At 40.7% G+C, this 72,089-nt stretch overlaps 1 protein-coding gene and 1 long non-coding RNA gene across 2 annotated transcripts; both read right to left on the bottom strand.

Annotated features, from left to right (window-relative positions):
• Nucleotides 1–16,151: 16,151 nt before the first annotated feature.
• Nucleotides 16,152–30,887, bottom strand: LOC134213647 (uncharacterized). Its single transcript, XR_009979501.1, has 3 exons — nt 30,812–30,887; nt 30,559–30,742; nt 16,152–16,644 (listed from the first exon to the last, which is right to left on the bottom strand). It is a non-coding gene; the product is annotated as an uncharacterized LOC134213647 (long non-coding RNA).
• A 3,538-nt stretch (nt 30,888–34,425) lies between these two features.
• On the bottom strand, nt 34,426–67,160 carry LOC134207346 (SET domain-containing protein SmydA-8-like). The gene is made up of 3 exons (XM_062683068.1): nt 65,024–67,160; nt 35,783–36,244; nt 34,426–35,699 (listed from the first exon to the last, which is right to left on the bottom strand). Exons 1-3 carry the CDS (start codon nt 66,023–66,025, stop codon nt 35,577–35,579), a joined length of 1,587 nt encoding a protein of 528 aa, XP_062539052.1. The 5' UTR covers nt 66,026–67,160; the 3' UTR covers nt 34,426–35,576.
• Between the last annotated feature and the right edge of the window lie 4,929 nt (nt 67,161–72,089).

Below are 72,089 nucleotides of genomic sequence, written 5' to 3'. Positions count from 1 at the left end.
GACCACTCTGGCACAGGTTCTGGTAAGCCACCATCCGGTTCCAGAGGACCAAATCAAAATTTCAGAGAACCATACCATGCAACACATCAAATTACACTGCCGCGACCAGATATGGCCAACGAAAGTGCAATCGGACCGTTTTGGACACATGTGACCACTCTGGCACAGGTTCCGGTACGCCACTATCCGTTTTCAGAGGACCAAATCCAAATTTCTGAGAACCATACCATGCGACACATCAAATTACACTGCCGCGACGAGATACGGCCAACGAAAGTGTAATCGGACCGTTTTGGACACATGTGACCACTCTGGCACAGGTTCCGGTAAGCCACTATCCGGTTTCAGAGGACCAAATCAAAATTTCAGAGAACCATACCATGCGACACATCAAATTACACTGCCGCGACGAGATACAGCCAACGAAAGTATACTCGGACCGTTTTGGTCACATGTGACCACTCTGGCACAGGTTCCGGTACCCACTATCCGGTTCCAGAGGACCAAATCAAAATTTTAGAGAACCATACCATGCAACACATCAAATTATACCGCCGCGACCAGATATGGCCAACGAAAGTGCAATCGGACCGTTTTGGACACATGTGACCACTCTGGCACAGGTTCCGGTACGCCACTATCCGGTTCCAGAGGACCAAATCCAAATTTCTGAGAACCATACCATGCGACACATCAAATTACACTGCCGCGACGAGATATGGCCAACGAAAGTGTAATCGGACCTTTTTGGTCACATGTGACCACTCTGGCACAGGTTCCGGTACGCCACTATCCGGTTCCAGAAGACCAAATCAAAATTTCAGAGAACCATACCATGCGACACATCAAATTACACTGCCGCGACGAGATACGGCCAACGAAAGTGTAATCGGACCGTTTTGGTCACATGTGACCACTCTGGCACAGGTTCCGGTACCCCACTATCCGGTTCCGGAGGACCAAATCAAAATTTTAGAGAACCATACCATGCGACACATCAAATTACACTGCCGCGACGAGATATGGCCAACGAAAGTGTAATCGGACCGTTTTGGTCACATGTGACCACTCTGGCACAGGTTCTGGTAAGCCACTATCCGGTTCCAGAGGACCAAATCAAAATTTTAGAGAACCATACCATGCGACATAACAAATAACACTGCCACGTCGAGATATGGCCAAAGAAAGTACATTCGAACCGCTTTGGCCACATATATCCACTCTGGAACAGGTTCAGGAACGCCATAATTCGGTTTCAGAGGACCAAATTGAAATGTCTTAGAACAATACCATGCGACATGTCAAATTACACTGCCGCAGCAATATATGGCCAACGAAATTGTAATCGAACCGTTTTGGACACATGTGACCACTCTGGCACAGGTTCCGGTAAGCCACTATCCGGTTTCAGAGGACCAAATCAAAATTTCAGAGAACCACACCATGCGACACGTCAAATTACACTGCCGCAATGAGATATGACCAACGAAAGTGTAATCGGACCGTTTTGGACACCTGTGACCACTCTGGCACAGGTTCCGGTACGCCACTATCCGGTTCCGGAGAAACAAATCAATATTTCAGAGAACCATACCATGCCACATATCAAATTACACTGCCGCAGCAAGATATGGCCAACGAAATTTTAATCGGACCGTTTTGGACCCATGTGCCAACTCTAGCACAGATTCCGGTATGTCACTATCCGGAGGACCAAATAAAAAATGCTTAGAAACATCGAATCGAAATTTTAGGCGTTTTGAAGCGGCGAAATTTGGAGCATTTTGGGCTCATTTGGCCTTTCAATTTATCCAAAATGCACATACCAGCTCGAGATCTGGAAGACAATATCAAAATATGCATGAGCTGTAGTATGGAACCCACCAGATGGTAGTGTATCAAAGATACAGGGAAAATGAAACAACATATCATGAGCATGAGCAGGGTAACCGTACAACTTGTAGCTGCTACTTAGTGAATGACTAGAACTTGAGAAATTGTATTGACCACCAAGTGAATAAAGCTTGAATTTTTAGCTATCCATGTACAAATTTTGGAATTTCAATGCATTGTGGCATTGACTTAGTAAGTCAGTGGCCGTTACAAATATTTAATAAACACTATATCTTACTGGTCTCCGAAAGGTAAAGAAAGAATGTTTTGAAAATCCTCAAAATATTCCGGAAATTATACGGTTGCTCCCTCAAATTCTTATTCTTATTAGTCCGATTTCACTTTCGTTGGCCAAATCTTGTCGTGACAGTAGAATTTGATGTGTCGCATGGTATGGTTCTCTAAAGTTTTGATTCGGTCCTCCGGAACCAGATAGTGGCGTACCGGAACATATGCCAGAGTGATCACATGTGCTCAAAACGGTCCGATTACACTTTTGTTGGCCATATCTCGTCGCGGCAGTATTTTTTGCTGTGTCACATGGTATGGTTCTCTGAAATTTTGATTTGAAAGGTGCAAGTAAACACGAATTAACTTTTTTTTATTGCTAATTTAAACGCGAAACGGAATGAAAAAACTATGTGTTCATCATATACAGAATTGCAATCAGGGAATGCAGATCAACAGCTCAACATTCGATAATTATTGGTTGAAATGTGTGCGTCTTGATAATTTTCAGTTAGTCAAAACAAGATGGTTACACTGGAAGTGCCCGTCGTGTTAATCGTGGAAAAGTTGTGCGAGGGCATTCCGCTCTGAGTTGGCTTATCTCATCTCAGGCTGCAACTACTCCATCAGCGTATAAGCTAGGATACTAGACTAAAAACTGTGTCCCATCCCAAGACGCTGAGGATCCAAGGAGTGACTATTAACCATCTTAGCTAACGCACTTAGTTTTTATTTCTGCAGCTCGGCAAAAATCCGCACAGCCGTGGGCCAGCAAAATAAAAAACTGATATTTCAGCAAAAATGACGTTTGTTATCTGATTTTCGGCAAAAAATTTGCTGATTTTCAGCAATTTTGACAAAAATCTCAGCTAAAAACATGTTTGCTGGGGCACGGCTGTGCGAAGCTCGGTAAAAGTTCAACATTTCGCTGATATCCGGGTAATAAAAATTAAGTGTCACTCCCAACGATTCAACAATTATCACTTAAAATTATAAACGGAGCGGTTGGTACGAGATGTCCCCATTCTAGGGTTTAATTGTGAAATAAAGTTAAGAATTGATTCTCTCAAGTATTTTCAACAACGCTGCACAGTAGGCCTGGTCGCTTTTATGTATGAAATACATTTATGATGTGCTTCAAACATAAATATTGACAAGAAAAGTGATAGATGTAGTCGAATCTATCACTTTCCAGGATTCTTTCACGAACTGGCTGTGTATGTGTAGACTAGAATAGAAGACAAAAATCAAAAAATCTAGTAAGAAAGCGGTACCCGTTGTACGACGAATATTCACATAGTGGAGGTGTCCCTGAAGTTGAAAAAATCAGGGTTCGTGTTGCTCCTACGCCTAAAGCTTTCACGTTACCAGATTCTTGACCGTCGATCACACAGCACGACTATAGATAAATGAACTTAGGATGCATACACGAACTTTAAAGAATTATTATAATGAATAGGGGAAGGGTGGTACAAAATGTACTTCCTAAGCTCGATGTTCTAAATACCACATTCATCTCGACTACAAAACAACACAAAAAGCAACAGTCTAACTCTTGTGTGAGAAATAAACGACGATAGCCATGTTTACGTTAGCAAGCTGATCGTAAACGACCAGAAAATCCTTGAGCCTTAATGAAAACCTGAATGTAATCTGAATGTAAATGGTATTTAATATATTCGTTAATATAATACATTTCTTAGTATTAATGTTGTGTCAATTTACCTCAGGGTAAATTTTAGATCATCCATCCCTATTGCAATGAAGCTAGGGAAACTCGTGAATTGAATTGAACTCACCGATTCGGTGGAAAATTTGCGTTCACGATTTTCCACCCCGCTGGCCAATTACTGTCTCTAAATGGAACGCCACCTTCGTCTGGGCGTAGTGAAGCGTAGTCGGCACAACTTTCGACTACGGTTCACGTGGCAAGCACGTGAGTCAACCCTAGACCGACCGCCCACGCCCGCGTAGGCTTGACGACGCCTATTAAAGGTGTTAACTTTGCACTACGAGTAGATTTATTCAAATAGTTCCAGTAAAGCGGCTTACAGGAATAGACACAATGCTTTACCAACGAATCATATTTAATCGGTTGTTAAACTATTTGAGCTTCGTTGACTACCGGATCTGATAAAATCAAATTTAAGGTCTACTTATTTCAAAATTGAATGAATTGGGTTTTGATTCCCAGGCAAGCAAAACTCAGTGAGTTGCAATCTTGAAGACAAATTTTGGAATCCGGTAAAAATCTCTAGATGATTAACTGCTTTGCTTCTATTCTATGAAGAATCTCCGTAGTCATTCAAGATGGAACGAAGAACTAGATGGAATCATCACAATTTTTGGTAGGTTAGGTTCACCTAGCCTTGTTTTTCCTTATTTCAAACCCATGAGTCGAAATAACTCATCAACGAGTAGGAATACATTCAACTTTCATCTACTCAGCGACTGAGTAAAATTGTATTATTTTTTTGAATCCCAAATAAATTTTACACAATTTTCGTTGAAAGTGGGGCAACTAACAATTTTGAGTTCAATTAATTGCATATCATTCGGCAACTCGGCCGTACGAAAATCTTTTTTTTTGTTAAATATCTTGGCTGTGCATATGCACGGCACATGTTTCGAATAAGTCTTTGAGGGACTCGAAGTAGGAGGTTGAGGGTTCGAGTCCCTCCAAGATGTAGGGTTCTGTATCACACTCTTAGCTAGTATGAATTATGAGCACCTTATTCATATTTATTTATCTTGCTACTATTTGACAGATGATTGGAGACTCCGAACGGATGATGACGGAGAGTGTGGAGAGCCAGCTCAGGAGGCGGATGGAAAAGACATCGAACAGGGACAGTGACGCGGCATCAGGACGAGTGCGTGAATAGAAATCTTACACGAGTTGTGAAGTTGTGTGAAAGGAAATAAATAGAGTAAAACCCAACATTTGGCGACGAGCGGGAACACCAATAAAAGGAAAATTGTAAGTAAGGTGAATGCAAATTATTTTGAAATTGGTGATTTTTTATAAATTCACCCAGCATGGTGCTCAGCCCGAGCCTCGATTGAATGATAATCAAAATGGCGGTTTATAGGTTAGGGTTGATGGAAAGATGTGAAATGGAGATTCTGATAAAGTTTGATGTGTTGATGGATTGAGGTAAGATGGCGGAGATGTAGACTGTAAATAGATTGATTACTAAATTAAGCCAAATTGGCTTCCTGAAGAAAAATAAAGGGTATTTTTGCGAATAGTGTTTTTATATGAATGACGTTGTGACGAATCGCTGCAGGGAGCTGCGTTTTCTTCAGTGCAGGGAGCCTGAACCAATGTTACTTACTGTAGCAGGGAGCTACGTTGTGTTTCAGTGCAGGGAGCATGAAACAAAGGTGCAAACAGAAGCAGGGAGCTAAATTGTACTTCAGTGCAGGGAGCCTGAGTCAATGTTGCTTGAGGTAGCAGGGAGCTACGTTGTGCTTTAGTGCAGGGAGCGGGTAAACAGAAGCTGGGAGCTAAATTATGCTTCAGTGCAGGGAGCCTGAAGTAATGTTGTTTGCCGTAGTACTGAGATACGTCGCACTTCAGGGCAGTGAGCCAGAAACAATGTTGTTTTGCTGTTGGGAGCTAAGTTTTGCTTCAATGCAGTGTCTGGACTTAATTTGCAAACCGTAGCAGGGGGCTACGTTGTGTTTCTGTGAAGAGAATCTGAAACAATGTTACAATACCATAGTAGAGAGCTACATAGCACTTTAAAGCACAGTTAAAAAAAGAAATGCTGTAGGTAGTAGGGAACTGCCTTGTGTATCAATGACAAGTTTACTAATACTGCAGGTTGTAACAGGGAGTTGCCTTGTTCAGGAGCAGTGACGGGAAATGTCATATCGATGTCATGGGATTAATTTGTTAATAACTTTTTTCACAAGTAATTTACAATCGTATGTTTTATATGAATATAAAGCCTTCAAAGGATACTAAAACTTTTTCTAATAGGTCATTACTCTAAAACTTAAATTGGCGCCGTGAGAGCCGAATTAGTGTCAAATGACATTAATGTCATGACATTCCGTGACATTTTTTTAAATTCGTTATCGTGCCTCATACTGTGTATTTAGAACAATGACCTGTTTGGCAAACTTGTAGGATCCTTTGAGCATTACATGTTAATAAAAAAATCCGAATTGTACATAACTTTTGAAAAAAGTTATTGGCAAATTAGTAATAGCAACCCCATAACATTTTTTTGACATTTCCCATCACTGTTCAGGAGGGCAAGACGAATCAGAAATTAGTAAATGAATATGGCTTTGTCCTACATTACAGAGAGACTGAAAAAAAGAAAGTAGAATATTATTCGGTGGTTCAATTTAAGAAATCTGAACCAGCTGTTACCACCGTTAGTAACTGTTACGCCTGAGAAAAAAAAAACCGTTTTGTGAGAATTTTTCTATGAAATATATCAATATGGGATTTGTAAATATATTTTCTTGGATTGATTTCCTCCGCTAAAATTTGTAAAATGATCGCTTCAGTGATCAATACCTTTTCTCTATCTGTTGTTTTCAGATGGATGAAAGCCGCCCATTACCAGTGTAACCTAAGAGCAAATTGAACGTAGTAAATTAGCAAAGGAATGGCGCGAGTGGAAAGATTCCCTTGGGTTCTACTTCGACTCTTACCAGATTACCGACCAGAAAATTATGCGATCCAAAATGCTTTACTTTGGTGGGCCGCAATTGCAAAAGGTTTTCAAAAGTTTGGAGGGTACAGAGGATTTTCTCTTGGTCAAGATTGAAAAACGTTGGTACGATTTTGCTATCGACAGGCTTGATGCGTACATCAATCCCCGCAGCCAAGACGTTCTTGAGAGGCATAAACTGAGGGATATGAAGCAAGGAAATCAAGAACGTTTTGGACATTTTGTTTTACGCCTGCGTCACCAATTGCAAGATTGTGGCCTTGAGAAGTATCAACAAGAAGTTCGGGATGTTCTTGAGGAGATTATGCTGATTGACGTCATTGTGGAAGGGTGCAACTCGCAAGAGCTGCGCCGAAAGATACTCGAAAAGGACCTAACGCTAGGAGAAATCGAGCTTTTAGGAGCATCGTTTGAGAGCGTGCGCCTGCAGGAGAAGGAATTAAAAAGTGGAATGAGTGGGGATGCTGGAAACCAAGCTGAGGTTTACAAAATAAACGCAAAAAGAACAAGAGGTGAGCGTCAATTTGGGCGAATTGTAAAACGGTTTGCCAGCGCTCCCCACAACGTTTTCAAAAGTGGAACTGATACTGTTTGCTACGCTTGCGGACAAAAAGGGCACTTTTCGAAAGCCTCTACCTGTCCAGCGAAAGGAAAAGAATGTCACAGATGCCACAAGACTGGACACTTTGAGATAGTATGCAGAAAACGCCAATCCGACTCTACAGCCTCCTTGCTCCCCAAGAAAGTGCATACGATTTAAGCATATGCGGTATTTCGAAAAATTTCGTTTCAGGTGGTTCGAAACGAAATTCCGCGGAATTTCGCGGAATTTGAGCATGGCGAAATCTGATTTCTTGATTTCGTTTCGTTTCGTAATATTATAAATAGTTCGCTGAAAAAACTAGCTTTCAACGAAATTCAACGGAATTCCGCGGAATTTCGAAACAAATTTAGACTTAAACGGTCGTGATTTATAAAAAATTTGGCTGCGCCGCTGAACAAAATCACAAAGCTGTTTTCAAAAATTAATGTTAACTAGCGAAAGAAACCCAGCTTTGCCCGGGTGGTGAAAATGTCATAATGAACTATTTGCAGCACCGGGGCCCTCCTTAGCCGTGCGGTAAGACGCGCGGCTACAAAGCAAGACCATGCTGAGGGTGGCTAAGCGGTCTAGGCAATTTTCGGATTGGAAATTGTATCGATTTCGCTGGGCATAAAAGTATCATCGTCCTAGCCTCATGATATACGAATGCAAAAATGGTAACCTGGCTTAGAAACCTCGCAGTGAATAACTGTGGAAGTGCTTAATGAACACTAAGCTGCGAGGCGGCTCAATTTCAGTGCGTTTGTTTTGTTTTCCTCAACAGCTGACCCAAAATAGTATTCTAATGATTTTTTACATTTCCCCGTTAAATTCACCAACTTTTTTGCCTTTCTCGTACAACTAAGTTGTACCGAAAGGCTATCATTTCACTCCGAAAACGAACTTTTGATAGAAGCCTCTGAGACCCATAGTATTATATACCAATCGACTCAGTTCGACGAGCTGAGCACATGTCTGTCTGTCCGTGTGTATGTATGTGTGTATGTGTGTGTGTATGTGTGTGCGTATGTGTGTGCACAAAAGCTATGAAAAACATTAGACAACTTTTCGTATAGTATTCCTTAACCGATTTTCTCGCAACAAGTTTCATTCGACAGGGGACAAAGCCTTGTTGATCACTATTGAATTTGATAACGATCGGTTATTGCGTTTGAAAGTTATGGAGAAAATGGTACATCGGACCATATATACTCCATATAAGGTTGGTGTCTCAACTAAATGCGAGAAAGGCACCACCAACGCTAGGTGGATTAATCTGGGTTTTTTACATACAAACGCGAGTTAAATCGTCAGGAAGCAAATCTCAACTCATTTATATTATATAGATTTTTTTTTCTATTAACGCCTACTACATAATCCCATTATGAGTCGACAAATGAGTGGTACACAAGGGGCAAGTAACTCTAAACTTTGCGATAATATCACTCATTGGCTCGCAATAGTATTTCGTGATATTTCTAGTATCCACGATTTTCGTCAAACAATGAAACGGTTGCTAGTTCGGTTGTTATGGCGTTTGTTAGCTAGTTGATGATACACAGTACTGCCCCGTATAGGAAACACATGATTTCTATCCTCCACAGATTCTAGAAAACTTTCAAACCGCATTTTATGTTTCTAATACCATCAAAACAAAACGTGGACCCCAAAGGTTGTTCAAAAAGTAATAGTAATAGAAATAGTTTATCAGTGATTTATTTAAGAATTTAAAGGAGACTGAAATCATGTTTTGTCTAAAACTGGGTGGACTGTATTGACTGGGTGGCGTTGTGTTTCGTGCTTTTTCAACCAGGGCTCTTTGACCAATTTACCGTAGATACGACGTAGTTTTTCGCTAGTATTTGTTAGTATTTTTGGATACTGTCGAAAGTTTAGAGTTAGTTGCCCCTTGGTGGTACATAAACCATTTTTGCTGATTTTGTGTTTTAACACCACCGGCCTCTGTTTACAAAGATCTTGTAAGGAATAACGAAAAAGTGATTTTTGACAACTAAATCTATATACACTTATACACTATACACTTTTTAACTTCTGGTATATATCACAATGGCAATTTCGTTCATTCAATTTATGTTCACAAAAATCTGCTGGTGTGACACATTAGCAGGTAGGAGTAAACGTAACGATACAGAAACTTTTTAGTGGTCGAGTGACCCTTTAAAAAAAGAAATAAACTACACTATCACAAAAATTTATTCAGAAAATTTAGTTGTTAAATGCAATCATGTATCGGTGGTTTGGAGCTTATCCCTTATGCAAGTCCTTATATGCATACGTTTGAAAAACGAAAACCCTGATTTTCGAAAGCTTCTTAAAATGCACATTCATTATCTTCTATCCAGCTGGATTTAAATTAAATGAAACGGAGGGTCTTCAGCCTCTTTGAGACCCGAACTATTGATGAGAGTTCCACAGGTAGAAAACCATACTTCTTCGCTTCTAAACTATGCATGATGATCGAATTATATAAGGATAAAGCTATTTTTAACTCAAATGGATAGCATTGAACTAGTTAATGTAATAAAAGATTACAGTTAGAGCTTATTTTTATTGTTGAACGCTTTCTATAGTATACGAGTTCTCTTACTTATTCTGTTCTCATACTGCGTTTAAAACCAAAATTTATAAGGTAAAGGTTTTTTTATTTTGATTTATATAAAATTTTCTCAGTTTCTGAGCGGATTGTATCCATCGTCGACCAAATATAAGATAAGCTGAAAGAATAGTAGCATGATTTTTGTTATATTCTTGAATGTTGGTGACACCTCTCTGTCTCAGCGTCTAACCAGTAGGACGATATATCCATTCTAGTGGCATGTAAATGGGAAGTACCACTTTCTTTTACTAAGTATTGTAAAGAAATGTTTGGATAGAACTCATGACACTGTTCTGGTCTTATGCTGGTTATGAGTATGCGCAACAGATGTTAACCCTATTTTGATTTTCAATATGGTATTTGTCAAGAAACTTCGCATATTTCTTTTTACTACCTTTAGGGGTACATCAGTCATAACGTTGGTACAGTTGAGTTGCAGAAAATTGCAACTTTGAATTTTATTTTCGATGTTTTTAGAAAAATGCGTCCTGTAAAATTTGTTCAATGTGACATGTACCACTTTCGCTGGCATCTGTTCAAATACTTCTTCGGTATTTTGTTAGAAATGTCCAACAGAAAAAGAAAAATATCTTTAACAATTCTATACCATTTTTTTTTCAAAAGTGATCCGATCCGACTCAATATTTAAGACGTCAGGCTCAGAGTGTAAATATTGTCAGATATGAATTAGATCAGTACAACTTTGTCAAAGAGGCAATGTCATGGCGTGATTCCTGAAAACTTTAAAAGAAGCACATGGTTTTACGTTGGATTGATTTGAAACACGGTTTTCGTCTTCGAGTTTCCAAAATATCTTTGTTTACAATAAATATTTAGTCGCTTACCAAGGTGGCTTCATATGAATTACTTTTTCAACAAATCAAAGATTCCTTTCTCGTGGCACTCACGGAGATACAGAGCATTCCTCTTATAATCTCATAATAATGAGTATCAAACTAATTTTCCTCTCCTAATCTTAAATTGACTGTAATGGCGTGAGCGGCTCATACTGTCCATAGCAGCTGTTTCTTGCACTCAATTGGAGTCGATTGAGAATGAAAATTTGACAACAATTTTTGTATGCATCATATGCACAAACACAAGGACAAACAGGCAATAACTTGGTTCGTCGAGTTAATTGTATATAAGACTATGGGTCTCCGAACCTTCTATAAAAAGGTTAAATTTGGAAGGAAATTATATCCTTTGTTACAAATTTTGTATGAGAAAATTATTTCTTCATGTCTGGCAAACTAAAAAAATAAAAACTGCGATTCCATTTTGAAACACAATCTGAAAGACATATCTATGTGCATTTTAGATGTGTGCTAATATCAATTCTCTATCTGCGTATACTATATTCGTATTATCTGGTTTTGATTTAGCTCAATACCATAAAACCACGCTTTTGAATGAATATGCAGTATGCTTCAGCATAATCACATAAGTCTTAAATGAAATAAGGTTTTTGAATCAGAATACAAAAAAATCGCACAATTCCTATATTTTTATATAAATACATACATACTTACTGATATAAAGCTGAACTGATATAAAATTAATCAGATTCGGGAGCACCCACTCCACGATGGATTCCTTTGAAAGCGGGACAACAAATTCTGGGGTATTACCTTTTCGCCAATGGTAAACAGGAACACGGCGGCTTATCACAGACTGCTTCATCTGTTTCTATAATTTTATTGGTCACAAAGCAGTTATTTGATTTTAAGAAAATGAAATCAAAATACATGAGTGGGGTACTCAGACAGATAGTATTTATATTTTGTACCAATCGCCAATGAAGAATTGTGCAGAAACATCATGAGAGCAATTTACAAAACTAAGTCTTTGAGTATGGAATTGATATTTCATTACTGTTTTTTGTTTGTTTGGTTTGGTTTTTTTGTTTTATTATCACTAACACGATATCCCGCAAAATATAATTGCCAATTCACTTTAAATCTATGTATTTGTGGAATTGCAATTCACTTCAAATTAATTACAATTTTTAGTGAATTGAGAACGGTGAGTACCATGACTAACAAATTATTTATCTTCTACAATCGAAACTAGATGGAAAATATCCACATGTGTTTTCATGTAACTCTTAAGTGAAAATCATTTTGAGTGTACATAATATAAAATCAATTCAATAAAAATTCCGCGGAAAAAAATTAAAATTTCGTTTCGTTTCGAAAAATTTCGAATTAAATGGACGTTGATTTCGTATCGTTTCGAAGTCTCGAAAGTGAATCTATTTTTCGTTTCGTTTCGTTTCGAATCAACATAGACATTTCAAATTTCGTTTCGTTTCGTTTCGTCAGGAAAAAGTGTCTTATCGCATACCCTTAATACGATTGAAGATACTGATACAGATCCACAGGTACTACACGTTTCACACAGGGAATCAAACCAATGTATTTCAATGTACAATTGGTGGAGTTGCGACAGAAGTATTTATTGACTCCGGTTCTGATGTAAACTTAATTACTCCTGAAACCTGGAAAAATATGAAGAGTAGACAGATCGTCGTTTCCAAGTGCGAGAAAGAAACCGATAAAATTCTAAAATCGTATGGCAATGATGAACCACTTTTGATCTTGGGAACTTTCGACGCAGTAGTTGAGATTGGGAAGCGATCAACTGAAGGCACATTTTTTGTTGTAAAAGATGGACAGCGAAATTTGTTGGGAGACAACACTTCGAAAAACCTCGGCATCCTGAAGATTGGACTAGAAGTAAACGAAATCACGGACACAACGAAGCTTATGAACTCACCTTTCCCCAAGATTAAGGGAGTTCAAGTTCGGGTGCACATGGATCCCAAAGTGACTCCAGTTTTCCAGGCACTACGGCGAGTACCCCTCCCACTCGAAAATGCGGTTTCAGAGAAGCTGGATGAATTACTGAGGCGAGATATAATCGAAGCCAAAAAAGGACCGGCGTCATGGGTGTCACCATTAGTAGTGGCGAATAAGGCAAACGGAACAATAAGACTGTGCGTGGATCTAAGACGAGTCAATCAAGCCGTTATTCGCGATCGACATCCGATGCCGGTGATCGAGGACGTTCTCACCAGAGTCGGCAAAGGGAAGATATGGAGTGTTTTGGACGTGATGGATGCTTTTTTTCTGCTAGAGCTCGAGGAAGAAACGAGAGACGTCACCACCTTCATCACCCATAAAGGGCTTTTTAGATTCAAACGTCTTCCGTTTGGATTAGTATCCGCCCCCGAGATCTTCCAACGTGCGATGGACGAAATCCTTGCTGACTGCGAAGGTACTTACTGGTACCTCGACGATGTTGGAGTCGAGGGCAGTACAATCGAGGAACACGATATGCGGCTAAATAAGGTACGGGAGTAAACCACAGGAGTTGTTGATTTTTCCGAAATAAAAGAAACCATACAAATAAATAAACAGAACAATTATTTTTCTTAGTTTTGTTTTTAAATATCGAATTATAATTCCAGGTTCTGCAGCGGTTCAAAGAGAAAGGAGTTGTACTCAATTGGGAGAAATGTAAAATTCGGGTAACCGAATTTGAATTCCTCGGGTATGAAATTTCGCAAAGGGGAATCATGCCTTCAGAAATTAAACGGGATGCGATTATGGACTTTCGTCAGCCAGTGAATTGGCTGATGACGTTGCACTCCTCGCGCAACGGCGCTCTGATATGCAGAGTAAGCTCAACGACCTTGCCGAGCGCTCCTCTTCGGCAGGTTTAGTCATCAACGTCAACAAAACCAAATCGTTGGATGTAAACACGGCGACTCCTTCCAGTTTCACAGTAGCCGGGCAACCAGTGGAGAATGTTGAAAGCTTCCAATATCTTGGTAGCCAAATGGCGTCGGACGGCGGTACCAAGATCGACATAGGCGCACGGATCAAGAAAGCAAGGGCTGCCTTTGCGTGTTTAAGAAATATCTGGAAAAACAGGCAGATAAGTGAACGCACCAAAATACGAATTTCCAACTCTAACGTGAAATTTGTGCTGTTATACGCTAGCGAAACATGGTGTGTATCAGTGGAGAACACTCAACGGCTGCAGGTGTTCATTAACAGATGCCTGCGGTATATAATTCGGGCCTGGTGGCCTCACAACTGGATCTCAAACAATGAGCTCCATCGTCGTTGTCACCAGAGGCCGATAGCAACAGAAATTCGGGATCGGAAGTGGGGCTGGGTCGGCCACACTCTACGTAGGGGCGGAAACGAAATCTGTAAACAAGCATTAGACTGGAACCCAGCGGGACATCGCAGCAGAGGCAGACCCAGAGGCTCATGGCGGCGAAGCCTCAATAAAGAAATAAAAGAAGTCGACCGAAATCTAACCTGGCAACAGGTTAAAGCGATAGCCGGGCAACGCTCAGGATGGAGATCTTTCAAGTCGGCCCTTTGCACCACCGGAGGTCTACAGGATCCGTGTTGGAGCGATGACGAAGTACCGGGGTAAAATTTATAAGGCGTGAGAGATACTTTCCAATTCACGTTTTATTCAAGACTAAATTCATGTGTTTCTGCGTGTCCTATTTATAGTCGGCTCTACCCTATTATGCATTTAAGAACCTTCTAGAATTCTATTCAATTCTTAAGCTTATTGTATGCAAGTCAATGCAAGTACTAAAGATTTGTATTGTGTAAAGTGTACGTATGGCTGAATGTTCTAGAACTGTCAATAACAATGAATGTAAATAAACAAATGGAGAAGTGCTCATGATCTGGAATAATCGACTGGTAAGTGTATTACAATTATTGTGTTTAATTATTGTTTAATCCTATGTTTTTGTTGTTGTTTCAGGTATGTTTTATGATGCTCCAGTTGTGGAGCTAGGTATGATCAAAAAGGGGTAAGTATTTAATGAATTAGAGTGTTGGCTGGCAGCATGAGGTATGCTGCATCCCCTGGTGTGGTGTGAATAAAGCACCCCGGTGGCTTGCTGCTGGCCGCAACAATCCGTAAGTAAGTAAGTCAGCCAGTGAATGAGAGCGAAGTAAGGAGTTTTTTAGGGTTGGCAAACTACATGGGAAAATTCATTCCGAAATTAGCTGAAATTGACGAACCACTCAGAAAACTAATTCAAAAAGGGAACAATTTTCACTGGGGTGTAGATGAGGAAAAATCATTCAAGGACATAAAATCTGCCATATGCCAGGTCGATAGTCTGGGATTCTTCAAAATGAAAGACAAAACATCTTTGTTTGCGGATGCAAGCCCGATCGCCCTGGGGGCTGTTCTTATTCAAACTGACAGCTACGGAGAATCTAGAGTTATTTGCTACGCCTCTAAGTCCCTTACTGACACCGAGAAAAGATACTGCCAGAGGCTTGCGCACGAATCGAACGATGGGTGTTACGCCTCCAAAGTTTTAAATATACGGTAGTCCACATCCCTGGACAATCGAATATTGCAGACGTTTTCTCCCGACTTTCTACACTTGAACCACAGTCATTTGACGAGGAAGAGGAGTTGACTGTTAGAGAGATAACATCGACCGCAGTTTCAACTTTAGCTCTAAAGTGGCAAGAAATTGTGTCTGCAAGCAAAGAGGATGCTGATACCACACAGATAGAAAAATCCACTGAAATTTACGCTAAAGATGATGCACATAAATGGAACATCATTATTAGTTTAATTCCACGCGTGATTTAGCCCAAATGTATACAATATTTGACGTGAATCGTCAATATTGCTTGCAAGTTGTAAGCAAACTTGTTAGGAAGAGGTCCATTTCCGCGTAGAATAGTGTAAATTTCCGCAACTCAAGTTTTACGCACTGTTTACTTTTCATTTTTTTTTCTGTGCAGGCAGGTATATGAGGCGATACATGCTGGCACACTCGACGATCTACCTTTATGCTATACACAGCAAAAAAAGTTGTTGAATATTACATCGAAAACGATGCAACCCGTCGAATCCATCGGATGGTGAATATTACACTGCGCGATGTACTCGACAGCTTGCTGTGTAATAAACAAAAGCGATGTAATTTTTACCGATGTAAAAATTATTTGACGTAATCAAGGCGATGCACAATAAAGCTACGTAAAATATGGCAACGTACATGGCATTTGCCCCATTGAGTTGTTTCTTGTTTTCTTTTTTCAATAAGTTATATGCTCGGTTGTATTCCTAGTTTTTTAAAAATAATTTGTTTATTTATTATATTATGATCGGCATATAAATATAACCAACTATATCCACTATAACAGCACTTTCTTGACGCATTTTTTACGAAAGCGTTGTGTCCCGTCGCCCGAGCCGTCGCATTCAGAGATCACATGTAATGGCGATACACTGCAAACCGTCATGCGTCAGCTTCATCAGACCATAGCGTCCTCCAGCTGATGTCGCTACGCTGCTCCATGTTTTCGTCATCTTCGGCCGGTGCTGGATCATCTTGGTGGTTCGTGGCCCACTGCAAAGGTTTTCGCAGATTGGGCGAGTTGACATTGGACAATTTCCTTCCGGGTCATTCATTCTCCGACTGCATTTCACGAAAAACCATCCAGAATCCAGTATTGATTTAAAGAACAAAGGTAGCCCTATTCTGCCGGATTGCCTTCGCCGGAGTAATGTTGTACAAAGCTGCATGGAAGGCTTCAGCATTCAGAGGCGCTTTAAAGCTGCTAGAAAAAAATGAATGAGAAATGTAGTAGGAATAGGTACATTACAGTCTGGATCAAGTATGGGTTATGTCGCTAGTTGTTTAAGCTTTTTGTTCAGGCGCTCACGATGTTAGTTACGATGTTAGTTTTTAAACCTTCTGGAATTTCGGAAAAAAAATCATCTGGGATTTCGTGGATTATCCTCCTGGAGTTCCCAAAGAATCCTTCTGAGATTCCGATGAGAGTTTTTAAGTAATTCGAATGGGAACGCGTCTAAATTCCTGAATTTTTTTCCCTCTTTCGGATAGATATCTTTTAGGACATTCCCTTATTAGTCCTCCTGGGATTCCGATCAAAATTTTTCAGAGATTCCTGTAAGAACCCTTCTGAAATCCCAATGAAATTTTTATATGGATTCCCCACCGGAAAAAAAAAACAAAAATTATTCATCATGGATTCTGAAAAAAATTTGCTTTAAATCTGATGAGAATTACCGAGGATTCCGAAGGAAAACCTTCGGGGAATATGTACAAAGAAATCTTCACTTAAGAAAAAAATCTTCTGAGATCAGTTGTTATGTACGAATCACTATCCCATTTACTGCCACCACTTAATTGTAACTTTACTGATACGTATTTCGATACTTACAGTAAGGCCTTCTTCAGTGTCTGGTTCTTGATTTGACTTGAATCCGAAATAAGTATCTGTAATGTTACAACCAAGTGGTTTTAATGGGTTAGTACTTCCTCGTCTCATGGCAAGTGAAGACATTCTATTAAAATCTAAATAATTATTTTCACCTCCTGAGATTCTACATCGAATCCTCAGGATACCAAATCTGATCCTCTTGGGATTCCAAATGGAATCTTTGGTGATTTTTTATGGAAAGTTCCACGAATTTTGTATGGAATCAGTGAATTTGATTGTAGTCCTCCCAGGATTCCAAAAGAAAACCTCCTGGAATCCTAAATGGAATCACTGAGATTTCAAATTGATTGGCTCCTGGGATTCCAAAATGGAATCTTTCAGGTATTCAAAATGGAAGGCTTTCAAGATTACAATGGGAATACTCCTGGAATCCCAAATAGAATCCTTCTGGAATCCTAAATCGCATCTTCCTGAGAAAAAAAATCTTTTTGGAATTTAAAATAGAAGGTACCTGGAATTCCAAAGGAAATCCTACTGGAATTCCAATTGAAATCATTCTGGAATTTGAAAAGGAAGCCTTCTAGGATTCCGAATGGCATCCTTCTGAGATTTTTAAGGACGGCTCCGAAGAACGCTAAACGGAATTAAATAGAATCTTTTCTGGGATTCGAAACGTAAAGCTCCTGGGATTCTAAATGGGATTTTAAATCAAATTCTTCTTGGATTCCAAATGAAAGCCTGAAGACTTCTGGGATTTGAAATGGAATTATTTTGTGACTTAAAATGCAAGGATTCTGGGGATTCCCAATCAAATCCTTCTTGGATTGCAAATAAAATCTTTCTATGATTTTTAAATGGAATGGGTTCTAAATGCAACCTTCCCTCTGGGTTTCCGGAAGCCTTCTGTGATTACAAATGGAAGTTTCCTGGGATTTCAAATCCAATTATCCTTGAAGTAAAGATGTAATCCTACTGGGATTCAAAATGGAATTCTCCAGGTATTCCAAATCGAGTCCCTCTGGGATAGAATCTTTCTGGGATTTCGAACAGAAGGCTCCTGGGATTTTAAATCGAATCCTCCTAAGATAGCAAATAAAATCCTTTTTGAAATTAAAGGCTACTGGGGATTTAAAATGGAATCCTTCTTGGAATCAAAATGTAACTCTCGTCTAATTTCAAATGCGATTTTCCTTCTGAAATTCCAAACGGAATGAAACCTGAAACCTCAAAGGATTCCCGAATGAAGGAAAGATTCCTGAAGCAATGCTTAAAGGGTTCCCTTGAAACATCTCAAAGAAACTCTCAAATGATCGACGTTACAATCCTCAAAAAATACCCGAAGGAACCCTCAACAGAATCCCATAGAATTTTTCAAAGGTTTTCCGTAGGAGTCCTCGAAGGATTTTCGTCGGAATCCTCAAAAAATTTAAATCCGAATTCTCAAAGGATTAACGTATAGTCCTGAAACGATTCATTTAGAATTCTTTAAAAGAAGGAAGAAGGCATCCAGGAAGGATTCCCGAATCATTCCCCAAATGATTCCCGGAAGAATCCTCAGAGGATTCCCGAAGGAACCCTCAAGTGATTTCCAAAGGAATCCTCAAAGGATTTCCTCAGGAATCATCAAAGGCTTTTAGAAGGAATCCCCAAAGGATTTTCTAAGGAATCCCCTCCGAAGAATTCCAGAAAGAATTCTCAAATGTTTCCGAAGCAAATGATTCTCGAAAGAATTCTCAAGGTTTGTGATGCAGGAATCCTGAAAGGATATCGAAATAAATCCTCAAAGAATTCTCGAATTATTTCACGAAGGAATTCTCAAATGCTTTCAGGAAGAATCCTCAAAGGTTCCCGAAGGAATCCTCAGATGATTCTCGTAGGAATCCTCAAATGTTCCCGAAGGAATCCTCAATGTAAATCTGAAGGATCCTCAAAAATTCCCGAATGAATGCTCAAAGGATTCCCAAAGGAATCCTCGAAGGATTCCTGAATGAATCCTCAAAGCATTTCTGAAGGAATGCTCACAAGATTTTTTGAAAGAATACTCAAAGGATTTCTGAAGGCATTCTTAAAGGATTCTTAAAAGAAATTCTCGAAGAAATCCTCAATAGATTCTCGAAGAAATCCAATCTCAGTTCTCAAAGGATTAACGTAAAGTCCTGAAACGATTCATTTAAAAACCTTCAAAGGAAGGAAGAAGGCATCCAGGATTTATTTATTTATCATCAGACTAAGGCCGGAGTGGCCTGTGCTGCACATAAAAGACTTCTCCATTCAGCTCGGTCCATGGCTGCACTTCGCCAGCCACGCAGTCTGCGGAGGGTCCACAAGTCGTCCTCCACCTGATCGATCCACCTTGCCCGCTGTGCACCTCGCCTTCTTGTTCCCGTCGGATCGTTGTCGAGAACCATTTTCACCGGATTACTGTCCGACATTCTGGCTACGTGCCCGGCCCACCGCAGTCTTCCGATTTTCGCGGTGTGAACGATGGATGGTTCTCCCAACAGCTGATGCAATTCGTGGTTCATTCGCCTCCTCCACGTACCGTCCGCCATCTCCCCACCATAGATGGTACGCAACACTTTCCTTTCGAAAACTCCCAGTGCGCGTTGGTCCTCCACGAGCATCGTCCAGGTCTCGTGTCCGTAGAGAACTACCGGTCTTATAAGGATTAACGTATAGTCCTGAAACGATTCATTTAGAATTATTTAAAAGAAGGAAGAAGGCATCCAGGAAGGATTCCCGAATCATTCCCCAAATGATTCCCGGAAGAATCCTCAGAGGATTCCCGAAGGAACCCTCAAGTGATTTCCAAAGGAATCCTCAAAGGATTTCCTCAGGAATCATCAAAGGCTTTCAGAAGGAATCCCCAAAGGATTTTCTATGAATCCCCTCCGAAGAATTCCAGAAAGAATTCTCAAATGTTTCCGAAGCAAATGATTCTCGAAAGAATTCTCAAGGTTTGTGATGCAGGAATCCTGAAAGGATATCGAAATAAATCCTCAAAGAATTCTCGAATTATTTCACGAAGGAATTCTCAAATGCTTTCAGGAAGAATCCTCAAAGGTTCCCGAAGGAATCCTCAGATGATTCTCGTAGGAATCCTCAAATGTTCCCGAAGGAATCCTCAATGTAAATCTGAAGGATCCCTCAAAAAATTCCCGAATGAATCCTCAAAGGATTCCCAAAGGAATTCTCAAAGGATTCCCGAATGAATCCTCAAAGCATTTCTGAAGGAATGCTCACAAGATTTTTTGAAAGAATACTCAAAGGATTTCTGAAGGCATTCTTAAAGGATTCTTAAAAGAAATTCTCGAAGAAATCCTCAATAGATTCTCGAAGAAATCCAATTTCAGTTCTCAAAGGATTAACGTAAAGTCCTGAAACGATTCATTTAAAAACCTTCAAAGGAAGGAAGAAGGCATCCAGGATTTATTTATTTATCATCAGACTAAGGCCGGAGTGGCCTGTGCTGCACATAAAAGACTTCTCCATTCAGCTCGGTCCATGGCTACACTTCGCCAGCCACGCAGTCTGCGGAGGGTCCACAAGTCGTCCTCCACCTGATCGATCCACCTTGCCCGCTGTGCACCTCGCCTTCTTGTTCCCGTCGGATCGTTGTCGAGAACCATTTTCACCGGATTACTGTCCGACATTCTGGCTACGTGCCCGGCCCACCGCAGTCTTCCGATTTTCGCGGTGTGAACGATGGATGGTTCTCCCAACAGCTGATGCAATTCGTGGTTCATTCGCCTCCTCCACGTACCGTCCGCCATCTCCCCACCATAGATGGTACGCAACACTTTCCTTTCGAAAACTCCCAGTGCGCGTTGGTCCTCCACGAGCATCGTCCAGGTCTCGTGTCCGTAGAGAACTACCGGTCTTATAAGCGTTTTGTAGATAGTCAGTTTGGGACGGCGGCGAACTCTATTCGATCGGAGCGTCTTGCGGAGTCCAAAGTACGTACGATTTCCAGCCACTATGCGTCTCCGAATTTCTCTGCTGGTATCGTTATCGGCGGTCACCAGTGAGCCCAAGTACACGAATTCTTCAACCACCTCGATTTCGTCACCACCGATAGAAACTCGTGGTGGGTGGCTCACATTGACCTCTCTTGAGCCTCTTCCTATCATGTACTTCGTCTTCGACGTGTTGATGACTAGTCCAATCCGTTTAGCTTCGCTTTTCAGTCTGATGTAGGCTTCCTCCATCCTCTCAAAGTTACGTGCCATGATATCAATGTCGTCGGCGAAACCAAATAACTGGACGGACTTCGTGAAAATCGTACCACTCGTGTCAATCCCTGCCCTTCGTATTACTCCCTCCAAAGCGATGTTGAATAGCAGACACGAAAGACCATCACCTTGCCGTAGCCCTCTACGGGTTTCGAAGGGACTCGAGAATGCCCCTGAAACTCGAACTACGCACATCACCCGATCCATCGTCGCCTTGATCAACCGTATCAGTTTATCCGGAAATCCGTTTTCGTGCATTAGCTGCCATAGCTGGTCCCGATCGATTGTATCATATGCGGCTTTGAAGTCGATAAATAGATGATGTATGGGCCCGTTGTATTCGTGGCATTTCAGCAATACCTGACGTATGGCGAAAACCTGGTCTGTGGTAGAGCGTTCACCCATAAATCCCGCCTGGTACTGCCCCACGAACTTTCTTGCAATTGGTGTTAGTCGGTGGCATAAAATTTGGGGGAGTACCTTGTAGGCGGCGTTCAGCAATGTGACTGCGCGGTAGTTGCTGCAATGCAGCTTATCGCCCTTTTTGTAGATGGGACACACGACACCTTCCATCCATTCCTGCGGCAGAACCTTATCCTCTTAAACCTTGGTAATCACCCAGTGCAGCGCTCTAGCCAATGCTTCACCACCGTGTTTAAACAGCTCTCCTGGTAGTTTGTCAGCTCCAGGTGCTTTGATGTTTTTCAGTCGGCCGATCTCCTCCTGGATTTCCTGGAGATTCGGAGCCGGAAGTCGCATGTCCTGCGCGCGTGCTCCTAGGTTCATTACCATACCGCCACCGTTGTCTGCCATATCGCCATTCAGGTGCTCTTCGTAGTGCTGCCGCCACCTTTGGATCACCTCACGCTCGTTCGTAAGAAGGTTCTCGTTTATGTCCTTACACATATCGGGCTGTGGCACGTGGCCCTTACGTGAACGGTTCAACTTCTCATAGAACTTTCGTGCGTTATTAGCGCGCTACAGTTTCTCCGTCTCTTCACGGTCTCGATCTTCCTGCTGGCGCTTTTTCCTCCGGAAAATCGAGTTTTGTCTGTTCCGCGCCCGTTTGTATCGTGCCTCGTTCGCCCTCGTGCGGTGTTGCAGCAATCTCGCCCATGCTGCATTCTTCTCCTCAACTAACTGCTCACATTCGCCGTCATACCAGTCGTTTCTCTGATCCGGAGCCACCGTGCCTAGTGCAGCGGTTGCGGTGCTTCCAATGGCGGATCGAATATCTCTCCAGCCATCTTCAAGAGATGCTGCGCCTAGCTGCTCTTCCGTTGGGAGTGCCACTTCCAGCTACTGCGCGTAGTCTTGGGCTAGTCTACCGTCTTGTAGCCGCCCAATGTTAAGCCGCGGCGGACGACTCCGACGCGTGTTGATCACCGTCGAGAGTTTTGAGCGCAGACATACTGCGACGAGGTAGTGGTCGGATTCAATATTCGCACTGCGGTAAGTGCATACGTTCGTGATGTCGGAGAAGAATTTACCGTCGATTAGAACGTGGTCGATTTGGTTTTCCGTTACTTGATTAGGTGATTTCCATGTGGCCTTGTGAATATTCTTACGGGGGAAGAAAGTGACTACTGAAAGGACTGAAAGGACTACCATTCCGCGGGAGGCTGCAAAGTTTATGCATCTCGTTGGCCGTTGTCGTCCGATACGGTATGCAGACTATCCGGTCCGATGACCGGTCTATACATTTCCTCCCTTCCTACCTGAGCGTTCATGTAACCGATGACGATTTTGACGTCCCGCAGTGGACATCCATCGTATGTCTGCTCCAGCTGCGCATAGAACGCTTCTTTCTCGTCGTCGGATCTCCCTTCGTGTGGGCAGTGCACGTTGATGATGCTATAGTTGAAGAAACGGCCTTTTATCCTCAGCTTGCACATCCTTGCGTTGATTGGCTGCCACCCAATCACGCGTTGGCGCATCTTTCCCAGCACTATGAAGCCGGTACCCAGCTCGTTGGTAGTGCCACAGCTTTGGTAGAAGGTAGCCGCTCGATGCCCGCTTTTCCACACTTTCTGTCCTGTCCAGCAGATTTCCTGCAGCGCTACGACATCGAAGTTGCGGGGATGTAATTCATCGTAGATTATCCTGTCGCAACCTGCGAAGCCTAGCGACTTGCAGTTCCATGTTCCAAGCTTCCAATCGTGATCCTTTATTCGTCGCCGGTCGTTGCCGATTGTATCGAGTCGTATTATCTTCTATGTTGTTCGTAATGGTTGTTTTTAAAGGCGGCTTATTGGGCCTGCGCAAACCTCCTGTCTCGTCGGAGGGCCGTCGTGTCAGGGCTGTTTAGCGTCCCACCTAACACCAGGACTTGGGCTTGTGCGCTTTGAGCGGCACACGGTCGCTTTGGCGGAGCCTACTTGCGGATTCATGCAGCTTTTCATAGAGGTTTAACAGGGCCCACTGTCAAACCCCACCACATCCTAGGCAGGCGCCACAACTCGCAGATGGCCTGGGGAGGGATCGTCAAGCCCTTGGACATAGTCCCTGCTGCCCCCAGGAAGGCATCCAGGAAGGATTCCCGAATTATTACCCAAAGGATTTCCGAAAGAATCATCAGAGGATTCCCAAAGGAATCCTTAAGTGATTTCCGAAGGATTTTCTACGGAATCCCCAAAGGACTCCCGAAAAAATCCAGAAAGAATCCTAAAAGGTTCTCGAAGCAAATGATTCTCGAAAGATTTCTCAGAGTTTGTTATGCAGGAATCCTGAAAGGATATCGAAATAAATCCTCAAAGGATTCCTGAAAGAATCCTCTTAGGACTCCCGGAGGAATTCTTAAAGAATTCCCGAAAGAATCCTAGAAGGATCCCCGAAGTAGTTTACGAAGTAATTCTCAAAGGATTCCAGGAAGAATCCTCAAAGGTTCCCGAAGGATTCCTCAAATGATTCCCGAAGGAATCCTCAAAGGATTCCCAAAAGAAATTCTCTAAGGAATTCTCAATAGATTCTCGAAGGAATCCAATTTCAGTCCGAATTCTCAAAGGATTAACGTATAGTCCTGAAACGATTTATTTAGAAATCTTTAAAGGAAGGAAGAAGGCATCCAGGAAGGATTCCCGAATTATTCCCCAAAGGATTCCCGAAAGAATCCTCAGAGGATTCTCGAAAAAATCCTCAAGTAATTTCCGAAGGAATTTTCAAAGGATTTGCTAAGGAAAGGTTCCGATGCAAATGATTCTCGAAAGAACTCTCAAAGTTTGTTATGCAGGAATCCTGAAAGGATACCAGAATAAATCCTCAAAGGATTCCCGAAAGAATCCTCTTAGGACTCCCTGAGGAATTCTTGAAGAATTTCCGAAAGAATCCTCAAAGGATTCCCGAAGTAGTTCACGAAGGATTTCAGGAAGAATCCTCAAAGGTTCCCGAAGAAACCCTCAAATGATTCTAGAAGGAATCCTCAAATGTTCCCGAAAGAATCCTCAATATAAATCAAAAGGATTCTTCAAAAAATTCCCGAATGAATCCTAAAAGGATTCCCAAAGGTATGCTCAAAGGATTCCAGGAAGAATTCTCAAAGGTCACGAAAGAATCCTCAAATGATTCCCGAAGGATTCCTCAAATGATTCCCGATGGAATCCTCAAAGCATTTCTGAAGGAATCCTTACAAGATTTTCTGAATGAATACTCAAAGGATTTCTGAAGGCATTCTCAAAGGATGCCCAAAAGAAATTCTCGAAGGAATCCTCAATAGGTTCTCGAAATAATCCACAAAGGATTGAATCCTCAAAGGATTTCTGAAAAAATCCTTAAAAGATTCCTGAATTAATTCTCAAATGACTCGAAGAAATTCTCAAAAGATTTCAGAATGAATCCTCAAAGGATTTCCAAAGGAACCCTCAAAGTATTTTTGATGGAATCGCTCAAAAAATTCCCTAATGAGCGCTCAAAGGATTTCCAAAGGAATCCCCAAAGGATTCCCGAAGGAATTCTTGAAGAATTCTCGACAGAATCCTCAAAGGATTCCCGAAATAATTCCCAAAGGATTTCAGGAATAATCCTCAAAGGTTCGCGAAGGAATCCACAAATGACTCGAAGGAATTCTCGAAAGATTTCCGAATGAATTCACAAAGGATTCCCGAAGGAATCCTCAACGTATTTTTGAAGGAATGTCTCAAAAAATTCCCGAATGAAACCTCAAAGGATTTCAGAAGGAATCCTCAAATAATTCACGAAGGAATCTTCAAAGTGCTCCCGAAAAAAATCAACAAAGTATTCCCGAAGGAATTGTTCAACGACTCTCGAAGGAATTCTCGAAACATTTCTGTAGGAATCCTCAAAAGAATCATCAAATGATTCCCGAAGGCATTCTCGAAAGAATCCTAAAACAGGATTGAATCCTAAAAAGATTCCTGAATGAATCCTCAAAGGATCCTGAATGAATCTTCAAAGTATTTCCGAAGTAATCCTCTAAGATTCCCGAAAGAATTCTCAAAAGATTCCCGAATGAATTATCAAAGGATTCCTGAAGGCATCCTAAAAGTAGTTCTGAAGGAATCCTTCTCGAAGGGATCCTCACAGGATTCTCGAAGGAATCTACAAAGGATTGAATTCTCAAAGCATTCCTGAATTAATCCTCAAAGGGTTCTTGAAGCAATCCTCAAAGTATTTCTGAAGGAATCCTCAAAGTATTTCTGGAGGAATCTACAAAGGATCTTCGAAGAAATCCTCAAATCATTTCCAAAGGAATCCCCAAAGGATTCCCGAATGAATTCTCTAAGAATTCCCGAAGGAATTCTCATAGGCTTTCCGAATGAATCCTCAAAGAGTTCCTGAAGAAATTCTTTAAAAAAATATCGAAGACATCCTCAAAATATTCTCGAAGGAATCCTCAAAGAATTCCCGAAGAAACCCTCAAAGGATTCTCGGAGGAAACCACAAAGAAATCCGAAGAAATTATCAAAGAATTCCCGAAGGAATCCTCAAAGGATTACCGAAGGAATTCTCAAAGGTTCCGGAAGGAATCCTAAAAAGATTCCCAAATGAATCCTCAAAAGTTTCTCGAAGGAATCCACAAAAGATTCTCGCAAGTAATCTCAAAGGATTCATAACTGAATTCTCAAGGGATTCGAAGGAATTCTCAAAGAAGTCTCGAAGGAATCCTCAAAGGATTTCCGTAGGAATCCACTAAGAATTCCCGAATGAATCCTCGAAGGATTCCCGAATAAATTCTCAAGGAATTCTCGAAGAAATCCTAAAAGTATTTCCGGAGGAATTTTCAAAGCATTCCAGAAAGAATCCTCATAGGATTTCCGAAGAAATCCTCGAAGAATTCCCGGAGGAATATTCAAAGAATTCTCAAAGGATTCCCGAAGGAATCCTCTAATGATTTCCGAATGAATCCCAAAAGGATATCCGAAGGAATCGTCAAAAACTTTACGAAGGAATCCCCAAAGGATTTTTTACGGAATCCCCAAAGGACTCCCAAAGAATTCCAGGAAAAACCCTTAAAGGATTCCCGAAGGTATTCTCAGAGGATTCCCAAAGGAATCCTCGAAGGTATTCAGGAAGAATTCTCAAAGGTCCCGAAGTAATTCTCAAAGAATTCTCGAAAGAAGTATTGTATACAAAAATATAAAGTATACAAAAAATTCCAGAAGGAATGATCAAATGACTCTCGAAAGAATTCTCAACATTTCCGAATTTATCCTCAAAGGATTTCTGATGAATCTCTCAAAAAATTTCCGAAGGAATCCTCAAATGATTCACGAAGGAATCTTTAAAGTGTTCCCGAAAAAAATCAACAAAGTATTCCAGAAGAAATTGTTGAAGGACTCTCGAAGGAATCCTCGAAGCATTACTGTAGAAATTCTCAAAAGAATCTTCGAATAAATCCTCAAAGGATTCCCGAAGGAAATCTCGAAGGAATTCTAAAAGGATTTCCGAATGAATCCTCAAAGGAATCCCGCAGGAATCCTCAAAGGATTCTCAAAGAAATTCTCAAAGGATACCAGGAAGAATCCTCAAAGCTTCTGGAAGGAATCCTCAAATGAATCTCGAAGGAATCCTCAATCCTCAAAGTATTTTTGAAGGAATCCTCAATGCTCAAAGGATTCCCGAAGGAATTCTCAACTCTTTCCCTAAGACATTCTCAAGCAGTTCTCGAAGAAATCCTCAAAAGATTCTCAAAGGAATCCACAAAGGATTGAATCCTCAAAGGACTCCTGAATGGTCCCTCAAAGGATTCCAGAATGAATCTTTAATGTATTTCTTAAGGAATCCACCCAAAAGAATCCTTAAAAGATTCTCGAATTAATTCTCAAAGGATTTCCGAAGGAATCCTCAAAAGATACTCGAAAGAATCCTCAAAGGATTTCAGAATGAATCCTCATAGGATTCCCGAATAAATCCTCAAAGGATTCCCGAATAAATCCTTTAAGGGTTCTCGAAGCAATCTACAAAGCTGTTATTGGTCGACGGTACAGTAGCAGTGCCTTTCTCTGCTTTGTTCTCTCCGAGGCAGCCAAGTTGGTTGCGACGAGACGGACGCAATGAGAAAACAGAACTGTGCAATAGAAATCCTATTCGACTAAATGCTGATGTCATATTAGAAATTTGGAGACAGTACCCGTCGATAGAAAATCCTTCCGTACGCGATGGCATATGAGCAAGTCAAACCACCTTCCTTTTGCCAGTGGAGATATATCAGTTTCCACACTGATATTCTTCCCTCCCCCTTCATACGGGAGCTTGGCAGAAGGAAGGTCGTGTGATATGTGCCATCACAAATATTGCCCTCCGCTCGCTTTCAAATCAACTTCTACAAAAACATTCTTCATGCCTGCCGTATCCTAACGGAACTATCAATTCTATACTTTCGCCTCTAATTCTATCATGAACATGTACGTCCAAGTTTGGAAGATGATATTTAGCATTTCCATATCATTGTAAATCTACAAAGGATCTCCGAAGAAATTCTCAAATAATTTCCAAAGGAATCCCCAAAGGATTCCCGAAAATTCTTTAAGGATTCCCGATGGAATTATTTCATGATTCCCGAAGGAATTCTCATATGATTTTCAAATGAATTCCTGAAGAAATTCTTATCCGAAACTACAGCAAAAGGAGGAGGAACCAATGCTACAGAAGGATGAGTTTCAAAGTTTAATATGCGCTTTGCTGTACGTTGCAGTAAACACTCGACCAGATGTTACCATTAGCGCGTCCGTCCTAAGGCTCAATGTGAGCAATCCTAGCCAGGCGGATTGGACGGAGGCACAAAAGACTTCGATATATCTTCAAACAACTGCAGATTGAAAACTGGAACTTGCGGAGCTGGACAATGTGAAGCAAACGTCGATGCTGATTGGGCCGGTGACCATCAAGACCGAAACTCTATGGATTTATCTTTCACTTAGGTGGGCCAATTTCATGGGCTGTTCGGAAACAGCAGTGTATTACACTTTCGTTTACCAAGGCGGAGTACGTGGCATTATCCGAAGCCTGTCCCCGAGCAGGAGAAATTGGCTCAATGATACCTAATGTTGTTATTGATACCATACTCTGTTATGAACTAGCCCTGGATAAGAGGCAAATACCAAAAGAATAATACCCAAAACCAACATGCACAACTCTTAAGCCAAAATATCCTCAGTTATTAAACTGAATTTTAATACCAAATGCATAACCAATTATTATTCGGTGGTATGCCTCAAGTATTCTGCATATAATTTTGCTATTATTTTGGTATTTTACCTCTTATGCAAGGCTAAATCACTAAATCATACCAATTTCTGTTATTGAGGTCGTCGCTCCTGCTTGGGTCGGGAGCTACTCTGATTGAACAAGCTGTTGAAGGATGTTGGTGAGAAGCCCACTGGTCCAATAATCGTATGCGAGGACAACCAGAGCTGCATAGCAATGTTGGAAGCTAAAGGAGGGGTCCGAAGAACTAAACACATTAACTTCATCCGCGACCTAGTGAAAAACAACCACATCAAGGTTCTCTCCCAAGTAACCACAAGTTCCTTTAAGAGTACCTCGAAGAGTACGTTTTTCGCTTGAGCAGCTCAGTGAAGCTGATTAAGCGAAAAACGTACTCTTAAATGAACTTTGGTTACTTGGGCCACTGTCACTGAAACAATGGTTGCTGATGACTTGACGAAAACGTTCCCGAAATTAAACCGGAATCCTCCTGAAAGAAGATAAGATTTCAATCGTTGCACCTTGAGGAGGAGTGAAAGAATACAAGCAACCCAAGATTGAAGACATCAGAACATAGTAGACCCTTTATTATAAATTATATATCATTAGTTGTAATATATCATCAGTTGTCAGACACTTCCGTAGATCGGATCACTTTTATTATAGCAAGAAAATCCCCAAAGGGTATCCTTCGGATTATCCGAGGATTTGTCTAAAGAATTTCTTCAAGATTCTCTTTAGAATCCCCTTGAGCTGGACTCCCTTCGGAAAGTTCGAAGGATTTCTGTCGTGATTTACAAATCATTCCCATTGGAATCCCAAACGAATTTTGTTGTGAATCTTAGTACCGTGAAGTATCCAATTCAATGAATACCATTAGTATTTACAAGTATTTTCTATGGTAAATCTCTGGATCTGAAGTTAGTTTTGAAATCACATCTGCTGCTTAGTCCAACTTCGGCCATTAAACAACAATAGGCTACACTTATCACCACCACTATCACGACATTCGGAATTCCTGAAGAATTCAATTGAGAATCCATAAATGTTTTCATTCTAACTCCCTGATAGATTCTATTCGGAATTCTTAAATGATTCCATTGCGAATCTCAAAAAAAAAAAAATACACGGAGAATCCGTGTAGGATTGTTGGGAATCTGTGAAAGATTTCATCAGAAATGCCACGAAGAACTCCCTCTGAAAGATTTAATTTGAAATCCCGAAACTATCTTTTATAACTCCCCAAGAATTCCAATCAAAATCTCTGAAAGATTCCTTGTCCCTGAGGGACCTTATTTTGTATCCCATATGGGGATGAAATTCGGATTCGGAGATTATCCTCATCGAATATGTAAGAAATCCTTTTGTAAACCGTAGTAATGTAGGTACTTACGTTATGTTCCATGCACATCCTGTTGGCAAATGGATTACGGATTTCCCTTGTGCGCAGCTTCCGACTCCCGAGCTAAATATTTTTGATGGATGTTCCAGCAGCGGACGGCAAGAATTCTGCTGTTTATTCGTCTCCTGATGGGTGCACCTTGACGGCTTTCCGGTCTCTTTGATTACACGTAATCCTACGAACAAAAAAAGGAGTAAAATAATTAATTATTATAATGAAAAATAAAGGAACTTAAGATGCTTACATTTATTTTTAGAGAAAACAAGAAAAGAATATGGCGCACGGCGCACCGTCGTCAACTGAACTGAATCAAAACGCGAGCAAGGAGCAAACAAAATCTGGTCAGTGTTGCCGAGATTTATTATTGCATAGAATACGGTTGTGATATTACACACGATGATGTGTTATTTTACACTTCAGATTTTGAACAACTGGGTTGCATCTGAATCTATGTAATATTGTATGCATTTACGTACGGATATTACACACATGCAATGTAATGGAAAAAAGTTACTTCAGAACATGTGTACTTTTCAGGCGATGTAAATTTACATCGGAATTGTGTTTATTTGCATTTCATTTTTGCCATTACATCAGATTTTTTGATGCGTCGTTGAAGTTACGTCGTTGTACATTACAATATTTTTTGCTGTGTAGGTTAATTTCTACAGAATTATGTTTTATCGGTGACGTACTCCTACGAGGTGATCGTATTATCGTACCTCAACGTTTACGACCACGAGTTTTGCAACTAGCTCACGAAGGCCATCCTGGCATCAGAATGATGAAGGGACACTTGCGCGCTAACGTGTGGTGGCCCAAAATGGACCAAGAAATCGAACACTTCGTAAAAGCATGTCGTGGATGTATATTGGTGTCTGCACCAAATCCTCCCGAGCCTATGGTTCGAAAACAGCTTCCGTCTGGACCGTGGGAGCAGATCGCAATCGATTTTCTAGGACCCCTTCCGGAGGGTGAGAACCTTCTAGTATGTGTTGACTACTACAGTCGATACTTAGAAGTGGTTGAAATGCAAGACATAACAACAGCTCACACCATCGAGCAGCTTTTGATAATTTTCTCTCGATATGGAATACCTAATTACCTCCGAGCGGATAATGGACCACAGTTCTCATCCGAAGAATTTCGATCTTTTTGCGTGGAACAAGGAATTCACTTAGACAGTACCATTCCCTATTGGCCCCAAATGAACGGGGAAGTGGAACGGCAGAATCGCTCCATTTTAAAACGTCTCCGAATAGCCCAAGAATTGGGACAAAATTGGCGAAAAGAACTACGGGTATACTTGCTAGCATATAATTCAGCGGTCCATGCAACGACAGGAAAGGCTCCAGCGGAATTGATGATGGGACGACGCTTGCGAACTAAATTACCTAGTATTCCATCTTCTCTTGATTGCGATGAAGAGGTGAGAGATAACGATAAGATCCAAAAAGAAAAAGGCAGAGCGTATGCCGACCATCGTCGAAAAGCTCGTCACAGTAACATTGAAATCGGCGATCGTGTCTTAGCCAAGCGCACTAGGAGAGACAATAAGTTGAGGTCAGAGTTTTCGCCTGAAGAATTTGAAGTAGTCGAAAAGAAGGGAACTGATGTTACTATACGTTCAACTTCATCGGGAAAGGAATTACGAAGAAGTGCAGCACACCTCAAGGTTATGCCTCAAGATAAGCTGGATACCTGTGAAGAGCTAGGGGACTCCATTACCGAACATGATGCAGAACACCGATCAACACAGTGCTCAGCAAACAATCCAAAATCAACAGAAAGATCCACAAGAACCAGAACAGAACCAGCTCGAATGAAGGACTATATAGCTTATTAACATCACTTCTCATTTGATATCGTTTTTAAAGAAAGGTAGGGATGTAGGGTTCTGTATCACACTCTTAGCTAGTATGAATTATGAGCACCTTATTCATATTTATTTATCTTGCTACTATTTGACAGATGATTGGAGACTCCGAACGGATGATGACGGAGAGTGTGGAGAGCCAGCTCAGGAGGCGGATGGGGAAGACATCGAACAGGGACAGGGACGCGGCATCAGGACGAGTGCGTGAATAAAAATCTTACACGAGTTGTGAAGTTGTGTGAAACGAAATAAATAGAGTAAAACCCAACATAAGATACGTGGATTCTTTTTCGCAAATTTCATATCAATTTGTCCCATTCGTAACATGTTCTGTGCATATGTACATCCAAGATATTTAACAATAAAAATTTTGAGTTGAGAAAAAGAGATGGTAATACAATTTTGCTCAGTCGCTGAGTAGATGAAAAACAGGGTGTATTTTATCGTCGGGAATGAAAATCGTATCCAATGCACGAACCTTCGAAAGCTTGTTCTACCAAAAAGCTTTCCGATCCGCTGACTGAGAGGGGAGAGACTTTCGACGAGACTTTCAATTAGAAACGCAACGCCCGTAATACAGTTTTGCCACCCATCGTTGACCAGCTTCAGTTCCTTTATGACCAGGGAAATCTTCCACCTAACCAGCCCACATCGTGACAGACCGTCCCGTCGTCCAGCAGGGGAAAAATAATCTCGAAGGTATCGGACGTCGCTCCTTTTGTTATCACGCGCGAGAGTGCACGCTACACGCTTAAAATGATTAACACAATTTTGTGTTCCATACACAACAAAACGGGCCTCTTCCAGAACAACACATTGATGAGCGAGAGTTAACACAGCCCGTTTTGTGTGCATGGAAAACAAAATTGTGTTAATCATTTTAAGCGTGTAAATGTCACACACCTAATTGAAATAATGTCGAGTACGTCTCGAGAAAACGGAAGCCGGATGTACCATCAAGACAAAAATACCTATTTCTAAGTTTTTCAATATTCAATATTCACTAAATCACGGTTGTATGGTAGGAGAACTGTTCCGTTTTCCATCTCACTGAACATATATTCATTTCATCGCGAAACGAAGGAATATAGCACCAATCTTGTCACTTCTTTTTATTAACACGCGTGCTCACTGGTGAAAAAAATCTCGCTTAACTTTTCAAAAGGACCTAAGTAACATTTTTTTATGAATTAATTTGAATACTGCACTCAATAGCTTTCATGTTGTTCTGTTGATTGCGCTATTCAAATTAATTCATGAAAAAAATGTTACTTATGTCCTTTTGAAAAGTTAAGCGAGAAATCATAAAAATAAGAAACAAACCAAATTCCTTTTCATTGCTTTGTTTTTGTTGGGATGGAAATAGGAGCTATGGGATGAAGTGCCGAACCGTTCCCCTAGCACCTTTCAATGTTTTAAAATGACCCTTTTTCAGGCTGCGTCTCATGTTACAAATTAAATTTAATCCGACTTGAAAGTGACAGTTCGAAAATAAAAAAAGTCATCCTCTCATAAGCATGCATCAACTAAACCAAAAATTATTCGATATCTGTAAAAAGTAATCTTGTTCTGTAAGCCAGGGTTGTTCGATAATTATTGAACTGTCACTTTTGAGTATAATTTGAGTTTAATTCGGGAAATAATACAGAACTGAATATTTCAATTAAGTTTTCAAACGTTTTCAAGCGTGCATCGAAGGAGAGTTGAGCACGAGCGTTGCAGTGAGAATTTCGTAACAAAGAGAGAGAGACGAAGAGCGAAAAACTGCCGACCACGTGGTTTGAGGGAAACCCCCACCGAATCCACGCGCAACAGTTGCACTGCGTCAACAAAAATAGCAGAACCGATAGTGACGAAATTGTTGGACGGACAGGTGCTCGGTCTGCGGAAATCTTTTTTTTTCCTTGTCGGTGAATCTCCCAACTTTGGCAAAAACCGCATGTGTGCGAGGATGATTCGGATCGAATTAAATGTGGTATGAATTTATTTGCCGAGGTTCAAGCGGATTTTTTTATTTATCTGATTTGAAGGGTTTGCTTGATTGATATAAAGAGAGAAAATATATTCATTTATATATGGCTTCATTATTATTTTCCATTATCCATTAAATATGTATTGATTACCTTGGGTATTGCATTTTATTAGCCTAAAAACAGTTTGAAACATGACTAGAAAGGGATCTGAGTAAATATTTCGATATATTTTGTTTGATATTGGATCTTGTCCTGCGTTGTTCTTCTTTGAATTTTATTTTAGAAAAAAAAAGTATTGATAAATGTACAATTGTATTTTCTATATTCAATGTCTATTTTAACGACTCTAAATGTGGATCTCATTTTGGCGTATGACGGTTTAATGACTGGAAATAGATACGCTTCTTGTCAACAAATGGACAGATTTGAAAGACACGATTTTTTTTAAATTTACTTTGTTTTACTATAACTAGAAGAGTAGAAGGTGAATAGCCAACGTTCAGAAAAGATGTAGAGGGGCAAAAAATCAACGATTCATAGGCGAAAAAGACCAAGTGCGCTAAAAGGTGCCAGTCTTTGTGCGTCAATCCGAGTGTAATGACTTTTGTTTATTTTCATTCATAGTTCATTCGTGTTTCTCCTTTTCTTCTTCCACCGTGTGGCAGCATGACTCCATTACTTTTTCGTCGCCAGTGTGTTCCACTTCATTTACCGATACAAAAATATTTCCAATCCGCTTATCATCTATTGGTAGGAGAATGTGTGAATTAACGTGTTAGTTACGAGTTGCGAGCAAAAACAACATTACCCATCGCCATGGCGACGGGTTGGCTGTCAGTGTCATTTTTTCGTGTTCCTAATTTCAACTTCGCTGTCTAGAGAGGAAGAAAATCTGCCATGCGTTGTGAGCAAAAATTGTTCTAAATGCTATCAATCTGAAATCTCAATGATTTTTGCACTTCTTTTGCGCTTGTGTGTATTTGAATGTGTCCGTGCTATGTCTATTCTAGGAGTCTGTGTGCTCTCGCTTCTGATTGGTGCGTTGGAAACAACCGTTTCGTTACCATGTTGCCGATCGGCATCTATTGCGGCCGAACAAAGCACAACCACTTTTGATTGTTCTACCACAACACTGTCTGTTGTTGTATCCTAGATTGTCATCAAACGTCGTTGCAATCGTGCAATTGAGCAAGTTGCGCCAAATCTCGTGGACGGTTTCCGCTGCAGCCCAGAATGATCCATGCGGTACGCAGGAAACCCAGCTCTCCCTCGCCGGGGAATGTCTAAAATTTTAAAACAAAACAACAGAACAAAAATAATTATAAATAAAAAAATCTAATTTAACTCATATGATGTCGGAACTCACCTCCTCCTTCAACCCCGCAATCGTCATCCGTGCCTTGAAAAGCTCGTAGCACAGCACCCCTTTGACGTAGCACTCGCCGTAGCCGAGCTTCCTCAGCAGCTCCAAAATCTCCCGGCAGTACTTATCCTTCTCCACCAGCAACGCCAGCTCCGCGTCGTCCTGAATCTTCAGTATTGCCTGCAGCTTCAGCTCCACCGTGAACTGGTTGCACGGTGGCAAAAACTTTGCCACGTGCTCGTTCAAATAGTCCACAATGTAGGCGGCGTCCTTCTTGACCGCATTGTTCAGAATCATCCGGCCGGCAATCTCCTGGATTTTGGTGACCTTCACATTGCTCATCTTCAGCCCGCAGGTGTCGCACTGCCACATCGAGGATATTTTCAGCGGATTCATCGACAGCAACCGACCCTGGGGGCAGCTGTCCCGGACGCACTTCAACGCCCCCAGATAGGTGCCCATTTCCTGAAACGAACGCAAAACAGAAACAGTTTTGTGTGAAATAAAGCCATTTTCCGGTCAGAGGGGCCAGACAAAGCGCGGAAGGTCATTAGCGGAATGGGATTTGCGTGACATCGTGCCGTCTTTTTGCCTGGCATCAGGGTTCTCGGTTTTGCATGACTGTGCGCGCGGGAAGCGATGTTTTGCCTCCACGGATAATGTTTTACTATAATTTGCATTAGAATAGCTAATTGAAGGCTTTCGCTACGAAGCTCTCGGTTCGAGTGAGGAAGGTAGAAGGAATACTTATGTTCCCCGTGGTACACGACCCAAACTGGAGTGGAAAGGGTCACGCGAATGGGATAGCAGTTGGGAACGTTTCATTGGGAAGAAAATCATAATATTCAAGGTAGCTAATGTTTTCGGGTTCTATTTCGATTCATTCAGAAGGAAATTTGTTGCTACTTTATAGCTGAAGGTATGCTTTACAGAATAGTAATACGGGAAAGAGTTGATTCGGAAAATAGATTGCGGCTGTTGGATCATGTGTCCGATGTTGGGAATTTGTACTTAGCTAAATTGCGAAGTACGGCAGAGCTCCATAGCTTAGTTGCAGAAAAGATTAGCAGCGTACTGAGACTCTTAGGTTTAAACCCCATTGAAGGATAGTAGAATACATTTTCCGAAACGAGTTTACGAAAAACTACCTTTCCATCTACTCTCAATTCGATTTTATCCCCTCAAAACGCAACAACTCGTATTGTTAATTTAATACCGCACGGCACACGAAACAAGAAGGTTATAAACAAGTTTTAATGCTTTTCCTTTATTACATCGAAGGAGGGGGTTATATAAATCGACAAAAACTAAAAAGTTCCAAATCGGCTCATCTGAAATCGAACCTATTATTTGTGACAGCATAAATTATGAGCTTAGGAGGACTGTTTGTGTGGCTTCGTGATATTTATTCTTGTTCATATAAATAATCAGGGAGGATTTGTATACCAGGCGCGGCGGCTCGACATAAATTACGTGAAACAAGCTGAGAATTGTTCATGCCTCCATCAGCTTCAACGTCTCTCTTATACAATAATGGCACATCTTTGAACATGAAAGTTTTTAAAAGCCTAAATTCAAAATACCGGCTTATAAAATCACAGCCATTTTTTGTGATTTTATCAAAATCTGTGATTATTTGAGAATCAGGTGACCCGAGTGGATTAGCTTTGATTGATTTACTAAGAAACTTTACAAAATATTCACAATTCATGGGTGCTGTTATAAATTGTTCAAAAATCATCAAAACATTACTTTTGACACTTGTTGCTTTTCGCCATCAAAATATTGGAAAATATTTATTTAACTGTTGTACGAACTCTCAACCAGCACATGTAAGATTTACTAACAATTCTGTATAAGAACCTACTAAAATATGTATATGATTATCATATGCGAAATTGTTAGATTCTTATACTTACAGAAAAAAAAAATTTTTTTTAATACTTAATTATTAGGTCTAATGCAATATTTGTATTTGAATTGAGAATCTAGGAATTTTGTATATGATCAATTCTTATCCAGATTTAGCGACAAACTTCAACTGCGTGGGATTGCTGAACTGAAGCAGATTTCTCGCTTAACTTTTCAAAAGGACCTAAGTAACATTTTTTTCATGAATTAATTTGAGTAGTGCAATCAAAAGCTTTCATATTGGTCTGTTGATTGCGCTATTCAAATTAATTCATGAAAAAATGTTACTTAGGACCTTTTGAAAAGTTAAGCGAGATTTCTTCGGCTAACATGCTGTTCGAGAGTGGACTGTATTTAAAAAAAACTCGACATAGGCGGACCGACGGAACTCTCCGGGAAAACTAACCACGAAGTTCGGATACCGAATAAAGAAGTCCTTTCCTTAGTTTAAAAACAATATATTTATACTAACTACATTTCTTAATTATTAAATTCACTTGCAACTAATTATATAGGGGAACGGTTCGCCACTTCATCTCATAGCTCCTATTTCCATCCCATCAAAAACAAAGAAATGGAAAGGAATTTGATTTGTTTATTATTTTTGTGATTTTTTTCAGCAGTGAGCACGCATATTGACAAAAAGAAGCGACGAATTTGGTGCCGTATTTCTTTGTTTAGCGATGAGATGGATATATGTACAGTGAGATCGAGATCGGAACAGTTCCCCTACCACATCTGAACGAGTTGAACTTCACCGCACGGCGTACAGTGATGGTGTCTTCCTTCTGTCGGATCGACAACATCCTCGCGTGTTTTTCTTTGATGCGCTCCTTGCGCGCTCATTTCGTGCAGCTGCGATTTTCCAGAATTCCATCATAACTTGGCTCCAGAATGGCAGTCAAGGGGCGACCGATTAAAAGATGACCGGGAGTAAGTGCCTCTGATTCTGAAGGATCTTCAGACAAGTTGAGCCTCGATCAGACAAAGCAGAGTCGAAAACTCGGACATCGTTAGGAAGCTCGAATGACATTTCTTCTTAAGGATGGTCTTGACGCTCTTAACACCTGTCTCCCATATCCCACCCATGTGTGAGGAATTTGGTGGAATCATCTTCCATTCTAGGTTGGCAGAATTCAAAAATCTTGAGTTCGTTGGCTTTCTGCTCGAAAGCCGTTAAACCTCGTTCAGCTCGTTGCGAACATCGATGAAATTTGTCCCATTGTCGGAGAGCAGATATCAGGGACACCACGACGAGAGAGGAATCTCTGCGGGGCGGCGATGAACGCATCTGTAGAAATGTCTTCTACTACCTCCAAATGAATGCCCTTGGTGACCATCCACACAAAAACACTCACATAACCCTTTACAGGAGCCATCTTTCTTCATCTTTGTTTAATGAGAATGGGACCCGCAAAGTCGCACCTTGCGACGGGAAGATCCCCCATGAATTGACTGGCGCACGGAGGGATGAGTCGGAAACACCGCATGCAATTTCGTATCACCTTGCGTACAGCAGAACGGGTTCCCGGTATTGCGGCGAAGCTGGGCGAGTAGCGCTAATGGTCCTATATGCAGGTTCTCTCGATGTACAGCTTGAATCAACCGTTGGACGGTTTCATCGTTCTTAGGTAAGATCCATTGATGCTTTACACCATATGGCTAATTTGAATGTCGTATTCGTCCACCGACGCTAATCATTTTATCGTCCGAAAAAGGAATTAACGTTTTGAATCTTTAACAGTACTCACCGTACTTGATGATGGCTATCTCGTTACCAAAATGCTGTTATTGGATCACCCTGACGATTACCTCCAACGAGTAGCGCATTTTCGGAACGGTGGAAAACCGCTCAGTGATTCACCTGTTATGCACCTTCTTCTTGGCATTCTGGTAAACACGCAAGACGTATTCCAGAACTCGCTGCAGCTTCCTGAATGACTCGTACTTGTAGAGCATCGGCAGTTTCTCCAATGACACCATCGTAGAAGATACAGTGGTCTGCCGCAACTTAGGAACATCTTCCTCGGATTTCCTTTGAAAAGCGTCAGCAGATTGGCCGCGCGACACTACATCGGCTGGATTTTCCAGCATGCTCACGTATTTCCACTTATATTGATGTTCAGTAGAGTTAATCTCACTAACCCGATTCCGAACAAACACTTCCAAATGTTCAGGGTTCTTCGCTAGCCAAGCTTACACCACTTGATTGTTCGACCATAACAAAATGCCTCGAAAGTACAACGCTAATGCTGCAAGTACCTTCTTAACCAATCGATGCAGCAAAAGGGCTGCTAGAAGTTTCTTTCACGGTATGGTTAATACAGTCTTCGGAAAGATCTTCGACTTTGCACACAATAACTACACTACTGCAGCTTGATCAGGTACAATCGACCTGATGTACACGCAGGCACCATAAGCCTCTAATGTTGCGTCACCAACTCCACGTGACGAGGAATTCGAAGCATAGTAACATCACTCAACGCGCTTAGGAACTTGTCACACCTTTTCTTCAGCTCGCCCTTGAGCTCTTCATCTCATTCCAACTCTTCCTTCCAGATGCTCTTCATTAAAAGTTTACCGATCACGATAACCGGCGCAACAAAACCCAAGGGGTCAAACATTCTTGATATAGGCAACAGTACTTGTCGCTTGGATGCACTGGTTTCACACACAGTGCACTGTGCGAATGGAGATGAATTGCAGCGAGTCCTAAACTGAATTCCACATTAGGCCCAACGATTTTATTATTTCTTTAGAGCCTTCTTCGTCGATTCTAACCAGCTCGTCTCGATCGCCTTCTAGAATCCGTTCCAGCAATGCAGGATTGTTGGAAGCCCATTTATGCAGATGAAATCCACCCTCCTTGAGTAGACCAATCAACTGCACCACGCTTGCTTCATTTAAGTCATCCACGTAGAAACTCTTCTTCGAGATGTCTGCAGCCACAGCATACTTGGATCCTTCGTCGATAGCCAGTTGCCCGAAGTTTCTGCGTTGCCAAAAACGGGGCGGAAGCTGTGCCATAAGTGACCGTTGTCAGCTCTAAGACTGGATCGGAAAGATTCTTCCTCCAGAACACACGAAATAGCGGCGTATGCCGGCCGATCGACGAGGACTTACCTGTACATTTTTGCCACGTCAGTAGCCAAAATATTAAGTGGGAGACGGGACCGAAGAGAGATTGAATGCAGATCATCTGGAATGATGACACCAATCTTCATCGCATCGTTGAGCGACCAGTCAGACACTTTCGCCGATGCATCAAACACCACACGACACTTAGTAGTGGTATTGGACGGACGCAGGACGGCATGGTGAGGTAAGTACCAGTTGATGATACCTGTCTGATCCTTACTAACATCAACTACATCGTGACTGTGTGCGAATAAACTACTCCATTATAAAACGCACCTTCTTCAACCACTCCACCTTCTTCAACAACCCAACCAAATTGAGTTTCGCGCAGGATGAGAAGACTGTCAGGCAATGCAATCTCTCCGGGCAGCAACAACTTAAGAAACCATTCGTTACCCAGGAGCATATTCACCTTGCTTGGATAAAAAAAACTTCGGATCGGCTAGATGAACACCAGCGGGAAGCTCCAATGCAATGATATTGATAACCCATTATGGGAGATCTGCTGTCACCTGGTCAGTTACGAAACACTTGACTTTCGCGTGATATTCCTGTACCTCGACGAAAGATGAATCACACCGCTACTGCATGACTGGGTCTTCGTTATGTTCATCCCGAATATCGTAACATTCGACGAATCCAGCTTCTAGCCCAATTTATCTGCTACGGCTCTTGTAACCTAGTTGACTTGTGATCCACTAAAACCTTGTGATCCACTAAACCATCCATCCAATAAAACTCTACATGGATGGGACTAGGCGCAGCGTCTCTTGAAGGTGGCTGGAGAGATATTCGATCCGCCATTGGTAGCACCGCAACCGCTGCACTTGGCACGGTGCCCCCGGATCAGAGAAACGACTGGTATGACGGCGAATGTGAGCAGTTAGTGGAAGAGAAGAATGCAGCATGGGCGAGATTGTTGCAACACCGCACGATGGCGAGCGAAGCACGATATAAACGGGCGCGGAACAGACAAAACTAGATTTTCCGGAGGAAAAAGCGCCAGCAGGAAGATCGAGACCGTGAAGAGACGGAGGAACTGTACCGCGCTAATAACGCACGAAAGTTCTAAGAGTAGTTGAACCGTTCACGTAAGGGCCACGTGTCACAGCCCGATATGTGTAAGGACATAAACGGGAACCTTCTTACGAACGAGCCTGAGGTGATCCAAAGGTGGCGGCAGCACTTCGAAGAACACCTGAATGGCGATGTGGCAGACGAAGATGGTGAACCCGACCCGAACCCGATTTATAAATTATTTTCAAACCCGGACCCGACCCGAACCCGGAATGAAAAATCTTATCAAACCCGAACCCGACCCGTACCCGACAATTTTTGCAGTCCTACACCCAAAAAACAAATCTGACAATTATTGTATAAAATCTGGGCATATACAATTCTGTAAGTTTTTTATACAAATATTGTTTTAAAATAATACAAATCTGTATTATTTTAATACAATATTTGTATAAAAAGCTTACAGAATTGTATATGCCCAATTATTATACAGTTTCTATAAGGTTTTTATGCAGAACTGTATTAAAATCTGCCATCCCCTGGTTGGGTGTAAACCCGAGCTGGACCCGAACTAATTTTTTTTGGCGGAAAACTCACACTAGATATTTTATATTTCTTTTTACACTCAAAAGGGTATAGGCCCAAACAACGAACAAGCCTTAAAATAACCAGAAGTGAACAAAAAAATATTCAATATTTCATTTCTTAAACTCGTACCCGACCCAGATCCGACATTTTACCATCTCACAAACCCGTACCCGACCCGAACCCGACATTGTTCTAATTTTCCAAACCCGACCATCTCTAAACAGCAATCAACCGATTGTTCGAATCTTGCGTGAATATTTCACTTTTCATATCAGATGTTTCGTAGTGCACTATTATATACAAAAACAAATTAAATTGAGCTAAATTTTCACCACATTACTAATCACAATCTCATGGTGACTGTGGAAAATTGTATCGCGTCGATGGATGGCGTCTTGACCTCAGTGGCAGGCGTCGGGAAGAAGATGCGACAGCAAGTTACACACAGTGATACGCCTTTCCAAATATTAAGCACAATCGAGCAAGAAACTTTCACTTTCCAATGCAAAATGATTACAGGCGCTCACTGCAGCGGCCACCGCTGTCGGTCATCATCGATACTGCCATAATTACCATCAAATTTTCTGTTCCTGTAAAAAATATTAGTCACACATTATGGCAGATAACATTTAAAATGTTGATCCTGAAAAGGACCGGTTTATGCGCTTCGATACACATCCGCTGACAATTGGGTTGTTTAGGGGTATATATGTTTTTACATATTCTGAATCTGCATTAAAAGCTGAGCCTAACCCCAATTTTTCAGAATTTTTGGAGCCCGGGAACTATTTTTAATTTGCATTTTAAATTTATATGGGACTTAAAATTTGTTCTTATGCTGCATGGGCTAACTGTCATTCTATGAATGTTAGTGTCATTCTATCGATTAAAATGGCTTATTGTTTGCTGTATAGAAATGTAAATAAAAGGTTTACAAACAAAATAAAAATATGTTGGAGATCAGAAAAGCATCCTCTTTATGTTAAACTGCCAAAAATTCGATATTTTTCTGAGCTAAACAACCCAATTGTGCGGATGGCCACTCGATGCTTAACCACGATTTACAGAAAGTTTCACTTGAATACTGCTCATTAAGGTCACGAAACGATGACTCTGCAGCAACACGCCGACGAACACCATCGATGCCGATACTGGGACCGCAATCCGCTGAACGACTCCGGCGCCTGCCACTGATGCTGATGAAATCTCGAACAAAAGCTGCTTTCTTGTATTTAATTTTTTACTTTATTTATGTATTCAATATAATGCACCCATTAGTCCCGCCCATTTTTATCTAGCCATTTTGATCTGGATTTCACATAGACAGGTCCAACGCGGTCCCAGCATCGCAACCAGCGTGCAAGCCAATTGGTTCAAGATTCTTCGGAGAGCGGTGTCAGTATTATCCGAATGATTGCTAAAAAAATCGTAATGAATTTCTGAAGTGATTTTCCAAACAAAAAAACTTAAAGAATATCCGAAGGTCCTAAAGAATTTCTAATTTAATTTCTGGAGAAATATCTGAAGGTAGGTATTACAAAAAAAAATGAAATTCTAAAGAAATTTTGAATGAATCTTCCTAAAGTTTTGAAAGGGACTTCTTATAGAATTTATTTAAGAAATTCCTGAAATAATTGCTGAAGTAATTTCTGAAAAAAAGTGCTAAGGAATTCCTAAAGCAATTTCCAGAGGAATTCATAAAGAAATTTCCGAATTGACGACGGTATTTTTCGGCTCTTTCAGTCTTTATGATAAGCTAAAACGGGTTTTGCGTCAACTATCCAACGTTTCGGTGTTTATTACACCTTCTTCAGGGATTTAGAGGCTGCGTTTTGTTGTACTTATTTGTGTCAGTACAACAAAACGCAGCCTCTAAATCCCTGAAGAAGGTGTAATAAACACCGAAACGTCGGATAATCAATCACAGTCGAAAGCAACAATGAAATTTCCGAAGGAATTCTTCCAAAGGAATTTCGGAACGTTTTCCTGAATCAATTTCCGTTGGCAGGCATTTCTGAAGTATTTTGCGTAGAAATTCTGACCAAATTTCCAAAGTAGCTCATACAGGAATTTCCGAAAAAAATTTCAAAGAAATTAGGACTTCTTCTAAAGGAATTTCAGGAGATACGAGCGCCAGCAAAATGAAAACTGGTATTCAGGCAAAAATGATGTTTGTTAGCTGATTTTCGACAAATTATTTGCTGATTTCCAGCAATTTTAACAGAAATCTCGGCAAAAAACATGTTTGCTGGGGCACGGCTGTGCGAATCTCGGTAAAAGTTGACCATTTTGCTGAGATCCCGGTAAAAAAAAGTTAATTGTGTGGGAATTTCTAGAAAAAAATCGAATGATTTTTCAATAAAATTTCTGAAGAAATTCGTAAAAAAGTTCGTAAAGCATAATTCATCATGGAATTTTCGAAGGAATATCTTAAGGATTTTATGGATTATTCTCCAAATTAATTTTTGAAGGATTCTTAAGAAATATGTACAGAAATTGTTTAGGAAAAAGCTTCCGAAATTCCTTTAGGATAATTGCTTTTTTTGAATTTCTTTATGAATTCCTTTAAAAATTGCTTAAGGAATTCCTGTGACAATTGAAATAGGAATTGCTTCAGGAATTATTCCATAAATTTTTCATGAAAATTTCTCCAGTAATTCCATAATAAAATACCTTCCGAAACTCTAGTAAAAAAATCCTCTCAGGAATTTCTTCAGAACTTCATGCAGAAATTCTTTCGACAATTACTTTAGGAAAGAAAATATTTGCTTTTGTGAGTCACGTGCATCTTGAGTTGCATCAGTTTTTTTCTCAGAACAGTTTTAGCGTAATTAAATTTCAGGGATATATTCGATTTGCTGGATCACGTGCCCCAGCATAACTCCGCCAATGATTGTACCTACGACCTTCTGCTTATAAAGCAGAGGCGGAATTCACTACTACACCATCGATCACGTATTTGTATAAATATGAATTATATTCTCCAAGAGAAATCCGAAATTTGTAATGATGTACTGAAAAATTAAATAATTGACTGGGATATCTTCAAGCATATAACATCCATAGTGCGGTCGATTGTGAACAGGCAATCAATTCAAAACAAACCCCCAGCTAATCGTTGGTTGTGCGAATTCGTTGAACGTAGGTATTTGCAAACACCAAAATACAATTTTCGAATTTTACACAAAATTGATAAACAAACACTGATATCCGCGCTTTGATTTCAACTCGCTTATATTAGCCGTAAGATAATCGCACGACTCACCTTCACCAGGCGCGAGAAAGTGCGGCACAACCCGGTCTGGTTGGGGTGCCATTGGTGGGGGACGCGGTCAGCATTAATTATCGTTTTGCCGCGATATTCCCCATTCTCCTAACTGTACCGTCTAATTCTTGACCGCGTTTGCCGGCGAGGCGGCAACGCTGGCAGCAATCGAGTCATATCGACTCTAGTCATACAGTCGCAAATAATAAAAATAATGAAAAATTATAAAGAAGATGTGTACAACCGTCCGATTATGCGGTCGAATGGCAATAAGCCCCGTATTGAAATAAAAATATTCTTCACCGGGCGGAGAATACTTCTGACTACATCGGTAGACAGTTTTAGCTCGAAACGGTCGTTCGAACTTTGATGGCATTTGAAAAATCTTTGTAATATTTATGAGATGACAGCAGAAATTGATCCTGCTCAAAGATCACATGAGCTGTATGTCTGACTGCCAAAAATTACACACGAATGCCCTTCAGTGCACTCCGAGCGAGATGGAATTTAGAGAATGCAAGTGTTGTTCGGGACCCTTCTTAGCATATCGATATGATGCAGCACAAGACCATGCTGTTTGAATGGTTAGGAACTGTAACTTGCTTAACATTCCTGGGCATGGATCCAATTCAAATTCAATCCAAATCTAATCCCAATCCAAATTCAATTTGAGATATCATTTAATAATGAGCCAAGTTTAACTAAGCAAAAAATATAAATGGAAATATGTTAAACAGTGAATAAAGCGACACTACTGAGTGGCTGCCCATATACCACGTGGACAGATTTTGGTCAGGTTTATATACCAACCTCCCCCAACGTGGACATTTACTCATAAATTTTCAAAAATTTATATGGACCGTGGACAATCCCCCCAAAATTGTCCACGTGGTATATGGACAGCCCCTGAATAGATATTAAAATACATTATTTGTTCTACTTTGAATCTCAAATAAAACTTCTGCCATAAGGTGAATAGTAGGTACACGTAGGAACCCGTTTATGACTCTCGAAATCTTTGTTATCATCAGTAGCAGTAACACAACACTGCTGCCAAAAAAAATATAAGCCGATTGTACGACAATTCCCCGAAAACCAATTCCCCGAATGCAATTTCCCCGAATGCAATTTCCCCGAATAACAATTCCCCGAATGCAACATTTCCCCGAATGTAACAATTCCCCGAAAGTAACAATTCCCCGAATGTAACATTTCCCCGAAAGCTTCTCTTTTCTTTTTGAGTGCAGCACAAAGCGATGAGTAGTAGCGGTGGTGGCGAGCAAAGGCATAGAAAGTTGAAGAACAGTCCAGGTTTCATATATGTAGAATGTAGAGTAGGGTGGCTCAAATTAGTATGGGAAAAACTTTTTTCAATTTTTTTGATGGGCCGCCATCTTATTCGGTTCTATTTAATGCCCTGATGCTCTGGGCAAAATTTCAGCCAAATCGATCAACGTTTGGGCGGTGCTAAACTCGTTGGAAGGTTATTTGCAAAAATGTATGCACAAACATCCAAAAACAGTGAATTGCAGCTGGACGGCACAACTTACGAAGAAGAACTATGATACTTATTCAGATCTTGAAGAATTTAATACAAAATGTTATGCAGGAAACCGCAAGAAGATTAGAGTTTGTCCGGCTAAGTTATTAGCATTTCTCTGGAGTGGGGTTTGAGCAAATTTCGTTTCTTTTACCTTTGAATAGAAATAAATTCACCCCTACAACACTCCAGTAAAATGCTAATATCTTTGCCTAATAAACTCTGATCTTCTCGCGGTTTCCAGCATAACATTCTGTATTTAATTCTACAAAAACTGAATGAGTATCATTGTTCTTGATCGTAAATTGTGCCGTCTAACTGCAAATCACTGTTTTTGGATGTTTCTGCATACATTTTTGCATATAAACTTCCAACGAGTTTAGCACCGCCCAAACGTTGACCGATTCGGCTGAAATTTTGTCCAGAGCATCAGGGCATCAAATAGAACCGAATAAGAGAGCCCATCAAAAAATTTGAAAAAGTGTTTTTTGAGCCACCCTAATGTAGAGCCATTAATGATGAAGACAATGCGCTGAAAGAATGCGATGCTTTCTTAGAATGAGCTCATTTGGTCGGTATAAAGCGAAGTGAGAAAATAAGCCTTTCTTTGAAGAATAAGTTTGCACGGTATGATGAACGCATTTTCCCGGTTTTAAGTAAAGGGAAAAGATAATTGTAGTGTATAAGATCAAGATTACAAAGCTTAATCCTCTACACTAAAATATTGTCCTCTTAAAATTAACGCGTCTGCCCCTTGGTCTGCCCGGTATAAGACGACGGTTGTAGGAGATAATGCCTTTTTTAGGTGATAGCATCGCCCGGTGTTAGGGGAAAGGAAGTGATAATGCCTTACTCACATGTGCATATATATTTGCCCGGTATAAGGCAAAGAGGATAGATAATCCCTTCTTCAAATGAGCTCGTTTGTCTGGAATAAAATGAAAGAATAAGACAATGCCTTCTTTAAATTGTGGCGTCTGCCGGTGTAATGCGAATGGAGGAGATAATGTTTTCTTTCGTCTATCCTGTATAAAGCGTCTCGAGAGAGAACATCTATCCACAATTAGGCAAGAAGAGGAGATAATTCGTTCACTAAAAGAGCACGCTGGCCAGGTATAATAAAGGATAGATATGGAGCATTTATATGTTTCAAAACTGCAGCTATACTACACCACACTTATCTAAGAAAATGTCAATTTGTTTAATATATTATTCTGAAGAACGGTATTCCGCCAAAGGTCATACTGAAAAAGTTATAATCCATTAAATGTCATACCGCGTAATGCTATTCTGAGAAAATGGATTCGGCAAAATGTATTTCGTGGAAATATTATACATTCATTGCATATTGCTTAAGAAGGGATCTTATATATTTTTTCCTCACTCTGGCGAAATTCGCTTACATCAAACAAAAAGATCACTCACATAATCCGTATTCTCATTCTCAATTTATACATCTTCGCCTTATTTTGGACTAAGCTTGATTCTAAAGAATGGATCGCATTTACCATTTCTTTACTTCGTGAAAATGCCTTCTTTTAAAGAATGGATCATTATATTATTCCGGGCATATACATGTTAATAAAGAAAGAACAATAATATTCATTATCTGGGGAAACACATACAAATACATACTTACGATTGCATTATTCCAAGCAGATGCATTGTTTTTAAAGAAGGAATCACATTCACCATTGCCTCATTCCGGGCAAACGCATTATATTTGTTTACAATGATTCAAATCCACCATTACCTTACATTTCTTAAGATATGTTTAATATGTTTAAGATATGTAAAAATATTTACCAAAACGCTTTCAATTGGAATTGCCGTTTTGATTTCCTTTTTTTCAAATACATCCTTTGTTCGACTATTTAAAAAAACTACCTTGGAAAACAATGTACTTTGAAAAAAAAGTACTTTAGAAGTACTTTAAGATACTTTATTTTCGGGGAATTGTTCCATTCGGGGAAATGTTACATTCGGGGAATTGTTACATTCGGGGAAATTGCATTCGGGGAATTGTTACATTCGGGGAAATTACATTCGGGGAAATTGCATTCGGGGAATTGATTTTCGGGGAATTGTCGTACAATCATATAAGCCTACTTGTTTTATTTACAAACACGAGCTCCACTCCATGGCTAAAATCTGACTTCTTACCAAAAATCAGATAGCAGGAAGAATTCAAAACACACGCAATCGAGGCGTTAAATATTTAAACTCCCCTCTTGGGCAGTTGCCGCTTGATTTGGCATGTTGGCATGTAAAATACACACGACGACGGTAGGCCAGCCAAAAGCGTGAGAGAAAGAGTAAAGTGGTTCGCGCGCCATGCCCATTTTAGTCGGCCACTACCACTGCCCGAGTATCGGGGGGCAGCCCTTTGGATTTCAGTTTCCTTTTTAGTAACTCAACTCGTCGTCGCGTTCGCTGGCGTCAAGCGGATCTGCAATGCAGTATGTAGGATTTCGCACCACGGACGGGCAGCAGCTCTGGCGACACAACAACTACTAAATACGGTGCGGTCAGAAGTATGTCGGTTTAAAAGTTACAACAGCGTGCCGGTAGTACGCCGCTACGAGTTAATGCAGAGATAGAGGAAACAAGCACGCAATACCCCCGAGATTGGTGCATCGGTTGGTAGTGTGGTCACAAGTTAAAGTTTCTCGAGTCTTGCACAATGGAGAGGTACCGACCGCATAGCGTGTGGGAAATGTTGTTTGCACCACTCAAACAGGGTGTTTTGTTTTTATAAAACTGTTCAAAACTTACTGGGGTCGCTTTTTAACCCTTTCAGGCCCACGGGGTCATATATGACCCCAACAGAAAAATGGTTGTATAAAATAGCACGATGGATGCAAGTGAACACTATCTTCAGCAAAACTGCATGAAATTAACGCGATCAAGGCCATACGACGACCTAGAACGTCATGAACACGGTGAAGTTTGTGGGGAATAAAGTGAGTCCGAAAAATGCATTTGCATTTGTTGGTTACATTGATGGATAAAGTGGAACGTATTTCTTATTTCATGATAAAAATAATAGAATAAACTAAAATATTTAAAAATGACAATAATAGAAAAATGATGATGAATTTGAAACTCAATCGTAGTATTTGAAATGCCAGCATACTAAGAAGCTAATGAGAAGAAATTTGAAATTCAATCTCAGTAGGCTGACAGGAACGGTGAAAATAAATGATCATTCAGTGTTCTGTTTTTGAGGCGTGAACATGCGAATTATCCTTCGGTGTTCCGCACTTGTTTTCGTGTTGGTTCGTGTTGGTAAGAGGCAAATCGGAAGACGAATTTGCTTGGCTACGACAATGACGTAGTCGTTGCTCCCTACAAGGTAAGAGAGTTCAGCAGTAGAAGAAAAGCTAAATGAGGCAAAAAAATATGGTAAGCCTCCGACGTAAAAAACATAGCAAAAAAAAAGATGAGCTATGATTGGTGAAGGGTAAAAAAAAGGTAAACCCCAGACGAGATATGGCAAAAAATAATGGTAAGCCTCAGTCTGAAAAAAATGGCAAAAAATAATGGTAAGTCAATTATACAAAAGGCAAAAAAATGGTAAGCCTAAGTTGGAAAAGAGAACGGCAAAAAAAAAGATAAGCCATGATATGCTAAGGGCAAATAGAAAGAGAGAGAGAGAGAACGCGAGAAAATAATATGGCAAAAAAATTAAGAAAAGTCATGAAAAAAATTACACACATATAAAAAAATAAGGGGTGTCAATAGGCGAGAGAGATTCTTGACAGAATAGTGATAAAGAAAAAAATAGATTGTGTTTCAATGAGCAAAATAAGCAATATTGAGAAATATAAAAAAACGAAGGTGGTCTACCATTTCAAGATCAGTTATCAGTTATGTTTGGAACTCATCCGCTATGCAGCGCGTTATATTGACAGTTACATTGGCAGTTCGGTTGAATATCTTGACATCTATAAGATTTGGAAAGTTGTCTTCTACAGAGTCGTTGAGAAAATCAAAATCAATGAGATGAATATTTGTTAAGTCTTAAATTTATCTGATCGACGGAGCTGTTGTTCAAGATAGTAGGTTGAGTTGAATATCTCTTTGTCGGTGAGATTTGGAAAGTTTTCGTAATCTAAAAAGTTGTAGAAAAAAAAAAAAATTACTGAATTGAAGATGGTGTTGTTTGCAATACATATCAAATTGCATAAGTTTGCCAATTCGGTTAAGTATCTCAAAATCTTGGATTTGGATTGGATTTGGATTGGTTGGATTGGTTTGGATTGGTTTGGATTGGATTTGGATTGGTTTGGATTGTATTTGGATTGTATTTGGATTGGATTTGGGTTGGTTGGATTGGATTCGGATTGGTTTGGATTGGTTTGGATTGGTTTGGATTGGTTTGGATTGGTTTGGATTGGTTTGGATTGGTTTGGATTGGTTTGGATTGGTTTGGATTGGTTTGGATTGGTTTGGATTGGTTTGGATTGGTTTGGATTGGTTTGGATTGGATTTGGATTGGTTTAGATTTGATTTGGATTGGTTTGTATTGGTTTGTGTTGGTTTGGATTGGTTTGGATTGGTTTGGATTGGTTTGGATTGGTTTGGATTGGTTTGGTTGGTTTGGATTGGTTTGGATTGGTTGGATTGGTTTGGATTGGTTTGGTTGGTTTGGATTGGTTTGGATTGGTTTGGATTGGATTTGGATTGGATTTGGATTGGTTTGGATTGGTTTGGATTGGTTTGGATTGGTTTGGATTGGTTTGGATTGGTTTGGATTGGTTTGGATTGGTTTGGATTGGATTTGGTTGGTTTGGATTTGGTTTGGATTTGGTTTGGATTGGTTTGGATTGGTTTGGATTGGTTTGGATTGGTTTGGATTGGTTTGGATTGGTTGGATTGGATTGGTTTGGTTGGTTTGGATTGGTTTGGATTGGTTTGGATTGGTTTGGATTGGTTTGGATTGGTTTGGATTGGTTTGGATTGGTTTGGATTGGTTTGGATTGGATTTGGGTTTGGTTTGGATTGGTTTGGATTGGTTTGGATTGGTTTGGATTGGTTTGGTTGGTTGGTTTGGATTGGTTTGGATTGGTTTGGATTGGTTTGGATTGGTTTGGATTGGTTTGGATTGGTTTGGATTGGTTTGGTTGGTTTGGATTGGTTTGGATTGGTTTGGATTGGTTTGGATTGGTTTGGATTGGTTTGGATTGGTTTGGATTGGTTTGGATTGGATTTGGGATTGGTTTGGTTGGATTTGGTTGGTTTGGATTGGTTTGGATTGGTTTGGATTGGTTTGGTTGGTTTGGATTGGTTTGGATTGGTTTGGATTGGTTGGTTGGATTGGTTTGGTTGGTTTGGATTTGGTTTGGATTGGCTTTGGATTGGTTTGGATTGGTTTGGATTGGTTTGGATTGGTTTGGATTGGTTTGGTTGGTTTGGTTTGATTTGGATTGGTTTGGATTGGTTTGGTTTGATTTGGTTTGATTTGGATTGGTTTGGATTGGTTTGGATTGGTTTGGATTGGTTTGGATTGGATTTGGATTGGATTTGGTTGGATTTGATTGGTTTGGATTGGTTTGGTTGGTTTGGATTGGTTTGGTTGGTTTGGATTGGTTTGGATTGGTTGGATTGGATTTGGATTGGTTGGATTGGTTGGATTGGTTTGGATTGGTTTGGATTGGTTTGTGTTGGTTTGGATTGGTTTGGATTGGTTTGGATTGGTTTGGATTGGTTTGGATTGGTTTGGATTGGTTTGGATTGGTTTGGATTGGTTTGGATTGGTTTGGATTGGTTTGGATTGGTTTGGTTGGTTTGGATTGGTTTGGATTGGATTTGGATTGGTTTGGATTGGTTTGGATTGGTTTGGATTGGTTTGGTTGGTTTGGATTGGTTTGGATTGGTTTGGATTGGTTTGGATTGGTTTGGATTGGTTTGGATTGGTTTGGTTGGTTTGGATTGGTTGGTTGGATTGGTTTGGATTGGATTTGGATTGGTTTGGTTGGATTGGTTTGGGATTGGATTTGGATTGGTTTGGATTGGTTTGGTTGGTTTGGATTGGTTGGATTGGATTTGGATTGGTTTGGATTGGTTTGGATTGGTTTGGATTGGTTTGGATTGGTTTGGATTGGTTTGGTTGGTTTGGATTGGTTGGATTGGTTTGGATTGGTTTGGATTGGTTTGGTTGGTTTGGATTTGGTTTGGATTGGTTTGGTTTGGTTTGGATTGGTTTGGATTGGTTTGGATTGGTTTGGATTGGTTTGGATTGGTTTGGTTGGTTTGGTTGGTTTGGATTGGTTTGGATTGGTTTGGTTGGTTTGGATTGGTTTGGATTGGTTGGATTGGTTTGGATTGGATTTGGTTGGTTTGGTTGGTTTGGATTGGTTTGGATTGGTTTGGGATTGGTTTGGATTGGTTTGGATTGGTTTGGATTGGATTTGGATTGGATTTGGATTGGTTTGGATTGGTTTGGATTGGTTTGGATTGGTTTGGATTGGTTTGGATTGGTTTGGATTGGTTTGGATTGGTTTGGGATTGGTTTGGATTGGTTTGGATTGGTTTGGATTGGATTTGGATTGGTTTGGATTGGTTTGGTTGGTTTGGATTGGTTTGGATTGGTTTGGATTGGTTTGGATTGGTTTGGTTGGTTTGGTTGGTTTGGATTGGTTTGGTTGGTTTGGATTGGTTTGGATTGGTTTGGATTGGTTTGGATTGGTTTGGATTGGATTTGGATTGGTTTGGATTGGTTTGGTTGGTTTGGATTGGTTTGGATTGGTTTGGTTGGTTTGGATTGGTTTGGATTGGTTTGGATTGGATTTGGATTGGTTTGGTTGGATTGGTTTGGATTGGTTTGGATTGGTTTGGATTGGATTTGGATTGGATTTGGATTGGTTTGGATTGGTTTGGATTGGTTTGGATTGGTTTGGATTGGTTTGGGATTGGTTTGGATTGGTTTGGATTGGTTTGGGATTGGTTTGGATTGGATTTGGATTGGTTTGGGATTGGTTTGGATTGGTTTGGTTGGTTTGGATTGGTTTGGATTGGTTTGGATTGGTTTGGATTGGTTTGGATTGGATTGGTTTGGATTGGTTGGATTGGTTTGGATTGGTTTGGATTGGTTTGGATTGGATTTGGATTGGTTTGTATTTGGATTGGAATTGGATTGGATTTGGATTGGATTTGGATTGGATTTGGATTGGATTGAATTTGGATTGGATTTGGATTGGATTTGGATTGGATTTGGATTGGATTGAATTATGATTGGATTTGGATTGGATTTGGATTGGATTTAGATTGGATTGGATTTGTTTAGAATGTGGATTAGATTTGGGTTAGATTGGTTTAGTTAATGGTTTAGTAAATCAATGGTTTCAACAGAATTTAAGGACAGCGTCAATGCTTTGAACACACAAATAATAAATTCACAGCTGTTATTGATATATAAACTACTGCGCCGGTATGAAAAAAAGAATACAATTAAATTCATGTTTTCGTATTAACAGCTCCAAAAAAATTTCCTAACCGAAAAAAAGAAAGAGTAGAGACGGTGAATATTGTGGGGAATAAAGTTAGTCCGAAAAATGCATTTGCATTCGTTGGTTACATTGATGGATAAAGTGGAACGTATTTCTTATTTCATGATAAAAACAATAAAATAAACTAAAATATTTATAATGACATTAATAGAAAAATTATAACGAATTTAAAATTAAATCGTAGTTGGCATTTGAAATGCCAGCATACTAAGAAGCTAATGAGAAGAAATTTGAAATTCAATCTCAGTAGGCTGACGGGGTCGGTGAAAATAAACGATCATTCAGTGTTCTGTTTTTGAGGCGTGAACATGCGAATTATCCTTCGGTGTTCCGCGCTTGTTTTCGTTGGTAAGAGGCAAATCGGAAGACGAATTTGCTTGGCTACGACAAAGTTATAAAAGAAAAACTTTAGGTGTATTGGCAGTGGATTGCATTGTAAAAAATAAGATTTTTATTCAAACGTACCCGTAGAGTGACTGTGATGTACAAGTACAATTAACTATTTTTTTAACTTCCTTGGACGTCCTATGCCGTAAAAACATTCCTTGAGCTCAGGACTTAAAATCTACAACTGCAAGAAAATCGTTTTTCAGTACTGAGGGCTTCAATATACATTCAATTATATCCATTACACCTCCAGGGAGGTCAACGAATACCGTTTTGAGATATTCTGGGCAGTCCAAACTGTCCTTGAGTTCGGAACTTGAGATCTACAGCTGCTTAGAAGCTCTTTTCGGCACTCAAAACTTCAATATTCTGTCAATTATATCCATTACACCTTCTGGTAGGCCTACGGATATCGTAAGATATTTTTGAGATTATATGAGTCTTCCAAACTATCCTTGATTTTGAGACTTGAAATCTACAGCTGCGAAAGTAGCTCTTTCGTTACTCAAAGTTCCTAAATGAATCATTTGTTTGAGAAACTCAAAATGTCCATTATATACAATTTCGAGAAAATAACAATAAACTGTTTTTTAACAAACTGGCACCGAATCTTTCTTTCTACATAGCTATATAAGCCAGTATTAACCCGTTTCGGCCCGGGCTACGATTTCAAATAATAAAATCAACCGTTCTCTTGTTTTTCGACTGATTCGCCTCAAATTTGGGGAAAGATGCAATGAACCCTATATTTTTGTGTAGCTGTATTGATTTGGAGATTGGGTCATTGGGGATTGGTTTACCAAGGGGGTCCTCTGAGTCAAATGGGGTCAAAAATAGGTCAACTTTCTTTTAATCGTAGATGACTAGTAGTAAATGATCTCAATAATGATGCAATCGTTTTTATTCATCATTTTGCAATAGTGGGAATGGAAACTGCACGTTTGGACCTCCAAAATCCGGTTACAGATGTTTCGGGATGGTACTCCAGCTTGCGACATATCTAGTTCCTCCTGAAACCTGGTGTTATCAGGTAAGTGAACATTGTATGGAAGGTGGTTTTGACAGCTATATAGCAATACATCAAATTTCATGGTTTTGTAACACAGATTCAATGGAATATACTTACGCAGCATCTCGATACATTGGCCACTAATTTTTACCGGTTAATATGCTATATGATATTGTGGGGCCTCCCTTAGCCGTGCGATAGAATGCGCGGGTACAAAGCAAGGCCATGCTGAACAAAGCTGGGTTAGATTCCCAGTCCGGTGCAGGAAAGGATGCACTAGAAACACACACTAGATTATTTGGAGAAAACAAAATCATTCAGGTTGATGTATCGTAAGCTGTTTTTCAGAACCATTGGGCATCAGGTTCCCAAGGAACCCCCGGAAGTGGCCGATATGCCCAGAAGCTGTGCAAATGCCTTCTATTGTATTTGTGTTACAAAGTAATGAAGTTTGATGTGTCACAAGCTGGGTTTCAGAACCACTCAAAAAGTAACCACTTCCCTGAGTGCATCAGGTTCCCAGGGAACCTTCGAAAATGGCAGATGTGCCCAGATGCCGTGCAAATGCCTTCTTTTGTATATGTGTTGCATAATCATGAAGTTTGATGTGTTGCAAGCTGGGTTTCAGAACAACTCAAAAAGTGACCACTTCCCTGAGGGCTTCAGGGTCCCAGAGAGTCTCCGGAAGTGGCAAATACGCTCAGATGTTCTGCAAATGTCTTCTATTGTATTTGCGTTGCATAATCATGAAGTTTGATGTGTCACAAGCTGGGTTTCAGAACCACTCAAAAAGTGACCACTTCCCTGAGGGCTTCAGGGTCCCAGGTAACCTCCGAAAGTGGCCAATGTTTCCAGATTCTGTGCAAATGCCTTCTATTGTATTTGTGCTGCAAAATCATGAAGTTTGATGTGCCGCAAGTTGGGTTTCAGAACCACTTAAAAAGTGATCATTTCCCTGAGGGCACCAGGTTCCCAGGGAACCTCCGGAAGTGGCCAATGTGCCCAGATACTGTGCAAAAATCTTCTATTGTATTTGTATTGAAAAAGCATGAAGTTTGATGTGTCACAAGCTGGGTTTCAGAATCAATCAAGAGGTGACCAATTCTCTGGGGGAACCAGGCTCCCGGAACATCTGTAACCGGATTTTGGAGGTCCAAACGTGCAGTTTCTGTTGCTACTATTGCAAAATAATAAATAAAAACGATTGCATAATTATTGAGATCGTTTACTACTATTTTTGACCCCATTTAACCCAGGGGACCCCCTCGGTAAACCGGTCCCCAAGGACCCAATCTCCAAATCAATACATCCACAAAAAAATATAAGATTTAATGCATCTTTCCTCTAAATTTGATGCAAATCGGTCGAAAAACAAGAGAACGGTGGATTTTATAATTTGAAATCGTAGCCCGGGCCGAAACGGGTTAAGCATGTTTGCACTGTGACTGCGTTATAGTCGCACGTACATATTTTTAAATGCTTACGGTTACCAGGAAATTCTACTGCTGTGCCTGTAGATCGCAAGTTCTGAACTCAAAGACGGTTTTGATGACCTAGGATATTCCAAAACCATATAATGCCCCTTGATACTCGGGATTCAAGCTTGAAGCGACGAAAAAAGCTTTGTATTTGTAAAGGAATTCTTCAAGGAATTCCTATAAAAAAATCCGAAGGATTTTCTAAAGGAATTTTCGAGGAAATTATCCTATAAAAAAATCCGAAGGATTTTCTAAAGGAATTTTCGAGGAAATTAAGAAAGGTATTTCCACAATTAAATTGTAATAAAATAAATTGGAAGATGTATGAAATTCCTCGAAAATTCAATGAAGGAATTAAAAGCAATATTGAAAGTCATATATTCTTTTACGAATTCTTTTTAAAATTTGTTCAGAAATTTGGAAATTTGGTTCTTTTGGAAAATCCTTCCAATGTTTCTTTAGCAATGCCCTTGGAAATTCCTTCAGGAGTTTCTTCGGAAATTGATTTAGGAATTTTTTTGGAATATATTTCAGGAATTCTGCTAGTACTTTCTCAATAAATCCCTTCGGAAACACTAGGAAGAATTCCTTAGAATACCTTCGCAATTTCCCTGAGAAATTTCTCCAGATTAAATTTCTCTCTTATAAAATCTTTCAGAAATTCTTTCAGGAATCCTTGGGAAATTTCATTTGCAAATTCTTTTAGGAATTAATTAGAGAATCCTTTCGAATTTTTGTTAGAAACTGCTACGAACACTCCTGTAGAATTTTCTATTTCATTTTAAAGTCTAACTGAATTCGTCCTATAGTAGACCCCCTGGGGGTCCATAATGGGAAATTACTTGCCTATAGTCGACACTTCATTTGATTTTCATGTCCCGTTTCGGGACGTTCTTCTTCCCTATTATGGACCCCCCAAAATATTCCTATAATGGACACTTTCCTGCCTTTTTTTTATAGAATTGTAAAAAATCATCTAATTTTACTTTGCATAGCATTTCCAATGCATGTAATCAAATCATAGGACTATGAGGTAGGTTCTCCCGATAGAATTTCTTAGCAAAATGTTGACATTGTTCAGTAATAATGCAAAAATGGCTGGAGGGTCCACTACTGGTTGGGGGTCCACTATTGGGCACTTTACCCTACTTCGCGTTGGACTCGGGGGCAGCCAACCAATCACGAACTCGATCCTTGTCGGAGTCAGTGGAAAGTACTACTGAACTGTCAAAAAAGTTCATTCGACGAGGACCGAATTCATTCGTGACGTCATGCTGCAGAACCTAATTCACCACAGCTCCACGTTCATGTTCACCGTCGCGTTTACACTTGCGATGAGTTCACCGCAGATACGATTTCACGATGATTTCACAGGCATGACCGTGGAATGCTCATAAATCTGATATTATTGATGTTTTTCATGTTTTTATGCATCTCACTACTAAATGCAGCATCTGCCTTTCATTTGAACATAATTCCCTCACGATTTGAGTATGTATCAAGAAGTTGTTATCGAAAAACAGTTTGTTCACGTTCACGTTCACGGGAGGTGTAAAATGCGCTATTAGGTTCTGCAGCATGACGTCACGAATGAATTCGGTCCTCGTCAAATGAACTTTTTTGACAGTTCAGTAGTACTTTGCACTGACTCCGACGAGGACTCCGACAAGTTTCGAGTTCGTGATTGGTTGGCTGCCCCCGAGTCCAACGCGAAGTACTACTAATCTGTCATCAGTTTGAGGTTAGATACAGACGCTGCAGAACCTAATAGCACAGAGAAACAGACGTCTCACTCTACACATGTTCCATCGTTCATCTTTTTAACGGTGGATTCATTTTTTGTAGATGGTCGATCGGCCACCGATGGCGCTTCCATCGGTTTTACTTGTGTTTGACGTTATCTCACTAACGCCACCTGGTTGCCGCTTGTCCACCTACAGTGCATTTAGAATTGGGCGGTACTGTTTTCGTGACGATGATTCTGATTGCATTTTGTTCTAATGTCGTTTTCGGTTTTAGACCTGGGTCAGGTCCGACCCCGACTCTGAATAACCGAACGAAAAACGAATCGGGATCGAGTCAGTATGATGGTGTTAGTGAGATCTCAAGCCCTATCATCTGTTTTGTTTTCAGTTCGCACTGCCAGCTGATAGGCAGAAATATAAATATTTTATCAGATTTTATACAGATTTTATCTTTTGAATTTTGTTATTAGTGTTATTTTGTTTCTTATTATATAAATTGAATGGGGAAGTCAGATTTTTCTTCTGTTAATTGTTTATTTTAACAATGACAGTTAATCCATCAATAAATTTATGTGATTAGAAGCTTGTTATGAATGGCGACGGCAATGTAGATTGCCGTGAAGAAATTTTGGCGCTCTGGAACATTTCCGGTAATTATGCCAATCCGTGTTTCCCGATAAACTGTTATACTGGTTCTAAGTGGCGTTCTGGATAACAGTATAATCTGGCATAATTGATAATTCAAATGTAACACGAATTATCAATTATGTCATTCAAATGTAATAGAACAAGAAAATATGGAAACACTTTGTAAAAAATCCAATAGACAATTTATTGAGATTTGGGGCCTTTTATTTTAAAACAAAGAATCAAATCGCACAAGAGTTGACTAACATTTTTGTATTTTCCTCCTAAGAGGGGATCCTTTGGGATAAACCGCGATTTCGCCAAAACTGCAATAACCAAATATACAAGAAAGGCAAATAATTTTTCTCTACATAATTTTCCACTACATAACAGGAGATTCAACATAATAAATATCAACGGGGTAAAATATGTTTTTGTCGGTTTTTTAACGAATTACAACTAAAAATCCTTCTTCCACTCTAAAATTATGATCAATTCATATAAAACTGTTCCTAAATTTACATTTGAATTTATTTTCTGGCCAAGTATCATCTGGAGTGTTACTAGGTAGCAAATATACCCTCTGCAAGGTGAATAATTAATAAAACTATTGTAAATAATCAGAAAAACGTATCATTTGTTGATGGCAATATAGTTATCACTGCCATATAAAGGGTTAATACATTATGTTTATATTCTTCAAATCCTTAACCTTAAACACATTATTCACAGAGCTGTACGCTATTTTCGCTATTTTCCCATTGCGAGAGCAATTATACCTAAATCATATAATCGAATACACAACGTAATAGTGAATAAAAATCATCAAAATTTTTAACCATCATTTTGTTTATAACGGAGCTACCGTCTGAAGTAATCAGCAAAAAATATGTCGGTATCTGAATCCATTTCACCATCAGAGAAACTTGAAGACAACACACAATTAAAATAATCCATTTTTACGTGCAAGACAGCAACAAAATTGATAAATCTAGAGTGCTTTGAAAATAGGTCGTATGTGCAAAAGAGAGTCTCTCTTTGGATCTATTCTCTTTCGATTATTACGAAACTATACAAAAGTTTACTTCGGATTTCTTGGCAGATATCCAAAGACAATAGCTTTGTCTAACATGCTAAAGTGGAAATGTGGCAAAACATGCAAAACTAGCCGATATATTAGCGAAAGAGAGCGTGATCAAAGAGAATCTCTCGTTTGCACATACGACCTATTCTCAAAGCAATCTAGAAATTCAACAAATGAATCAAAAACGATTAAAAGTCAAATACCCATCTGCAACCTTCCGTGTCTTTCATGTTTTCATTTTGCTTTAGCGTAAACATAAACACCTGTTTGACAGTTTGTGTTCGAATGTATTGGTGAACCTAGGTTCGATCTCGATAAATCGGCAGAGCGAACCTCGTTCGTTTTGGGTCGGATCTGGTGCGGATCGCGATCCAACCTGAACGAATAACCGAACGTTTTGACAGCTGTTAGAGCGGATCCGGGGCAGAACTAGGTTCGACCCAGCAATAACCGAAAACGACATAAGTGAGACGTCTGTTTCTCTGTGCTAATAGACCTGTGCAGCGGTTCATCGAATTCATTCACCCGATGGATTTTGACATTTGTGCGGGTCGTTCTCTCGAACAAAAGATCATTTTGCGTTCATTATACGACCCGTTCAAACGTCATAATTTCTGGTGGGAGTTCATTTTGCGTTAGTCTATTGAGATCAAAGTTACTGATTGTGGAAATTGCCGGCGCGAGCATGCAGATATTACTCGCTGGCATAAAACCATCATGCTGATGGGGGAATGAAGGAGGAGATAATTTGAGATTGGCCTATTGTTCATGCACATGCACGTAATGTGAGATGGCGGGAAGGCGGCGTGTGTCAAGCGCAGCCTGGTCGTCCTGCTGCAAGCTTTGTGGTATGCCCTGCGGACCAAAACCGGTCGTGGCCGGTCCTGAAGTCATCCGGATGACGTCAACGTTGCTAGCGTCGTGGGATACACTAGGCACACGGACACACACGCCAACACACTAGGATTAGGAACAACATTCGGATAAGTAGAATAGGGTGGCACAAATTAGTATGGGAAAAACTTTTTTCAATTTTTTTGATGGGCCGCCCTCTTATTCGGTTCTATTTGATGCCCTGATGCTCTGGACAAAATTTCAGCCAATTCGGTCAACGTTTGGGCGGTGCTAAACTCGTTGGAAGTTTATATATACAAAAATGTATGCAGAAACATCCAAAAATAGTGAATTGCAGTTGGACGGAAATCGGGGAAATCTCCCGAAAGTCCCTTTGGAGAATTCCTTCGGATTTTTTTGGGAATTGCTTTAGAAATTCCTGCGAAAATTGATTTCGAACTTTTTCAAGAAATTGTTTTAGCAATTATTTCAGGGATTTTTAAAAGAAATTCTTCCAGTAACTTTAAGGAAATTAAAGAGTTCTAGGAAATCCTTCGAAATTTCTTCAAATCTTCATCCAGGAATCTCTTCGGACATTCCTCCGTAAACTCCAATTGGATGTTCCTTGAGACCTTCGGATATTCAATACAATTTTTTTCGGACATCACTTCAAAAAGGAATTTTAGGAATTTAGGAATCATTTTGGAAATTACTTAAGCATTCTTTCCGAAATTTGATCTGGAAATTCCTTTTAAATTCTCGTTAGAAACTCTAAGGAAAATTCTTTTAGTATTTCTTAACTCTTCAAAAAAAAAAATCTGAAATCATTCCTGCGGGAATTTTGGATGAAGTTTCGTATGGTTTTACCACAGATAATCTGATATCTGTGGTTTTACTAAGATGATTTCCGCAGGATTTCTTGGAGGAATTTCCGGATAAATTTACAAAGGTCTTTCTAAAGAATTTTCCGAAGAAATGTCAAAAGGAATTCCTGGCGTAATTTATTAGAGGAGTTCTCAAAAGAATTTATGAGAGAACTTCTTAAAGAAATTTCCAAAGAATTTCCTAATGAAATTTCGGAAGGATTTCTTCTAAAGTCATTTAGAAGGTATTCCTAAAATAATTGAAATAATTGCTGAAGGAATATACGAATTTTAATTTGAAACAAAACGAATTACTATAGGAATGATCAAAGGAATTTTTAAAAGAATTTCTGAAGAAATTCCTAAAAGAACTCATAAAGGAATCAACGAAGAAATTTTCTTATATTACCTTCTTTGGATTTCCAAAGGAATTTATGGATTTACATGCGAAGTAATTTCCGGGGTAATTTCTGGGAAAACTACAAGAGAAAAAATTTGGAATTCTTGCCCGAGGAATTTTCGAGAGAATAGAATTTCCGATTGTATTCGAAGGAATACCTGAAATAATTTTTCGAAAGAGTTTCTATAGGTATTTCTGAAAGTACTCTTGATTTTTTTTGGAAAAATCTTTGTGGCAGATCTCAATTCCCCGGGAATTCTTGAGAACATCCGAAGAATTCAGGTCATAAGTAAATCCTGGTTTTGACTCTGAATGGAAAATCTAAAAATAGATTCTCTGTGGATTCTGGCAGCAGAATACCACAGTAGATCACGGCACAGAGGCGGTTAAGTAAGACATAGTGCCTATCAAATAAATAAAGGAATAAAAAAAACTAACTACTATGATTTTTGTAAGGCCAAGTTGCCGAATAATTAATTGTTAAAACCGTCGGCAATTGAGTTTGAAAATTTGGTGCTCTAGGCCCTGTAGCATAATCGCATTAATACTATTAGCTACAAGTTACAAGTTACAAGTTAAAAAATTACAAGTACTTGTAATTCGCGTCGCATAATAATGTTTTGCCAACTAATAATATTAGTACTTCACAGATAGAAAAAGTTGTTGTAATTTACACGAAAGTAATGCACATAAAGGGAATGCCAAAAAGAGCGTAAATTTAAACGATATTATCACCTGAATAATATATGCAATTTGTATTGCATTATGTCACTTTTTTAATTTAATTTATATGTTACGTGAGCGTATCCTACATGAAAATTCTAATCCCGCTAAATTCGTTTGACACGTGTTGTTGAAGCGGATTTCAATTTGAATGTATTGTGGGACTCATGAGGGTTTGGAATACAGAAAAACTTGACTTGACGTATAAATCATCCCAAAATTGAGGGACAAAATACTTTCTTTTATTGATTAGAATACCTATCCCATACAATTTGGGTCAGATTTTTTGTGATTTATTTTTTCTTTGGGTAAACTAAACCCAGCTTGTTGAATGTTTTTACGTGGATTAAGAGCTCAAAAGAGTTTTTCCTAGAGGACTGGCATAACTTTTTCGTGGGAATCAGTAGAATTCCGTAAAAAAAATCGTATAGAAATTCATGCGAAAAATGCTTTCAGCAAACTCCGCCACCATCGTTTTTTTCAGACCGGCTCACACCTCACTAGGAATAAAATCGAATTATAGAATATGCGGCGGACAACAATTTAAAAGTTCAAAAATCAACTCTGATGTCTATAGATCCAAATGCAGAACAATCTCACCATTAACTGTTACGGAGACCCAACATTATAAACTTCGAACCTATGGACTATGCATCATCGTTCATCGCAACATATCGATCCTCGCAAAATAAATCTTACCAACGATCCGAACTCAACCCGATGTCAAAGGGCAAATCGTTAGAGTTTTTCGAATCACCTTCCCCTGCAGCACAGCTCGCGTGCCTTATACTACCAAGTTTCTCAGAATCAGTTTATTTTTAGTATGGTCACTTCACTATAGTCTGGCGGATACGACAGCGAATTCCAATCGAACGTTCCTACGATGAAAGAGCAAAATAGGTTTGGGATTTTTCTGTTCACATTTTATAGTAACTTTGTACACTCGAACCCGCTTGAATATTTTGCCGTGATGGTAATGATCCTTCAAAAAAATCCACCAAACTAAAACAAAACGATTATAATTATAGCCACCCATGCCGTTTCTTATTTGTCAATATTTTTAAAGAGAGGTCATGACCGAAACGTGGCACGGAATGAATGAATAGATTTTTCAAATAACTTACCGTCGGGTCCCGACAGCGATCGCAACTGCACAAAAAGTGCTTCGAGAAGCACAGATGGATGATCCGATGCTGCGTTCCCCACAGCGTTTTGGAGTAGTTGTTGAAGATCTGTTCGCCCTTGCGGATCGGTTTCGAGGCGTAGCAGCGCATCACAAGGTCCCCGTCGAACACGTACCGGATGTTGGGCAGACAGCAATGGTTCATCAGTGCACCCAGGATGTAGAGCCCTCGGAGCACGATTTCGTGGTCGTTATTGTCCTCATCTTGCACCATCCGGCTGGTTTCGAAGGCGTTCGTATTGAGCACGTTTACGATCTTGCGAAGATATTGCACATCTTCGCTGTCTTCCGGTAGATTTTTGAAGACTTGATCCTTGATTATCCGTTCGACCTCGGTGGTCATGTCCTTGCGAGGCGGATGAGCTTCCATGTTGAGCACAATTGAGCGACGGTGGTTGTCTAGGAGGAATCCCCGAATCGAGGTCAGGGCGTAGAGAATGGTTTTACAGTAGCGGTTTTGGTCCTTGGGTTCCCAGGAGGATATGACGCGACACTCTGCGGTATGGGGAGTTTCCGGAGCTGCAGAAATGTCGCAATCAGGGCAAACCGGTAGCCGGCAGCCCCCACTACAAAGAGTTAACTTTTTCTGTATTCTACAACAGCTGGCACAGAATATCACATCGTAGTTGTTCAATCGCGGACCGAGCAGAATTGGCCGATCCAGGAAGATCAATTCGTTCTCCTCAATGTCGCGAGTGGCCACCATTCCACGTCCGTAGCCCTCGAACACGGCAATATCCCAAGGTTGGTCGGGCGTATACAGATCGTCGAGGAACGCCAACAATTCCGTCTTGAAACGGACCATATTCTCCGGATCTATTAGCGCTAACCTATCACTATCACTACTGCTACTACTTCTGCTAATATTATCACATTCCACTGCCGTTTCCGGATTTCCGTTTGGGACGATATCCAAATCTTCACTCGCGGCGGTCAATTCCATCGTGGCGCGTGTTGGAGGGGCAGGCACCTGAACGGTTACAAATTGCCGCCTTAACGACTTTAACCGTCGAGCTCAGCTGATAGACTGAACCGGCTGATGATGAGCACTGTCGCAGGCAAATATCATCGTCGACCGGCGGCTACTCCGTCCACCGTTAGCAAATTCACAACTGGCTCCTCCCCCACCACCTCCACTTTCCTCCTGATCTCCACCAGCTGCTGCTAGTCCTGCCAACCAAACGTCGTCTTCCACCGATCGCCGTCCGTCCGTTCTCATGTCTGTCTGTCACCAAACTGAGGTCTGCGGCGCGAGCTAAGACGTTTCACACGTTTTTGGGGGGGCTTCACGCGATATTATGCTCCACGACGCTCACTCGACGCAAATGTGCGGCTGACCAGCAGGGGGAGAGTTCGCGAACCAACCTCAACAGGCAGGCGACATCGCACTTCTTTCGGTAGCTAGTAGTTAGTAAACAACCAAAGAGCATTCGAGGAAAAATTCCGGGGATTCGCTCTTGCTCTGCCTCTCCGCAGCGTGATGATGCGTTTCACAACCGCTCGTGCTCTCACCTAGCCCAGAGACCCATAAATATAAATGGGAACCCCTCGCATCGTCTACGTCTCCGTCGCCTCACCTCGTCGCTCGGAATGACCGAAAACCAAAAATAAAGCAGTGAAAAGAAAATCTCTTAAAATTTCCTCGTTCACATCTAATGGCAGCCAGAGCCACCTCCAATCACAGTTTGACCTATCTGAGAAATGTTTCTAATTTTCGATTTTACTGCGGCATCCTCGTTGACACAAATCACCACCCCTTGTGTGAAGGGGAACACCTTTTATCCACTTCTGATGGCGGAAATTATGGGGCCTTTTTTCTCACTAATGGGTTCGAATGCTGGAAATTTTTCACCACTTGAACACGCGTCATGAAAACCACTTTTTTCTACAACCGACACACCTCCCGAGAAGGATTGAACACGGGACTAAAGTTTAACAGCGTAGAAGGTGCTGATAGGCCATGGCTGAGGAAATAAATTTGGGATCGGGATGCTGTGTTGCAATGCGACAGCAGCAGGTGGCATTCGCGAGTGATGGGTTCGCGGTGCGTTTAGGGCGAATGTTTGAGGAAGACAATAAATCGACTTCGTCACCGACGTCTTCTTATAGTTGGTTGGAAGCCGTAGTTGGCCTGCAGAGAGAGAAGCGAGCTTTTTTCTTCGTCAGCTCAAACAACAAAGCAGGCGTCTTATCTGTTGTCAGATGCCCTCACGGTGGTCGTGCCTCCAAACACCATTCCATTGCTCTCATCTCACGGACGATTGCTCTGATGCTGCACTGGCATGGCAAGGAAAGGCCATTGCTTGTTGTTGTTGTTGGCGGTGGGATGCTGTTCAGTGGGGAAACTGGACGCCGAAGCGTCGGTTTCTCACCGATGGGTTGCGATTAGGTGGGTGGAGAAGTTTTCCAAAGATAAGAGGAAAATTTAACAGAGAGCGAAAGCTCTGAGAGAGAAGAATGTCTGTTTGCAACACGCTAAGGATTTCTATCCTTTTAACTGTACTTCTAACAATCAGGCAACAAACAAATGGGTACTATTTCCACCTATTTTCAAAAGTGAATATATAATCATAAGGTTTAAAGAAAATAATTAGGCTAATTTTCGCCTTTCTGCTATATTTTTCACACCAAACTAACAGAGAATTAATTTCTGGCATAAACATTTCATTCGTGCAAAGGGTTTTTTGACAGCGAATTTTTCTATCGCCGAAAATGATTTTCGAAATGCAAATTCCAGCCAGTGGAGCTTCCGTGAAGACAAGCATTATCGGCAGGAGTTGAGGACGGCAGAAATATTTGGCAATGCTGATTCGGTCAGCGGAATGTACTATAGATGGTTGTTCCAAATAAGTATTATGGAGAACATATAGGTGGATAGCTCCACGGATGTAACGCGCAGGGATAGGGCACTGCATGGACTGCTTTGTCTCTTTTTTACTGCAAAGAAATTAGAAAACAACAAGGCCAGTAAATGTCAAATTTCATGAAGAACGAAAGAGAAAGAGATTCGTCTGTGCAGTGCCCTATTTCCGCACTGAAGAAAAGCTACATACACGGGTAGATCAAACAACCCAAATTTTGAGTTGTTTTCGATCTGGCATCTCTTTCATTCCATCCTTTGATGTCAAAAACAGAGAAAGAAAACCACCCAACGATAGCAGTTCGATGGGGGAAGCCAACGCTAGGTTAAAGGGGTTGAACTCAAATTTAGGTTGTTTCAACCTATTTGAACTTAACATTAGGTGGAAACAACTTAATATTTAGGTACTTTTTCACACGGGATCAAACGGAAAAATCCAAGTTGGGCCATCCAACTCAAAATTGGCTTCCCCCACCAACGGTCCAAATTAAGTTAAATGAACTTAATTTTGAGTTGTTTGAACTTCATTTTGGGTTGTCTGATCTAACCGTGTAGTAAGCTGATCATTAGTGCTGTCTAGCAACCCTATAACCAGAGACCGGCGGAGTGAAAAACTGTCGAAATGGCAACGTATGAAAATGCATGAAATCGTGAAAATGATACTGGCAGCACTTGAACTTTTTGCTTGCTTCTTATGGGTGCAAAAAGTAAACAAGTCGAAATGGAACCGCTTTTGACGGTTCGATTGGAAACAAGATGGCGTCTTCGCCGATCTCTTATTCTAGTATTTCTAGTGCTGTCCATGAAAGCTTGAAGTAGCTCAAAGTTTCTCCCTGTCCTGCTCATGCCCATTTGTTGACAAAAAAGAACGAGCAAGACGGGAACAACTTCGAGCTACTTCGAGCTGCTCATTGGACAGCACTATTGTGTTGTTATCATTAAAAAGCCACACAAGCAACTGTCATTCGATCAGATATGCAAAACTTCGTTGACGGGAACATGCATTTATTAATCGAAACCGAATAACCGAATAATGGTATTATCTATAAAGTCGGGGACAGCAGGGCCTTTGTCCAAAGGCTTGACAATCCCTCCCCAGGCCATCTGCGAGTTGTGGTGCCTGCCTAGGATGTGGTGGGGTTTGACAGTGGGCTCTGTCAAACTTCTATACAATGCTACATGTATTCGCAAGCAAACTCCGCCAAAGCGACCGTGCACCGCTCAAAGCGCACAAGCCCAAGTCCTGGTGTTAGGTGGGACGCTTAACATGCCTGGCACGACGGCCCTCAGATGAGATAGGAGGTTTGCGCATGCCCAATAATCCGCCTTTAAAAACAACCATTAATTACGAACGAGATACTTAAAAGATAATACGACTAGTTACAATCGGCAACGACCTAGGCGACGAATAAGGTATCACGATTGGAAGCTTGGAACATGGAACTGCAAGTCACTAGATTTGAGGTTGCGATAGGATAATCTACGATGAATGGCGCTGCAGAAGATTCGCTGGACAGGACAAAAAGTGTGAAAAAGAGAGCATCGAGCGGCTACCTTCTATCAAAGCTGTGGCACCACCAACGAACTGGGAACCGGCTTCATACTAATGGCAAGGTTCGCAAACGCGTAATTGGGTGGCAGCCAATCAACGCAAGAATGTGCAAGCTGAGGATAAAAGGCCGTTTCTTCAACTATGGCATCACCAACGTGCACTGCCCATACGAAGGGACACTCGACGACGAGAAAGAAGCGTTCTATGCACAGCTGGAGCAGACATACGATGGATGCCCACTGCGGGACGTCATAGGCGACATGAACGCTCAGGTAGACAGGGAGGAAATGTATAGTCTGGCCATCGGATAGTTTCTTTCCCCGCAAAAATATCCACAAGGCCACATGAAGATCACCTAATCAAGAAACGGAAAACCAAATCAACCACGTTCTAATCGACGGTGAATTCTTCTCCGACAACACGAACGTTCGCATTTACCACAGTGCGAATAATGAATCCGACCACTACCTCGTTGTAGTATACCTGCGCTCAAAACTCTCGGCGGTGCACAACACGCGTCAGAGTCGTTCGCCAAGGCTACTAGACGGCAGAATAGGTCAAGACTACACGCAGCAGCTGGAGGACGATTTGCAGCCATATGCCAAGCTAAATGGGGAAGACTTTTATGCACTGCACTCCAGCCTTCATTCATTTCATTTATTCAGACTAAGGGCGAAGTGGCCTGTGCGGTATATAGGAGTCTTCTCCATTCGGCTCGGTCCATGGCTACACGTCGCCAACCACGCAGTCTACGGAGGGTCCGCAAATCTTCTTCCACCTGATCGATTCACCTTGCCCGCTGCGCACCTCGCCTTCTTGTGCCCGTCGGATCGTTGTCGAGAACCATTTTCACCGGGCTACTGACCGACATTCTGCCTACGTGCCCGGCCCACCGCAGTCGTCCGATTTTCGCGGTGTGAACGATGGATGGTTCTCCCAACAGCTGATGCAATTCGTGGTTCATTCGCCTCCTCCACGTACCGTTCGCCATCTGCACCCCACCATAGATGCTACGCAGCACTTTCCTTTCGAAAACTCCAAGTGCACGTTGGTCCTCCACAAGCATCGTCCAGGTCTCGTGTCCGTAGAGGACTACCGGTCTAATGAGCGTTTTGTAGATTGTCAGTTTGGTACGGCGGCGAACTCTATTCGATCGGAGTGTATTGCGGAGTCAACGATTTCCAGCCACTATGCGTGTCCGAATTTCTCTGCTGGTATCATTTTCGACAATCATCAGTGAGCCCAAGTACACAAATTCTTCTACCACCTCGATTTCGTCACCACCGATGCCAACTCGCGGTGGGTGGCTCACATTGCATTGTCTTCTCTTGAACCTCTTCCTATCATCACTAGTCCGCTTACCTTCCCTCTTCAGTCTGATGTAGGCTTCCTTCATCTTCTCAAAGTTACGTGCCATAATATCAATGTCGTCGGCGAAGCCAAATAGCTGGACGGACTTATTGAAAATTGTACCACTCGTGTCAATCCCTGGTCTTCGTATTACCCCTTCTAGAGCGATGTTGAATAGCAAAAACGAGAGACCATCACCTTACCGTAACCCTCTGCGCGTTTCGAAGGGACTCGAGAATGCCCCTGAAACTCGAACTACGCACATCACCCGATCCATCGTCGCTTTGATCAACCGTGTCAGTTTATCCGGAAACCCGTGTTCGTGCATTAGCTGCCATAGCTGATCCCGATCGATTGTATCATATGCGGCTTTGAAGTCGATGAATAGATGATGTGTGGGAACTGTGTAGCCCCAAATGGTCGGAACGAAGTTATGACAGCGACTATCAGTGGATGCGTGTGGACGCCGCGGAGGTCTGACTAGAAGAGGAGGATAAGTCATGGCTTGCTGCTCGCCGTGCCTGATGTGTGAATCTATTAACACAAACTGAAGGCACTTTACTCAAACCCCACATTTCCCTTCTTCTTTCATTGAAAACGCAAAAAAAATCTTCCAGCATAGGATGCAATGCTTGTTTTTCTCCTAGGTTATTTAAATGAAACGAAGGTGAACATTGGTTGCAATTGAGCAACCAGTAATACTTGACTGAACATCATGGTTTTAATACCAGAATAATGATTCAGAGTATGGGTTCCGAAAATCGTGAGTCGCGAAAGATAAAACGTGATTCATACTATCGTTGGATGATTAGTGGGGATTTCGACTGGAATAGTTGCTAATTTTCAGGATTTTCGGCTTTCAGTCACATGAAAATGTTGATAATTTCAAATCATTGCCAACGTTTCGATCCGGGGGTTTGGATCTTCATCAGGGCTCGAGATTAATCAACCTGTCTATTGAAGTGTGGGTCACACGATGGACTGTCAGGTGGGTTGAGGTAAACTGCACTAGGTTCATTTGTCCCAGCACCATAAACAAGATGGGTGGGTGGTGAAGAACAGGATGGGCACTACACAGTAAGTCACTACGATACACTTCTACCATGACCAGCTGTTGGCAGTTGCTGAACTATATCAACATTTTCATGTGACTGAAAGCCGAAAATCCTGAAAATTAGTTGGATGATTAGAGTACAACAAATTTACGAAGCCTATGGCCTTCTCTTGTTTGTTAAACACAATGAC

Source organism: Armigeres subalbatus, chromosome 1 (genome assembly GCF_024139115.2).
Source record: "Armigeres subalbatus isolate Guangzhou_Male chromosome 1, GZ_Asu_2, whole genome shotgun sequence".
Lineage (NCBI taxonomy): Eukaryota > Metazoa > Arthropoda > Insecta > Diptera > Culicidae > Armigeres > Armigeres subalbatus.
This window is presented reverse-complemented; position numbering and strand designations above follow the sequence as displayed.

Bases quoted from the DNA above. Each gene is read 5' to 3' on its own strand.
- LOC134207346 (XM_062683068.1), bottom strand. From the start codon at position 66,025: ATGGAATTGACCGCCGCGAGTGAAGATTTGGATATCGTCCCAAACGGA. The intron at 36,245-65,023 runs GTAAGTTATTTG...CGTTCGTTTCAG, and splicing joins ATCGCTGTCGGGACCCGACG to GAAATGGGCACCTATCTGGG. The intron at 35,700-35,782 runs GTGAGTTCCGAC...TTAAAATTTTAG, and splicing joins TTGCGGGGTTGAAGGAGGAG to ACATTCCCCGGCGAGGGAGA.